The sequence below is a fragment of the Gymnoscopelus microlampas genome (assembly GCF_963454915.1).
Source record: "Gymnoscopelus microlampas genome assembly, chromosome: 14".
NCBI classification, from domain to species: Eukaryota; Metazoa; Chordata; class Actinopteri; order Myctophiformes; family Myctophidae; genus Gymnoscopelus; species Gymnoscopelus microlampas.
The window spans coordinates 12,987,905-13,058,613 of record NC_139951.1 but is presented as its reverse complement, the minus strand read 5'-3'; the positions used below and the strand labels follow the sequence as shown (position 1 = coordinate 13,058,613).

The following is a 70,709-nucleotide window of genomic DNA, read 5'->3' as shown; positions in this document are numbered from 1 at the left end:
CCCATCCCACCCCCACCCCCCCATACCTGTATCTGGGTTGTAGCCCTGGCCGTTGTTAGTGATCACTGTTTTGTAGATCAGCTGAGTTTCAGTGCCGAAGGGTCCGACGCGAAGGACGCCATTACCTGGCCCGTTCAAACTTGCACAGAAAGCAACGTTTGGCTTCTCTGTAAGTACAGAATGAAAATACAGTGACATTTAATTGTATAAATGAATAACAATTGTCATTTTGAGATATCTTATAAGTGAAAATGTGTAGCCTAAAGGGCCGTGTCCACAGAGAACGCCTTTTGAGCTGAGGAGTGCTTTGGATATCATGTCCATAGCGCTCACACACAGTGTGGATATCATGTCCATAGCGCTCACACACAGTGTGGATATCATGTCCATAGCGCTCACACACAGTGTGGATATCATGTCCATAGCGCTCACACACAGTGTGGATATCATGTCCATAGCGCTCACACACAGTGTGGATATCATGTCCATAGTTCTTACACACAGTGTGGATATCATGTCCATAGTGCTAAGACACAGTGTGGATATCATGTCCATAGCGCTCACACACAGTGTGGATATCATGTCCATAGAGCTCACACACAGTGTGGATTTCATGTCCATAGTTCTTACACACAGTGTAGATATCATGTCCATAGTGCTAACACACAGTGTGGATATCATGTCCATAGCGCTCACACACAGTGTGGATATCTTGTCCATAGAGCTCACACACAGTGTGGATTTCATGTCCATAGTTCTTACACACAGTGTAGATATCTTGTCCATAGAGCTCACACACAGTGTGGATTTCATGTCCATAGTTCTTACACACAGTGTAGATATCATGTCCATAGTGCTCACACACAGTGTGGATATCATTTTCTGGGTGGGGCTAAACACCGGTCCTCACCTGATGACATGCTCAGGTGATGTCATCTGTAATCTGTAATTTGCTGGGTGGTTTTTAAGATATTATTATCCGGGGTCTGACACAAAATGAATACATAATACTGCTTATAGGCCTACTCATACTAGGTCAGAGTATCCTGTTTACAGGGTCTTTAAAGCCCTGCACCACACAAAGAAAAGCCCCTTGTTAAGATGTAAACATTAACAATGTGAGAATTGTTTCAACGATAAGGGACAAATTCAAGTATGACAAACGTTTGCAGCTCAGAGTTGCAAAGGGGCATGGATATTAACCACATACTGTAGACCCTCTAGACTTGGTAAATCAACTGGGCCTGAGTTGTCTCTGTACTTGGACAGCTTTTTTCTGTATACACCAAATCTCAATCCCCATAATTTGAATGCTGGGGTTCAAGTGGTTAAACATCAACAATACATCATCGTGGTTTCATAACAAGCTCTTCTATGAATTCACCTGCAATCGTCTTCTCCATGTCTGTCAGTTTGGCGGTTAGTGGCATCATATCCTTCACCGTCTTCTCCATGTCTGCCAGTTTGGCATTTAGGTCTGAAACCAGTAGGGATAAAGATCACTTTAATTTAGGACTGAAAACCAGCAGGGATTGACAATGGTGAAAAATAGTCACTGAATTCATTTGACTTTGGTTGATGTAATCAGCATAGTATGATCCAGCTCTGGTCTGTAGCATCAGGAGTTATCCTTAATGCTATGTGACTGTAGCGTGTAACGATGTGATGTCGACACTTCAGTAAAAAACGAATCAATACACGTTCGCTCAGAATGAAAACACTATTGACCAGATGTGATTGCGGTACTGGAGTAACTAAAACATTTCTCTGTCCAATGGAATATTTTATGTTCTGGCCAAAAAGGGGATTTGACATAAAAGGTGGGGGTCTGAGAGTCTTACCAATGTGGAGGGTAGGCTTTCAACACCTTAAAACCACATTTGTTTCTGTAAGTTGTTTATTTTTTACTTAAGTGTAGACAGCGTGCTCCCGTTCACATGAGGGAAAATGTACGTACAGTACAGTCACATAGCGTAAAGGAGAAGTCCTAACTCTATGGACAAGAGCTAAGCATGATCCATATTTACCTGACGTTTTGTCTTTTTCAGCTTTCAGCTCCACCCTCATCTCCTCCATCATGTTTCTGAGCTCCTTCAGTTCGGACTGCATGATGTCCATGCCTTGAGACAGAGCAGCAGACAGACAGAATATCAACACAACAACTTCAGCCTTCATTCTGAGTTTGTTGTGACCTTTAAAAAAAACGAAACAAAAAAGCCCAGCTGCTTCTTCTCACAACGTACGTAAATACTAGCAACTTCTATATATGTGTCACATCCAGTTTTCTATTAGCAGTGCAGTTAAACTGCGTCCCTCTCTTTCTCTCTCTCTGGTTGAATAGAGCTACCTTATCAGTTGGAAAGTGTTGGTCTATAAATCAAAAACAACTTTCTTATCAGGAAAGTACATTGTGACCACACGAAAGGTGGTCTGACAACTCTGTCATTTAACTTTTTGAACAACTGTGGAAATGTTTGTTAGTAGATTAAAATTCAGGAGTGTTAACACACTCCTGAATTTTAACAAAGGCAGCTGTAAAAGAAAGTCCAATGTTTTCAAATCTGAATGATTATCCACTCCCTTATTTAGTTTACTTTAGATCTTCTTTTTTTTGTATCAGGGGCATGTACAAAATACACTATTAAGTAAGCATATCATCACCCACCACACAAATATGACACTGCATTTATGTAATTAGGGGCAGAATAATATTTTTCATAAAACTGCAATATTCATTAGCTCATGGAGGCAAATTGTGTACCTTTTCCACTATAATTATTAGATTTTTTTAGTTACTAATTACTTTGTAGATTTTGATTATTATTACAAAACCTCTTCAGACCTATATACTGTATACGTTGTCAATTTGAATATATCAAATCTACAAGCTCACAACATGTCGCTTTGCGATGCGTTGTAAGCTTGTAGATCTACTATTTTCAAAGGATGTTTATACATTTTAAACATTTGAAAACTGAAATGAAATGGGACAATCTGCATAATGCATACTTTTACTTTTGGTACTTTAAATATATTTTGATGCCAATACCTTTACTCAGGTAAATGTTGAATATCAAACTTGTAACAGACTACTACAAAAGGGTATTAATACTTTTACTTAAAAACAAGTAAAACATGTGAGTACTTCATCCATCACTGCAATTCAATTCAATTCAATTAATTTAAATTCAGTTAAAATCAGTTCAGTTCAGTTCAGTTCAGTTCAGTTCAGTTCAGTTCAATTCAATTCAATTCAATTCAGTTCAATGATCGTGTCTACAGTCCTTACCTGTCAAGTCCTGATGAATCCTCGTCTCTAGAAATGCCAATCTATTTGAAAGTAATGCAATTTAAATGTAATTGTTGAATGTCTTACATTTGCAGTTAGTCACACAGTGTCAGCTGTGAGCGGTTACTATATACTGACATAACATGTGTTTTAGGTCCTGCTTATATACAGAGACCAGCTGGGAGGAGACACAGGTAGAGAAGTGTGCCTGAATAGCATTGGCCAACAAAGCCTCAACAAAGCCAATCAAACAAATGATTGGATCCTTTGATCACAGTTGTGTCCCTATCATTGTCATGGACAAGGATGTCATTGTAAACTAATTGATGGTTGGATAATTTGAGGATGGTTTCATTGTAAACTGATTGAATCACCACATTCAATTTTGAGTTTTTTTTTCTTTTGTACTTTTACTCAAGTCAATTTTGAATTCCAGACTTTTACTTGTAACAGAGTATTTCCACATTGCAGTATTGATACTTTTACTTAAGTAAAAAAAAAAAAAGAGTACTTTTCCCACAACTGTTCATTTCAGTCTGTGGTGAATGGTAGCCTACTGTGGTTATGAGGGTCAACAATGCTCAGACCAGGCTGCTGATTCTCATGTCTGCAGTGTCATATTCAGTGGTGGAAGAAGTAGGCCTACTCATATGTTGCCTGTTGAATTGTACGCGCATATCCGATAGTTATATAGCTCTGGTCTATAGCGTTCGGAGTTCTCCTCCACCGCTATGTAACTGTGTGTGTATTTTACCCCATTTGAACGGGTGGACGATGTTTACACTTGCAGTTCAACATAAACTATACATTCGCTACTCACAGAAACAAAGACGGGTTTTAGGTGGCCACGTTGTGGAAACTTTCAGACCTTCTAAGAAAAAACAAAAGCAATGCTCCGTTTCTTGGTGCTGAGCCAAACTCAGCCAGATTCATGAAAAACAAGATTGGGGTCCACAGCAGCAATATACGACGTTTTGACCTTGCAGTGTTTTTCAAGTAGAAAAAGTTAAGAAAAAATTGGAGCATTTTAAAGTGAGTTGCGAGCCCCAATCTTGTCTTCCAAAACGTTCAGACCCACCACGTAAATCCTCTTGACTTAGTGACCACCCAGACCTGAGTTGGCTCTCTATTTGGCTGACACATTGTCAGCGTGTAGGTGATGTGTATGTGTTTTCTTTTTCGGGCTAATGTTCCCCCCAGAATCCAGATGCTGGGGTTCAAGTGGTTTTGAAAGTAAGCCAATTAACAAATAGAAATACATTAAAGTACTCCTCACTTTGAATAGTAAAGGTTTAAATTGTTCTAATGTTTGTTTGTTTTTCAGTCTACATTTGTGTTGAGACTAGATTTCTGAATTTCATTACACTTCCACATGAAGTATCTTGATGGATTATTTTATCTACATTCCATGTGCTATATCAAACGGTATGCATGCACACTACATAGTCACTGACTGTTTGTTGTGATATTCTTGTCATGCACTTTTTGAGTTTCCACATCAATCACACTTTCAAATGACACTGCATTTGACATCAGTTTCACTTAAAGCATTCATCTTATTGCCTGAGTTTAGGGTTAGGAACAGTTGGGCTCCATGCCAGATTTCAAAGGAGAAACAGTGTTGGCATAATACACATTTAGAATCCCATTTCCTGGTCATACTCCATGAAGGTTAATTTGTTCTCTGATGAATGATTGTGATATAATGCTCTAATAGTGAAATCACTAGTAGGAAATGTAACGCATAAATGCAATTTGTCTTACTATAAAGAGATGCAATTTGTACATGGGCATCGGTGCATATCTCTGACATCTTCAGTTCTGCATGAAGCATGTCAAATGTGCGGAGGAATGCCTCCCTTTCCATGATCACACAGTTTCTCACAGTTTCTCTCTTGTCCAGGTTGACCACACAGATGATTTCTTTAGTGTCATTAGTGTATTTGTTTAATTTGACTGGACTGTTGGATTATATTTGATCTCTTTGTATTCATTTATTGTTTGTGTTTTTACTTTAATTGCTCTAATAGTGAAATCACTAATAGTAAATGTAACGCATAAATGCAATTTGTCTTACTATAAAGAGATGCAATTTGTACATGGGCATCGGTGCATATCTCTGACATCTTCAGTTCTGCATGAAGCATGTCAAATGTGCGGATGAATGCCTCCCTTTCCATGATCACAGAGTTTCTCACAGTTTCTCTCTTGTCCAGGTTGACCACACAGATGATTTCTTTAGTGTCATTATCCATGGTGGTATAAGTGCAATACTGTGCACAGTAACCGGGACTGTCCATCCGACCATCACCTGGCAACATAGATATAGGAATGAGTTAGCCTGCTCATAACCGCATTGTCATTCATGCACAGCTAGTTGAACAGTCAACAACAATCACATCATGTCATTACATTGAAATGTATTTGTAGTCTTCACAAATGGCTTGTGTTCCACCCTTCAGAGTATTGAGTGCTCCTTAGAGAACCTCGGAGAACATCAGCCTATACTCAAGTATTACTTTGTCTTTGTTTTTTAGGCTAGTGATTATCTCAGCCCTCTTTCTGGTCCAGAACTCCCCGATCGTGCCAACGCAGTATCTGTATTGGATCTTGTGGAATGTGGTCTTGTTCACCATGCCCATGTTCATAAACTTGAATAGGAGAACAACCTTTTGCCTACCGGTAGTTGTTTCCTGAGATGAGGACATTGCAGGACAGAAGGAACCAGTCTCCAACCAGTATTCCGATCAGATATGGCTGAGATGACCACTTCCACACAGTGTGACCATCTGAACAGATCTGGAAAACGCATAGCAGTAAAGTACAGCATCTGCTAAATAAAATACAAATTCAGCAGCACATTCAAATAAACTAAAAACAAAGACTCATTCACCCATTCAATGGTGGCTGCTGTACCCCTAGATGTAATCAGATCATCAGATCCACAGTGTTTACATGCATGCTCTGGTAGATCAAGATGTTCCACTAATTGTCGTAGAGACATGTGGCACGTGCTACTGTATGCAGGCATTTTGTTCAAGAATGTTGGCATCAGCCTGGATGTCATGTTCTGGATGTGGAGTTGTAATGGTTTCTTCATCGTCGTGTCCCCCATCATGTACAGACTCATCAAGGCCGATGACTGGAAGATCATCAGTATCTTCAATCCAAAACAAAATTGATTTAAATATACATCAATAGATATCTTGCCAAATGTCAAGTATGTAACTGCTATTTGTGCATTTGTTTAATTTGACTGGACTGTTGGATTATATTTCATCTCTTTGTATTAATTTATTGTTTTGTTTTTTACTTTAATTTGTATTTTTAGTTGTATATCTGTACTGTATTTTCTTTGTTTAGGACCCCAGGAAGACTAGAGACTCATTCATGTGTCTTTAGTGGGGATCCTTTAATAAACATAAACATAAACATAAGATGACCAATGCTCACGTTTAGGGCAACACTCGACTGCAGGAATGAGTGTTATCAGGTTCAGAAACAATCACAACAAAATCTATCTCAATGGAATCAACATATGTTTATGTGCCACAGTATACAGTATATTATACTGTATATGTTTTTAATAACCTACCGAACACAAAGGCGAGGCACATAAACATCATTGCTGTCATAATCCTCGCTGTCAAATTCTCTGGTCACATTTTCCTCAAACGATGCCAATGGCAAACCTTCCATCCCAGAATACCAGGACTCATCTTCATCCTCCCACTCAACGCTGCAGAATAAATTGTGTAGAGTTCTTAGTACTTGAAATAATGCAACAGTTGATCTGTGGTACTGCTTCATATTATATACATGTAAGAGGTTAACTCACGTGTCGCATCGCAACGCGTTGTGAGCTTGTAGATCTGCTATTTTCAAACATTAGTACTTTTACTTTTGGTACCTTAAGTACATTTTGATACCAATACTTTTTTTTTTATTCCAGACTTTTACTTGTAACAGAGTACTTCTACATTGCACTATTGATACTTTTACTTAAGTAAAACATTTGAGTACTTTTTTCCACTACGGCTGTTAAGTAGTTAGCATTAATAAATCATCATAAACATAATTTCAACTGATACCAGCAGTACCCTGAAAAGAGATTTCGATCTCCACTGGCTGGAAATGATCATCCTCCCTTGAAGAAAAACAAAACATACCATCCATTTTGTGTTTTAGTTAAAGGTTGGGAGATATAAAATGAGTAAACTTGATAACCTCATCATAGAAGGTGAGGAGAGAGCAATTTACACAGAATGACCTGATTAATCATTCACTCTGCCTTTTGTGGAACCACCTAGCTATGAGACACCACTGAGTGAACACTCATCTTTGTTATTGTGATTGATTGTGTTGTAACGTTTTCCATGCAAGATACTCATCTTTTCAGATGGCGGGTCCGCAGCCAAATACATATCAATTTGGGGGTCCTTGGCACGTGAACGTTTGAGAACTACTGATTTAGAAGGCATTTGTAGAATCGGCCTCAGGTCCTAATGGGTTAATTTGAATGATCAGTAACTTTTGAAGTACTGAATCATTCTCTGTGTTTGACAATTTATTGTTATTGTCTCCGCCAGGCCGAAAGGCATGCAGAGAGTATGTTTCATCCCCTGTCCGTCCGCCCGTGTGTGTCCCCGTCTGTGTGCTGTGTACAGCTAATCTCTGGCACCGTTGGCTTGATCGCAGCAAAACTGTGCATGGACCTTTAGACAAAGTATTATAAATGTAAAGTATTATAATTTCTTTACATTTATAATAAAAGTATTATAAATGTGCCTAATAAAATATTCAATCAATAAACACTCCCTGGATACCAGAGCAGAACCTCTGCCCCAAATGTTTCACATGGGCCACCAGGAGGCCGATTTGTGCAAAACATTTCTTTTGACAGTACTCTTTCAGATTTTGTCCAAAAATCCCGCAAATGGGTCTTTCAGATTTTTCATATTCCATCCTGATTGGCTAAATTGGCTTCCAAAGTTTGCAGGAGTAGTACTCCGTTTTGAACAAAATCAAGTCTCAAATCATGAACACAGCATGCAATTTCAAAAAATAAATATCTTTCTACAAAACTAGGAGTAAAGTTCATTTGTAGGCTGTTGTAGCCCAGGCTTGTTTGTACCTTGTAGCTACAGTTTATTTAGTAGGACACAGGAAGGCACCTGTTGGTACATCATAGAGAGTTTATTTACAGGTAGCCTACACCAGTGGTTCTCAAACTTTTTCATGTCAAGAACCCCCAAAATCATATGTATTTGGCCGCGGACCCCCATGTCAAAATATGTTGTTCCATGGACCCCCAGAAGCAAAGATTTGAGTTACAAATGCTCGCTTTAAAAAATATCATATTCAAAGATTTGCACAAATGTTCACAATTTTTCAAAAATAGCAGATCTACAAGCTCATAGCGCAGCACTCGGTGCCACGCTATGAGCTTGTAGATCTGCTATTTTGGTGGTAGCACATAATGTGAGTTATAGTTCATTTAGCTATAGGCCTACAGTATGTTAGTACAGCTACACTGAGTGGTACATTGTGTTCATTTATTTGTTACAGGAAACATTGAGCTTTGTCCATAAGGTTATCTCATTCTGCTTGTGTCAACTTGTCACTGTAGCCTACATGTGTGCGTGTTCTGAATGATGATGTCAGCTACATACCTGTGGTGTAAAGTACTGTACTTAAGTACAATTTGGAGGTATTTTTTACTTTACTGGAGTATTTCCAATTTTCAGTACTTTTACTACTCCGCTATACATCTCAGAGACAAATATTGTACTTTTACTCCACTACAGTTATTAGTTACTATTTTTTTTGTAGATTACTATTACAAAACATACATTAACCACTGGCCCGATATATATTTCTGCAAAATGACAATAGCAGATCTACAAGCTCAAACTTGTGAAACGGAACATTCTCCATAATGAGTAGGCCTACTTTCTACTTTTGGTCCTTTAAGTCAATTTTAATACCAGCAATACAAGTACTTTTACTCAAGTCAATTTTGAATTCCGGACTTTTACTTGTAACAGAGTAGGCTATTTCTGCATTGCAGTATTGATACTTTTACTTAAGTAAAAAATGTGAGTACTTTTTCAACCACTGTCATGATGATGTCAGCTACAGTACATACCTGGCTGCAGGGCAGAAAGACTGGAATCAATTATAGCATTGCAACAGGTCGCTGGCGCTGATCCGGGTCTGGGTGATGTAGAGCGGATACGGAAACGGTGCATGTATGCATGCATGAGTATATGGCATGTACACAGGCATTATACTATATGCTATCGTTTCTCAAAGTGGGGTCCGGGGACCCCCAGGGGTCCTTGTGGGGGAGTACCAGGGGCCTCCCAGCAAAATGAGTTAATTTTGCATTCAATTCAGTTTAACCACTTGAGCATGATATACATTGGCGATTTGAAAATAGCAGATCTACAAGCTCACAACGCGTCGCTTTGCGATGCGCTGTGAGCTTGTAGATCGGCTATTTTCCCAAACATCTTGCAAAAAATGTTTAACATTTGGAATATTTTTGAAACATTTTAACACAAATTGTATAAGGGGGGTCCCCTGGCACAAAATATTTTCAGATGGGGGTCCGCAGCCAAATACATATCAATTTGGGGGTTCCTTGACATGAAAAAGTTTGAGAACCACTGCTAGTATGCAAACCACCGGATACAGTAGGCGGGTTCTAGACAGGATCAGGTCCTTGTGAACACAACTCCTGGTGGTGACGTGAGGTTACTGTACCCGCAGGGCAGGGGGGAGACGGTTTGACACATTATATATGACTCACAAAGTTACCAACTGACTGTCTGAACCACACCTACTAGTTAATGTGACTGAAGGAAGGATGAGTAAAATGGGGACACGACACGTCAATGGATCTTATCAACTACATTTCTAAAGGATCATCATTCTTCCCACTAAAGCATCAGATCTGACAACAGCAGAAGACGGCGGTGTGTGCACGTGTCTTCTTGTGTTCACGTCAGCCGCAGAGCGTTAACATGGGGACGGCGTATTCAGAGGTACGATGATGATGAATGATCCACTTCTATTATTGACAAAAGAAAGTCGTGACTCGTGCGTGTGTTTGTGTCGCAATCGCGCGCGCGCAGAGAGGGAGATAGCCTACTGGTTGTGTGTGTGTGTGTGTGTGTGTGTGTGTGTGTGTGTGTGTGTGTGTGTGTGTGTGTGTGTGTGTGCGTGTGTGTGTGATTGTGCGCGCGTGCGCGTGTGTTTGTGTGCGCCTGAAACATGATGTTTCAGGGCTATAGTCATTGCGCTACTTGTTCCTGTTTTTTTATTATTTCTACATTTACAACCCATACATCGACATAAACCTTAAGATTTCAAATATAAAAGTGCTCACCCCACGGCCACGGATGTAGCAAGTTAAAACGCCCGGGTCGAAGTACCCGTATCTTCCGTATTGTTCAATAAAAAGCATTTTACTCGCATCGGCGGCATTTTTTTCATAGAGTTATAAGGTATCAGAGTGCAGTACATCTCCCAACCGATAGGGTCACGTAGTTGAAAGCAAGAGAAAATTGGAGAAAATGGCCACCAATCGGATTAAAATGCTTTTTATAGATCAATACGGAAGACACGGGTACTTACAACTTGGCGTTTCAACTTGTTACATCCGTGGCTTAGGGGTCAGTACGTTATATTTGAAATCTGAACGTGTATGTAGATGTACGAGTAGTTGTAAATGTAGAAATCTCAAAAACCAGGAACAAGTAGCGCCATAATAACGCGTGTGACAGACGAATGTCATGTGAACCATAGTCTCATAGTCTGTCTACAGTGTTGGACAATCTACTATAAAAATGTAGCTAGCATGAGAGCTATAATATTCATAATAAGTAACTGAATAACAGTACAAGCTCTCTTTTACTTTTTACTATAGTAAACACTAAAAGTAAGCTCTCTTTCAAAATAAGCTACAATAAGTTACTTTGTAGTTACTTTGTAAGCTAAGCATATTGAAGCTACTGTGTACCTAATGTGGTTGATTGATTGATTGATGTACTTTATTTAGTAAGACATGAGAACAACAGTACATGGAAGTACAAATTCACAATACAAGGTCTACTAAACTGGAAGACTCATAAAAGCACAGAGCTTGTTTCAAATGAGTTCCCCATGCACACAAATCATGATGACATATAAGCGACAGACAGATATACACAACTACTATAGAATGTCATACAATCAGTTTACAGGTTACTGGTATGAAGAGTGAGAAATATGTACAAAAGGAGAAGGAGAGAGGGGGGGGGGGGTAGGGGGGTAGGTTAGGTTAGGACTTAGACAGGGGCCATTTTCCAATTGCAGCCTCCTGAAGGTGTATCTTTAGGGCTGTTTTGAAAGAGAGTAGGGTTTTACACTCCTTTACTCCTTTTGGTAGGGCGTTCCACATTTTTGATGAATAGCATGAGAACGAGTTACTTCCCTTTGTTGAGCCAAAAAAGGGTTGGACAAGGTTTGTGGAGCTGCCTCTGGTATTGTGATCGTGGACATCATAACATTTTGGAAGTATTTTGACAAATACAGGGGGATCCCAATGTTGTGATATATCTTGAAGACCAGGCCCATAGCAAGTTGCTGTACTCTGTCCGCAACCCTAAGCCATCCAATCCTATCAAAATGATCAGGGGTTAGATGGATTTTGTAGTTGAGGCCAAGAAGTAGCCTTACAAGTTTGTTTTGGGATGTTTGGAGCCTTGTTTTTAAGGCCTTGGTGGTGTTGTGATACCATGAAGTACATGCATAATCGTAATGACCTTGTATGAGGGCCACTGCAAGAGTCTTCAGAGTCTTCTTACTGACTTTACGATCAATACTCCGCAAATAGCGTGTTTTTTTGTGGACCGTTTTGATCGTTTTTTCAGCATTTTTGTCACCAGAGAGGTCAGCCTCCAAGATAGAGCCCAGGTAGGTAATTTCGTTTTTTCTTTTGATGATATCATCACCCGCTTTGATCGTGAAGCTCTCTGCCTTTCTGAGGTTAGGAGTGGACCCAAAGAGGATGCATTCCGTTTGTTGAAGGGGAATGTGTTTGAGGACATGTTATGATGACATTGAGTGACTGAGGTACAGCAACTGCATTAAAAGCTACAAATGGCCTGTTATGGGTGGAGAATTCAGAAATGTATATAGGGCTGAAGTGGTTAATGTATGTTTTGTAATAATAATCAAAATCTACAAAGTAACTAAGTTTTCAAATAATTGTAGTGGAGTAAAAATACAATATTTGCCTCTGTGATGGAGTGGAGTAGAAGTAAAAGTACTGAACATTGAAAATACTCCAATAAAGTAAAGAATACCTAATAAATTCATTAAATTGTACTTAAGTACAGTACTTGAGTAAAAGTACTTAGTTACTTTACACCACTGCCATATACCAGCTATATGGTGAACAAATAAAAGCTGAACTAATCATTAGTGAAGCTAATGTGAATCAAATTACTGCTTATATAAGCTTGTAGAATTGAGACTAGTTTGGGGTGGAAAATATATGGTACTTTATGTTCTTTACTTAGAGGAAAAATGATTCAAATGTATTATTGTTCAATGAGTAAATGTTTTAAGAATTAAATGGCGGTTTATGTGTCTCTCTAAAGTCAGTGTTTTGGTTTTATATAAGTGCGTCACTTCCCTGTAATACAGTCATGTGAATGTCATTCACATGACCTGTCTTCTCTAGTAGTGAATATAGGGAAGCGAAGGACTGTTGAATATTGAGGGTTCACACACAGAACTCATTTTGACCTAAAAGCCCAACAGTAATTTACATATCTGAGACAGTCTTATTAACTTTTCCCTCCAAAAGTAGTGTTGTCACTGAAGTGGGCATTATATACTTTAGTAAAATGTTTCAGTTTAATGTAATGTGAACACTATCAGTCACTCACATGATTTCTTCAGGTTGGTATTTGGCAGCAGACAGACTTGTCTTTGAAGTGTGTTCATACCAGCCTGAACTGGAATGTGGCTGAGGGAACATCTGGTCTTTGCCCCAAATTCCATTTTCAAATGAAAATATGAAATATTTATTTGGTGAAATATAGGACAAGTGCATATGTGTAACTGAGCAGTGATTGCAGTATGTAACGTGGGGTTTGTTAATTGTTTATGTTCTGTCTGACACCACCATTAAAACAACAATATTAATGCTGTTTAAGCAGGGCTATGTAAGGTTTGAATAGCTAGCAAGTGTGTGTGTGTGTGTGTGTGTGTGTGTGTGTGTGTGTGTGTGTGTGTGTGTGTGTGTGTGTGTGTGTGTGTGTGTGTGTGTGTGTGTGTGTGTGTGTGTGTGTGTGTGTGTGTGTGTGTGTGTGTGTGTGTGTGTGTGTGTGTGTGGTGTGTGTATGTGTGTGGTCGTGTGTGTGGAGTGTGTGTAAGGTGCGGCTGGCAGAACCTGTTCTTTATCATACAGTCAAGCATACAGAATAACAATTCATTGGACACAACACAGAACTCATTATAGCCGAGCAGCCTTTCTTAAACTATGAGGAAATTTAAAATTTAGTTCCTCTACTGAATACTAAAATGGTAAACATTTGTTTGGAGTGATGGTATAATATACCTATCACGCGGGGGAAATTCAGTTTCAGCTTCACCCAGGTGAGTGCTGCACACAGAGGAGTGCGGAGGGGGGGGGGGCAGTTAGGGGTTAAGTGTCTTGCTCAGGGACACTTTGACACATTTCTGAGGGCTGGAATCGTACCTGACCCCTGGACTCCCAGGATGGTGCATTTGTATAGCATATTAAGTATATAATGTGCATTACATTCACCCATTCACACACATTCACACACGTGACCGCAGCAGAGGAAACCTTGCAAGTTAATCAAACCTACTCGTCAGGAGCGGTCAGTCAGGGGTTCAGTGTCTTGCTCAAGGACACCTCAACACTGTTTGTACCACCTGACCTTAGCCACTGCCTGCCCCTACAGGAAGTCAAATTGAACTCTCCTCTCCTCTCCTCTCCTCTCCTCTCCTCTCCTCTCCTCTCCTCTCCTCTCCTCTCCTGTAGCCTGCCTGTCGTTCAGCCTATGAAGGAGACCTGCGTGGTCTCCACCAGCTGTTGAAGAACGACCTTAAAAGCATCAACGTTCAAGAAGCACACAACGGAGACACGCCCCTAATCGTAGCCTATCGGCGTGGTAACGTGAGGCTGGTGCAGTACCTGTTGGACAACAACGCAGATGTCTCTATAAGGAACAAGGTACTGCTGTGTCTAATGTACAATGTGTGTGTGTGTGTGTGTGTGTGTGTGTGTGTGTGTGTGTGTGTGTGTGTGTGTGTGTGTGTGTGTGTGTGTGTGTGTGTGTGTGTGTGTGTGTGTGTGTGTGTGTGTGTGTGTGTGTGTGTGTGTGTGTGTGTGTGTGTGTGTGTGTGCGTGCGTGCATGCGACCGACCCAGTGTTAATTTCGTTGACTAAAACTAAGACGAAAATGTTTCATCTACTACCTTTTTTCTCTGACAAAAACTAAATAAAAAACGTAAGCTATGATGACTAAAACTATGACTAAATATACTGACAATTGTGTCAACTCGTGTGGGTGCCACACTCCGAAATAGACAATCTACAAGCTCACAACACGTCGCTATTTTCGGCACGCAGCTAAGTATAAATCAGGCATTACGACACCATCACGGCCCACCAAAAGACATTTTAGTCTTCTGAATCATACATGGGCAACTGGCGGCCCGGGGGCCACATGCGGCCCCCACTTTCACTTAATGCGGCCCGCAGGTTAATATCGGAGTACTGATATTGATTTCAGCTGTTACAATTCCAGCTACAGTCTATATTAGTAGCTTAATGACTAGTATTAAAATGTTTTAGTCTTTTTTATGTCCAATGTATTTGTATTTAAGTTAATAAAGTTAACATAAGTATAACTATGCATTTGAAATTAAATGAAAATTGTACTTTTCAGGATTCCAATTCAAAAATAGCAAAAAATACATCTGGATTCCAATTCAAAATATAGCAAAAATAGCAGATCTACAAGCTCAAATGCTACTTTTGTGTGACATATATGAAGTATGGCATTCATTTATGAAAAAAGTTAAAATACGGAGATAAGAGTTGTCTGCATGTCAGTATATGCAATGTGGTCCCCAGGAGTGAGTGTGGAAATATAGCGTCCCTCTCCATCATCAAAGTTGCCCACCCCTGATCTGAACCAACTGTGGATTTAGTTCACTAAAATCTTATATTATTTAGTCAACTCAAACTAAACTAAAACGTTTCACATGACTAAAATGTGACTATAAAACTAAATGGAATTCTATTCAAAAGACTGAATGACTAAAACTACATAAAAATTTGCTGCGTGTCACTCCCCATCTATCTCTTCCCATTTCCAGTCAATCTACTATATACTATCATCATAAAAAGCAGAAAAAGCCCCAAAAATATATTTAAGATGATAATAATAAAATAAAATATAGCTGCAAGCAGCGATAATACGGGGCCAGGAGAGAGAAAGAGAAATGATAATTCCTTTAACAGGTCAGTTCATATGAGAGAGAGAGAGAGAGAGAGAGAGAGAGAGAGAGAGAGAGAGAGAGAGAGAGAGAGAGAGAGAGAGAGAGAGAGAGAGAGAGAGAGAGAGAGAGAGAGAGAGAGAGAGAGAGAGAGAGAGAGAGAGAGAGAGAGAGAGAGAGAGAGAGAGAGAGAGAGAGAGAGAGAGAGAGAGAGAGAGAGAGAGAGAGAGAGAGAGATGGAAACTGAATAGATTGACGATAGAAACGTAATAGATTGAAGAGACAGAAAGAGAGACATGGAAACGGAATAGATTGAAGAGAAAGACATGGAAACGGAATAGATTGAAGAGAGAGAGAGAGCCATGGAAACGGAATAGATTGAGTCATGTTTTTTGCAATTCAACTTAAATGAGTCTGCATCAAGTGAGGCTTGAACCGGCAACCATGCGGTATGAGGCACTCTTAGGTAGCTGCAACACTACCTATTAGTGCTATAGCTTTGTCCAGGCTGATGTTGTCTGTTGAGGATCACAAACTCTTGCCTTCTGTCATGACCCAAGCTCCTGTTTCACTAACACTAAGATCACTCGTTCACAAACCATTTACCAATGAAGAAATTGTACATCTCCTCAGAACCAAAACTAGTGAAAGTAGCCGATCTACAAGCTCACAAACCATTAAAAGTTGTCAGATTGTACATCGGCTATTTTCACAATGAAGTATGTTATACATTGAAAAAACATACTCTCATTGCTATCTGAAAAGTTGTGAGATTGTAGATCAGCTATTTTCACAATGAAGTATGTAAAAAACACTCAATTAAGTATTTCATGTTATCTTTAACAATTGCAAATGTATTCATTGATAGTCATTTTGTGTGAAATGCAACTTAGATGAAGTCTGCACCAAGTGAGGCTTGAACCTGTGACCTTGAGGTTGTGAGACATTCACTTAAGCGGGACGCTATTGGACCAACAGACAAACCTCTGAAAAAAGAGATCACACTGATCATACAATTTCACGCAAATAGCTGAAAAATCCTGGGTTTAAGTGTTTTTCAAACTGCTCAAGATTGCGGACAATCTAAGGGCGGTGCTTACTGGTCAACGTGATAGATGTGTTCCTCATTAGTCAAGGCACATGTGTAAGCAGGTCTAATGGCTGTCGGCCAAACGAGGCATGACTTTTGCCTGTTTAAAGTTTCAATTTTAAAAAAATTGCTATAGCGCCCCCGTTTGACCAATTGGAGTAAGATTGGTTTCAGTGATATTTGGAATGGCCCTTTACATTTCTGCAAAGTTTCAAAGAATGGTAAGTCTGCATGTATGTGTTAGGGGCAGATGAATAATTGTCATAAAACTGCAATATTCATTGGCTCATTAAAGCTTCATTTTTTCACTTATGGAAAATATTTTGCAAACGTTTTTTTGGCATAGGTCCAAAGTTCATGTGTAAAAAGTTTCGTGCAGATTACTCAAAAATCCCAGGAGGAGATAGGTTTTAACTGTTTTTCATATAATTCAAAATGGTGGGAGATCTAAAGGTCAGAGGTCAAAAGTCAGAGTGTGAAAGTTGTTCAGCATGAGGAGACGCATGTGTGCATCGAAGTTTCATGGCTGTAGGTCAAACAGGGCATGAGTTGTACCTGTTCAAAGTTGGCATTTTTCAATTGAGTGCTATAGCACCACCTTTTGACGAAAGATTGTGAGAATTATTTCTTGATCGTTTTTCATGACCATCTATCATATGGCCGAGTTTCATAAAAAGCGACTGCACGGTTCAGCCAGAACTGGCAAAAACGGCAGAAGAAGAAGAAACGGAATAATGCCAATAACAATACGGGTCCATGCTGGAAGCCTGGCCCCGTAATAAATAATTGCTGTCAAACTCTCTCTCTCTCAGAAAAAGAGGACAGTTCTTCACTATGCTGCTAAGAGAACGTTCTCCTTCCTGGACTATCTGATGATCATCATTCTGATGCCAATCCTCCTGATAGGCTTCTTCATCATGGTACTGTACTGTCTGGAACACAACAGAATGTAATATAATAGAACAGAGGATAAAAAACTGATTATAATAGAAGACAATATAACAGATTATAATAGAACACAATATGATGGGATTATAACAAAACCGAGTATAAAAACAGATGTGTGTGTGTGTGTGTGTGTGTGTGTGTGTGTGTGTGTGTGTAGGAGGACAGGCGGAGGAAGAACGTGAATCTGTTGAAGCTGGTGTTGAGTTCTGAGGTGGACGTCAACGCTGTCGACTACGTAAGACTACCTGAACATTCTACTGTTATATATATCACTTGACCTTCTATCTGAACATTCTACTACACAGCAGTGGTTCTCAAACGTTTTCAGTCAAGTCAAGGATCCCCAAATGTATGTATTTGGCCGCGGACCACCATCTAAAAATGTTTTGTGCCAGGGACCCCCAGAAGAGAATATTTAATTTTATTTTTTTTCCCGCTATTCTTCTAAAATAATTCAAAAATAGCAGTTGTACAAGCTTGCAGCGTGGCACGAAGTGACATGCTGTGAGCTTGTAGATCTGCTATTTTTGAATAGCCAACATAGAAATGGATAGTGTTTAAAATGATTGTGATGCTACGGACCCCCTGGAAACCCCCCCCCCCCCCCCCCCCAAGGACCCCACTTTGAGAGCCACTGATATACAGTATGTATTATTAATGTATAAATGTGTGTTGTTGCAGAAAGGTAACACAGCCCTCCACTATGTGTGTCAGAGGAAGAGTGAACGACTGCTTCCTCTGCTGCTGGAAAAGAACCCTGACACAGACGTCAAAAACAACGTACGTACTGTACACGCAACGTTCAACAGTACACCAATCACTATACAACGTACAGTATTATGTAATAATAAACACACCAAATAACTATCCACTTACTGTTGTGTTCATATGTTTTCATAGTAGCGTGATGGTATAAATTACATTGAAGTATCGTGTAAAATAACCTTGGTTTGAGTGCTTCTTGAATTGTTCTGGAGTGCCTGTGTGTGACCTTTGACCCTACCATAATAAATTAATGCATTGCATTTGAAGCCCCTTTCAAGAGACCCAACTACACTGTTCCTTATGATCAAGTTTAAAACTATAACCCTATTAATAGCTTATAGTGCCACCCAGTGGACAAACTAGATACATACATGTGCTGTCCTGTCCACCAACACCTTGCTAACGAGGGTGTTCCACATCAAGAATAATTATAAACATTATGATACTAATGTAATCATCCAAACTGATCAACAAGAACGTTCTGTAAACATCAAATGGTGTGATATGTTGAACATGACGCCATGTATATTTGGATGGATTTTGATTGGCTGTCAGTGTTTCTGATTTAATCAAATCGTTTTGAAAGTGATCCCAACAATATCATTCACCACTGTAGTTGTCCTTATAGCTGACTTATATTTTTTACTTTTTAAGAGTAGCCAATTGTTTTTACCTCCTCAATTTAGTTATGCCACTTATTTCCTTCCCACACATTTCTGTGTTACCACTGCTGGTAACACAGAAATGTAATAACATGACAGGTTTGAATAATCTCTCTGTACTGTTTGCTTGGGGAAGACTGTGCTTAGCTATTAGTTCAGTCACAGAACTATTATTATGTTGTGCAACATGACATCTGTCCTGTCTCTGTCTTATTTCTAGTGTGGGGAGACGGCACTGGATGTCGCCACCAGGCTGAAGTTTAACAAGATCGTCTACATGCTGAGAAAGACACACTGACACACACAGACAGACAGATTGACTGACTGACTGACAAACAGACACATACAGATGGAATAAATGACAGACAGGTAGACAGACAGATGTTGAGACGCAATAACTAACTGAAAGGCAGACAGATATAAACAGACAGACAGGTCTGTAGTATCTATGTGAAGACTGATAGAAATAAATGATAGAACAGTTAATTCCAACACTAGTAACATTCCGGCCATCTTAAACAATACACTTTTTGAAGTGTATATATTTATACATTTCTTTTCAATGTGCTCCTTTGATGTTAGTCATGTGTTACAATGCTTTGTTGTACATATTTTGTTTTGATTGTTTTGAAGGTTATTCTATAGAAAGATGCTTCAATGTGTGATTTGATTGAATGAAGTCTAAACATAGCACTTCTGCCCGTGAATAAAAGAACAGAATAAAAACTCAATTCTGAAACTCAGTTCTATAAATTCTAACAAACACCTCACACTTTAAACTGTAAGATAAATCCACACAGACACAGGTGGTTTGTTTGAAAGTTAAATTCATTAGTTACAAAGCAGTGCAAACAGTACAAAGCGAGGTTAGGTGTTCTTCCTAAATGGTTGCATCACATTCTTCGTCGATAAAGATCAACAGTACATGGAAAGACGCCGATGTTTAAAAACAAACTGCTGAGGCGTCATATGACAATCATTCTCATATCACTGAAGGTTTTGTCAGTGATACAGATGTATCTCTCTTTTGAGTAATAATAAAAAAGGGGAGGACAGTGTGTAATATCTAACATATTGCCATCGGGCAGAAACCTTGTAGCCCCATAATATCTTTTTATATTTTTTTCTAAATTGATGCCCTATTTTATATTTCCTCTTATAACGAAATAGCCAATCTACATGCTCTCAACACATTGTTTGCAATGTGACGCATTGTGAGCTTGTAGTCGACATTTTTAAATGTTTTTTGACACTTTCCCCTATATTGACATTGAAGGTTGAAGGTGGTTAAGAACACAGGTTCTTTTTTCCATTTCCTGAAAGGTAACGGCTTTGGACATACAAGGTTTCTACCCGACCGCATAGATAAGTCCAATCCTTTGTTCCCTGCAAAACAACATCGTTTCTCCTGCTTGTTCCTCCCTGACCAACCTGTATGGAAACCCCACAGGGACAAACAGAACAGCGACAGTCCCACATACATCACACCTCAGTTTACAGTGCTGATCAACAACACATACATGAATGGAATTAATAACCTGGTATATCAAGTATAAACATATTCAGATCACGCAAAACATGATCAAATGTTCTGCGATTTTTAAAAGGCACAGCAATGCAAAATATTACAAAAAAGAACAACATTGACATCAACGTAAACTAAAAGTGATATTTAGTGATTTATAAAAGGCAATACAAATGAATTATTCCTTGGTTTTGACTTGCGAAGCAAAAAAAAAATTAAACCTTATATAAAAATAAAATCTTAGTAATCTTAAAATCGGTTATACAGTACATACAAACATATAAGTCAACACACACACACACACACACACACACACAATAAGACACAGGGTTGTGTCTATGTGTGTGCGCGCATCAGTCTGAGTATATCGGAGTACATCTGATTTGGAGCATCCATACCCCAGATGAAGTCCAGATGTCCCCATTGCTCAATGACCTTATGGAACACCAGGTTAGACACCTACACACACGCACGCACACGCACGCGCACACACAATACAGAAACATAGATTAGACAGACAGAGAGACACGTTAGTTATAATGTAAACATGTCCACTTATCTGAGACATTAAATTAACTCCAATATCATACAATACACGGTCAGAATTATTTTTCGTATTATATTATATTATATTATATATCAGAGGATCTCAATCTTTTTAATTTCAAGGAACCCCATAACTCTTGAGAGTGTGCTAAGTAAGTAGGTCGTAGAGGCTAATTGTCGGTATCAGCCGAGAACGCGGTAGTCTGTCCCTGTTACAATGCGCTAGACCCCAGGGAGATGGAATGCTGAGGTGGAGCGCCACACCTACCACTAGCCGCACCCAAGCCGTGCCGTATTAGCCTGGTTCCAGACCATAGACCCCGCCCACTCTCTGAGTGGGCTGCCCCTCTTGGTCTGGTGTTGCAATGTGAACCTAGGATTTATTCGGTACAAAAAGTACCGTCCAATGAGAGTCGGAGGTGGGGGTGGGGATCCCTTGTGATTGGTTTAGGGACTGAAGCTCCACGCAGCTTCAGTCTGAGAATCAGGCTAGTGCCGGATTGAACCCATGACCTTAATGTGGTCCAAAGGCGAGAGCTCTATCGACTGAGCTACCTGGAACCAAATGGACCCTTACGGTTCATTTGGTTCCATTTGTACACTCTCAGAGTTACACACATGTAAGGGTCCATTCAGAACCCCCCCTGGACCACACTTTGAATTGAGAACCACTTATATATCTCTGCTGTCTGTCAGGAACCAGCTAACTTCATTTTTCAGGAAATGAAAAATAAATAAATAAACAAAAATGGAGTTAGGAGGTTTTGTTCATTATTGATAAGAACAGCTAAATGGACCTCCAAGCTCACAATGAGGTTGGAGGTCAAAAGGGGGTGGAGCCTGGAGTATGCTAAACCAGCTAACTCCACCCCCTTTGCTTGAGTTAGCTGGTTTAGCAGAAAGTTTGAGGATCCAATGGAGTTAGCTGCTTTTGTTACCAACACACAGGTGTAAAGAATGTTCAATATCACTGATTTATGGGGAAATAATGCAAAAGCGGAAAAATGGAGTTAGCTGGTTCCTGCCGGACAGCAACGATATATTATATTATATTATATGTACATCTACAGTATTTTATTTGAGATAATGTCTTGATGATAATGAAAGTGATGCACACTGTCTGTTACGAGGTGATGTTTGTGTCTGACCTGAGGGAGCAGCGCGGCCACGTCCTTCGGGTCCGCCACCAAATCTTTTCCCCCGGAAAACAGAACGGTAGGAACCTTCATGTCCTTAACGTTGTACTGTGGAGGAGTGGACTGGGTGACAAACAGAGAGAAAACGTAAGAGAGAGAGAGAGGACAAAGGGAGAGAAGGAATGAGGGAGGAGAGAGTAATGGGAAAGGAAGAAACAGACAAGAACAATTTAACACAGAGCTTTGGTAGTAAATATGTTTTTTATCTGGTTATTATAAACCTGTAGTAACCACACCTGCATATCTCTGTTGTCGGGCAAAATATCCAAAATATAAACTTTTCAGGAAATGAAAAAAACATGTTATTAGAACATCACAACACTGCCTCATCAAAGTTGGTATGGTGACTTCATACATTCTCAGATACTTGAATGTGTCTTTATATTATCATCACTTTACCCAAATACAACTCAAGTGGAGTTAGGAGGTTTTTGACCATTAATGTGTTGACGTTCTAATCAATGATGGAAAAAACAATCTCCAAAGTTGGAGTTAGGTGGTTTGACCCACAGTTTTGAGGATCCAATGGAGGTTTAGTCAGAAACCCTTTTTAATACTTTTCATTGGTTCAATATTTGTAAAACCTACACACAGACGTAAAGAGTGCTCAATAAAACAGATTTATAAATAAAAAAAATTAAGTTGAAAAATGGAGATAGCTGGTTTCTGCCCGACAGCGAGGATATGATGCAAATGTTCTAAACATCATGTTATTTATATCTGTATGTATGTATATAATTATACTTATGTTCTATTTAACCTGTTTTCCATCTCTTTCTTTTGCTCTCACTCTATCTCTGTCCTCTCTCTTCTCATGGAATACTACTAAACGAACACCCACTTCTTTACACATGTAAACCTATTATGTGACAAATAAAGCTGATTCTGATAAAGCATATTTTACCTGTTTATAGTGAGCCATGTTGCCTTTTGTTCCGTAGTTGTAGCCCATCAGTTTACCACCCTTTACCGCCTGAAAACACACAAGTTCAACTCACTGAACTTCATTTAAACACATTAACATGAACATGTGTGTTTGTGTGTGTGTGTGTGTGTGTGTGTGTGTGTGTGTGTGTGTGTGTGTGTGTGTGTGTGTGTGTGTGTGTGAGAGTGTGAGTGTGAGTGTGAGTGTGAGTGTGAGTGTGTGTGTGTGTGTGTGTGTGTGTGTGTGTGTGTGTGTGTGTGTGTGTGTGTTTGTGTGTGTGTGTGTGTGTGTGTGTGTGTGTGTGTGTTACCTGAAGCCAGTGGATCATGTTCTGTACTGAGGTGCCAGCAGGAACGTGTGAGATGTACACTGGAACACGAGTCTGGAGAGAGACAGTAGAAGCAGTTTTAATAGTAATACGACTTATTAACATTAAAACTGGGAAGGCATCAGTTTTTGAAAAAAAAAGAAAAATCTTGAAAGTGTTACAACTACTTATTTAGAAGGCATTTGTAGAATCGGCCTCAGGTCTTAATTGGTTAAGGGGCACAATTATGGAATGTGAATGTTTTGAACACTTGGTTACTGTAATCTTTGTATACCGGCGAGGAGACAAGTTGCAACAGCTGACAAAATCACACACGCACACACTCACACATGCACAGTGGTGGAACATTTTTTTTTTTTTACTTAAGTAAAAGTATCAATACTGCAATGTAGAAACACTTTGTTTCAAGTAAAAGTCTGGTAATCAAAATTTACTTGAGTAAAAATACAACATTGGCAAGTATTGGCATCAAAATATAGTAACAAAAGTAAAAGTACTCTATGCAGAATGTCCCGTTTCACAAGTTATCGTAATTATGTCTAAAATGTATACAAATCTTTTGACAATAGCCGATCTACAAGCTTGAGCTTGCAGATCGGCTATTTTCAAATGTTGTTCAAATGTTCACCATGTTGAGGTTGGCTTCCTTGAAGCCAGAGAGCACGAAGAAGATGTTTCCACACAGCTTATTGAGCAGCATCTTGCTGCAGAAATGTTCTGCAAGCCACTTGGCAGCCTTATGGGTCTCAGGTATGAAGTCCCGCCTACCAAACAGGACCTGTATGGAAACAACCAGTCTGTCAGCAAATCAGAAGACCAATTACTAAGTTATCAATCAAGTCATCTTTCCCAAGTAGACCGTGCCTGTCTACTTGGGAACAATACAAGTCGGGAAACGATGCAAGTTGGAAATACATGCCCCACCCGGTTATAAAATACCCATTGCACTTGTTGTCAGAGTACCACGTTGTACCCATCTGTCTGTCTGTCTTTGTCCCTTTTATGACCATATATGGAGATCTCTGTATCTGTCTGCCTCTGCACATACTGCAAATGGCGATCCTTTATGTCATCAGTATATGCCAATAAATGGGCATGCCCATATATTGTATGGGAATATCGGTCGGATCGGCGCTTCTGGACAACCGCCTATCCGACCGACTCGATGCCAGGCACGGCACTCCCTTGGGTCCTCGGCGAGTTTGTCAGGCGTTTCTCAAGATACCCGACTGCAGACATGCAGACAGACAGACATTTCGCACATTTATAGTAAGGATTTACTTAAGTCAGGGTGGGTTCATACCCATAAGGATGGAGTTCTTATCCATCAGGTGGAGTTCTTTCCCATTTAAGGAAGTTAAGTGGAGTTCTTACCCATATAAGGAAGTTCTTACCCACATAAGCCATTCAGGCAGATTAGACAGTTTGATTGGACTGGAGATGGAGGCCACTGTTGCCACGGGAGCCAGACCGAAGAACAACTTGATCTTACTGGCCAACTCAGGCATGCTGGAGAACGCTATGAAGGCTGGAGACACACAGACACACACACACACACACACACACACACACACACACACACACACACACACACACACACACACACACACACACACACACACACACACACACACACACACACACACACACACACACGCACACACACAGATGAGAGTCATTCACAGCACTTGATGATACAAATGATTCTGTTCAGTGGGCTTTCGGTTCTGCGCACAGAACTCAACAAAGTGATGCCCACCCCTTCTTCTCCCAAAGATAAACACTATACTTCAAGACGCGCAGAAACGCGTAAATGTAGTTGTCACAGTCACACGCAGTGCGCTGATGTTCTTTTACCTGCCCTGTAATGTGCACTTACCTCACGCTAAAAAGCTAGAGAAAGAGGTAAATGAATGCCTATGTGTGTGTGTGTGCGTGTGCGTGTGCGTGTGCGTGCGTGCGTGCGTGCGTGCGTGCGTGCGTGCGTGTGTGTGTGTGCAGCCCCTTAACACTTTACGCTATGTGCAGATGCTCTATTAGCGTGTGTGTGTGTGCGTGTTGTCAAGGTAATTTGAAATATGTAATATTATTCATTTAAGAGAACTCAATATTATGTGTATATTCTGAGAAGAGAACATTTGTATGAACTTAAATAATATTTACTGAGGTGACAGCTGCATCCTGCTGTAGCAAACGATGTGTATTAAGACTGTCTGTGATCCTCTGTTCTCGCCATCTTCTCGTGTACAATATATATATATGTATATATTCACAATATGCAGAATATGACAGGTGTGTGTGTGTGTGTGTGTGTGTGTGTGTGTGTGTGTGTGTGTACCCATGGTGGTTCCCTGTGAGTGTCCTATATAGAAGATCTGCTCCTGGCCTGTTGTCTTCAGGATGTGGTCGACTACTGCTGGAAGGTCCTTTTGAGCCATCTCATCATAACTACACACAACGCACGCGAGCACACACACACACACACACACACACACACACACACACACACACACACACACACACACACACACACACACACACACACACACACACACACACACACACACACACACACACACACACACACACACACACACATTTGACACCTTGAATAGTGAGTTTTCATTGTGATGCCGATTAATAGGAATTTAAAGCATACTAAGAAAATAAATAGCAAAAGTAGCAGATCGCTTCGCGCCGCGTTTCGAGTGTGTGTAGAGTTTATTACCTGAACTTCCAGAAGTCCTTTTGCTTAGGCGTGAGGGTGGTGTGCTTCCTGGACCAGGTGTTTCCTCTGCTGTTGCCCAGCCACACGTCATAGCCAGCGTCAGCCAGAACGTACGCCAGGCTGCTGTTAGGAGGGTTGGTCAACCAGCAACTGCCCGCCGCCAGGAGGCCGTGCTGTAGCAGGACAACTGGCTTAGGACCTGTAGGATGCAACATATTACATCATCAATTGAATCTTATGACCTGGGAGGACGCGATATAATGTCATCAGTTGATTCCTAGGACCTGGGAGGACACAATATAATGTCATTAGTTCATTCCCAACCTTTTAAATTTGAATGACCCCCAGTATGCATTAAGGCCACGGACCCTCATTTGATCAAAAAAAGAAATGTATCTCTGGGATCCCATCCCAATAAGTTTACGTTGCCAAAGCAAACATGAAATAAACCAAACACAAGGCTAGTAAATGGATGTACAAAAATACTTCAAATAAAATAAAGTAAAATCAAATAATAAATAAAATACAAATATGTAAACTGAGCTGTGTCACATTGCATAAGAAGAACTAGCTTGGAAAAAAACAGGAGAATTATGCATTTGCTGTTAGATGCAGTGTTCAAGTGGATCTTAAGTTCTCGCTGACTTGGCAGAGCAACCTTTACTGACCATCAGAGCAACCTGTAATAACGCCCGTTACGAACCAAGCAACCAACCAACCAAGACTTGCAAACTTCAACTGATTTCCTGTCTCTTAATTCTAGTGGAGTGACCGAGCCCACTTAGGAGGCCGTTTGTCTACCATTTAGTGGTGAGACATGGGATTGGTAAATCATCAAGTCAAGTCACAGTCAGCAAAGCCCAAATGGTTCTCTATATCAGCAGTAGTTCCCAAACATTTTAGCTCAGTGTCAAAAACTGCTATATGGTTAAATCCTGCCGTTTCTTTATAGAAGATATTAGTTGAAGTTGTTCTAACTTTCACTTAAAAGTTTGACTAATGGACCGTTCTGCGTTCAAAGTGGAAGCACATTGGCCACAGTTACATGGACAGTTGTATTCGGAATGAATACACTTCTATTCGGAATGGATGAATGGATGAATTCATTCCGAATAGATTTGCTCATGTAAACACCCCAATTGGAATAGAATATTCCATTCCAGTCTGACCCGAATGCATTTTCATTCGGAATAGGAGGGGTGGTATAGACCGTTTGAATCGGGTTAAATCAATCGGAATTGACCATGTAAACACTTTATTCCAAACGCTCCTGTCCGTTTGGAATACATGCATTCCTTTGCGCATGTCTGTGCTTAGTAGGGCTGTCAGAATTGTCCAAAAATGACCTATCAAATCTCTAATTCAGCCACGGTTGGTGCTGAGAAGCGCTCGCTCCTGCGGGATAAAATTAATGATTCTAATAGCGTCATTTAATAAGCCTGTAATGGTTAAGCCCAGACTTGTCCAGGAGAACGGACGCTCTGAGGATTGCTGGGATCTTTTTCTAAACAGGTATTTTAGTCCTCAGTTTTTAAAAAGAATCCCTGGCCACATGACAAAGATTTTTTTTTTAAATCCCTATCCACACGTAAACGCAGAAACGCATTGATCATAGACTGTAGTGTTGCGCTCTCTCTCTCTCTCTCTCTCTCGCTCTCTCTCTCTCTCTCTCTCCATTTATTATTATAATGACCATGTGCGAATGCGCGATGACATCATCGTACGGTACCTACATGAGAAATGTGACAAATACTATAGGCTAGCCTACGTTTTACCGTGTCTGGTACCAATACAAAAAAAGAAACTGGTCTGAACTTGTAGATCTGCTACTTTTGCATTAAAACGGCGATGACAAAGGAACACAGGCTTGCACCGCATACAACGCTGCCTGGCCAGGAGTCGGTGCGTTGCTTACCGGCCTGCCTACGACCGATAGACCTCCGCCCCCGCGGAGGCACAAGGGGGCTATTGCCTCCTCCCATGCCCACCAGGGGAAGCTCTGCTCCGGGTAGTGGCCCCTGGTCCATGCCCGGGCGTAGGCGGGAACCACTTTGCGCATGTCAAAAGTTATATTCTGAATGAATGCTTTGGTCGTGTAAACGAGGAATACTTTTATTCAGGTCCCATGTAAACAGGTGAGTGGATCAGATTCCTCTATTCAGAATGAGTTCATTCGGAATGAATTCATTCTGAATGAATACATGAGTGTCCATGTAACTGTGGCCAGTGAGTGTCCACAGAGAACCTCTTTGGTTTCGGCAAGCTGCAAAGACATTACATTTTCTTTGCAGCTTGCTTTAGGACAGCAGCCCAACATACATATAGTACCTTGAGTGGTGTCTTTGATTCCATGTGGTATTCTGTTGACGGACAGGATGTATCCATCTGATGTCACCACCTCATACTCCTCTGCTGGGTAACCCCACCGTCTGATGATCTCTGACTGGAACGAACACACACACACACACACACACACACACACACACACACACACACACACACACACACACACACACACACACACACACACACACACACACACACACACACACACACACACACACACAACACACACGACACACACGTATTAAGTGAAAGTGGGGGCCACCAGTTGCCCATGTATGATTCAGAAGACTAAAATGTCTTTTGGTGGGCCGTGATGGTGTCGTAATGCCTGATTTATACTTAGCTGCGTGCCGAAAATAGCGACGTGTTGTGAGCTTGTATATTGTCTATTTCGGAGTGTGGCACCCACACAAGTTGACACAATTGTCAGTATATTTAGTCATAGTTTTAGTCATCATAGCTTACGTTTTTATTTAGTTTTTGTCAGAGAGTGACTCACACTGAAGCGAAGACGAATAACTTCCTTTCAAGTCCCTTTTGTTCATACAAAGATGTAAAACCATCAGTGTTCATTTGTTTGACGTCATGGGTCCCTTCATCCATGTTTTGTTTGACTTTATCATCCAGAAATGGGGTCGGGGTAATAAACGTATTTTTGACCTATTTCCCAACGTTGTATTGATTATCAAACAAACATCAGTTTGTTTCCTTACAGAAAGACAACGTTCTTGGTAATGGGGAGAGAGAGAGAGAGAGAGAGAGAGAGAGAGAGAGAGAGAGAGAGAGAGAGAGAGAGAATCTGTGTATGTGAGTGAGTGAGTGAGTGAGTGAGTGAGTGAGTGAGTGAGTGAGTGTTTTTTTGTTTATTTATAAGGATCCCCATTAGCTGTGCCCTGAAGCACCGCTAGTCTTCCTGGGGTCGAATAATGAGTGTGTGTGTGTGTGTGTGCGTGCGTGTGTGTGTGCGTGCAAGTGTCACTCACTATGTTCATTTTGATCTCGGGGTCCGGACCGCGCCTGTTCCCAGCAAAGAATCTGTCCCAGCGTCTGACAGCCATCCTTCTGCCATGGAGAGCTGTCGCTCCGCCATGGAGAGCTATCCTACTCCCTCCGCCATACATAGTCGCTACACCATGGAGAGCCCTCCGTCCACCATGGAGACGGTCCTTTTGGACATAAGACCTGGTGTTGTGAGGACCGCTGTGGACCAGCCCGCTGACAGCCAACACACACACTGCTACGCACAGCATCCTCATCCTGCAACACACACCAGCATCACATCAATCAATCAAGCAATCAATAAGAGGCAGAGCCTGACCGATATATTGCCATTATTGTATTGTCTGATCATTGTTTTGACTATTTTTGTGTTAAAAAAGGAGCACTCACTGATGCAGTTACATGTATACTGTTGTAATTGAACTACTGTCATTTGCTCACATAAACAAAAATTTAAATTCAGCTGATGTGTCCTGATTTTTTACCGCTTTCAACCTGGCGGCCCGATTTTGGGCTCGTCACATTCATGAGAGCATAAAAGCTGCTTTATGGGCATCCCTATTCTGGACATGTCATAATAGGCAAACATTTGGTGAAAGTAGGTGGACATTCTACGACAATAGCCGCTAGAACGGGTCATGTTGCGACGAGTTGTGAAATCAGCAACACTGTACTTTAACACAGAACTACTGACTCACCACATGGACGGATGGACACACAGTTACAAACACAATTTTTTGTACTTTCAGGGTCTGAAATGGATCCTCAACTTATTTATTATTTTGCCAATGTGTACTATAACAAATGTGAAAAAAATGAAAAGATTATATATATGAAAAAATATATTTTTTGTCAGAAAGTTTGCCCATTACACACACACACACACACACACACACACACACACACACACACACACCCACGCTCGCGCACACAGTCATTCACATGCGCACACACGAAATAATAAAAAAGGAAAAATAAAATGTATTCTGTAACTGTGGACCCCTTTGAAAACGAGATGGTTCATCTCAAGGGGTTATTCCCAATAAAGAATTTCAACACACCTAGGGGTCCTCCTGGGAACATACCTGGAAATCATTGTGGACAAAATGGCCGGAGCATTTCCATGTAATGATTTAAAAAACAATAAGAAAATCGATGCTAAAACTAACTAACTTTAAAAGGTGAAATGTGTGCTCTCCGTCTGGTCTTTGTCAGCACACGTGCAGCTGCCTTCTGAACAAGCTGCAGCCGACGGACTGCTTTTTTTGGGAGACCAGACAGGAGAGCATTACAATAGTCAAGCCTGGTAATTCATTTTCATTAATTTTCTGTATCAGCCTGAGATAGAAATGATTGAACTCTGGTGATGTTTCTCAAGTGATAGAAAGATACTTTTGTTACATTTCTAATATGGGCCTCCATATATGTAGCTCAGAATCAAATATGACCCCATGGTTTCTGACCTGTGTTGGGTGTCACTGTCACTGATTCAAGTTGAGCAGATTTTTCTTTGTTTAATTGAAGGAAGTTATCCGCTGATGACACCCAGTGTAACACAGACCTACTGACACACGACATGATGGATGGACACACAGGATTCTAACACTTATTTTTAGCTGCTTCCATTTGACTAACTTTGCCGGCTCAACTGCTTCTCCTCTGCAGTGCTGGCAGTTCTAGATTGGTGGTCTGTCTGTATTCAAGAGCAATAATCTAATAGTCGTTTGAATACAGTGATGGGTGAGACTTGGAGCAACAAGATGTAAGCACCTAGGGGAGAGCGGCCCTTGTGTAAGGGTGTCGCCTGTGCAACAGTGGATTTGTTATTTAAGGCCTGCACTATTTATATGATCTCTGGACCTTTTTCCAATTTTTGGAGCCTTGGCCAATCGGTCACTTTTACAGACTCCATTATGAAACACCACTGTACTGTATGCTTCCATCATTATGGAAAAACATCCACCAGGTAACACTTAAAGAACAGAGATCCTGTTCTCAAAGAGAGAAAAAAAAACACTGAAGACATATTTTACACTTTGTCGTACGATGTGTTGCATGGCACACACAAAAAAAAACGGCCTATCTACACACTCACAAGGTTGTAGATTTTTTATTTATTATGACATGATAAAATGCAGAGGTTGAAAGTACTTAAATTCTCTACACTTAATAACTTCTTACTACTTAGTACCTACAAACCAGTATTGTACCGCACACGGCTTATGAAACTATCTCATATTTTGACACTACTTGCCTTTTTTTACGCTATGGGAGTAAACTGATTACAAAAAGATAAAATAAGAGAAGTGAGCAGTTAGCTGTTGAAATTTGTAGACCAGTAGATCATATCTCACACTAGATATACTGTAAATGGTGCTTGTGTGTGTGTGTGTGTGTGTGTGTGTGTGTGTGTGTGTGTGTGTGTGTGTGTGTGTGTGTGTGTGTGTGTGTGTGTGTGTGTGTGTGTGTGTGTGTGTGTGTGTGTGTGTGTGTGTGTGCGTGCGTGCGTGCGTGCGTGCGTGCGCGTGCGTGTGTGCGTGTGCGTGTGCACATATGATGAGCAATGAGCATGTGATGACTAAAACCTTAAGCATCTAGAATCAAACCGAGATGATAAATATAAGATGATGCGAAAAGAGGTTCTGAAAGTGATGTAAGCTGAAAAAAATAACCAAAGAGTAAAGCTTGCAGCTATATAGTCACACACTCTCACTTGTGACAAAGCTGCAGTGTGTTTCACAATGGAGGGAGAGGAGAGCTGCATTTAACCACTTAAACCATCTACTTTGTTGACCCAGGTCCCCCAGGGCTCTGTACTTTCATCCATCCCCTTTTTCATGATGTCATCTTTCTGTTTTCATCTTTTACATTGCAACATAAACACAAAACCTTACTTACTACCCTGAAACCTCTCTCATCAATAAACACCATGCATTGATACAGAATGCTGCCATGATGTCATTCATTTTAAATCCACTGAAATAGTTTGGAATGTGCTCTTTTCTTTTGCTGAAGATTTCAAACACATCAAGACGTTTAATTAAAAAGGCACCCACTTATTTATGTTCCTTTCAAATGTTCATTTCAAATGTTGGCTTTATTGTGTGATCTCACACAACAACAACACATTGATCTCTTGGAATGTATGGTAGCATACACTTCTTTCTTTTTTTTGGCATTTAACAGACACTCTTAACCAGAACACATACATCTAATGCAGAGAGACAGTGTAAATGCCTCAGTAAACTAGGATATAAACAAAGAGCCTAGCATAAGTCTAGACAATATGCTATCAAAAATAATAATCTGTAAATTAATACCAGGTAAACAATGAACCTAGTATGTCTAAACAACCTGCTATCAACAGACATTGTCAATTTAACATTGTGTTCTTATTTAGTATGCAAGCTAAAGAAACAAAGAGGCTGTGTTCAATATAGTTATAAACAAAACAAACAACGTTAGACTCACCCTGCAGTGAAAGCAGAACAGAAGAACACTGAGGAGGACTAAATGTTTCTTCTTCTTAAAGACATTTAAGAGGAGGAGAGATCCTACGTCACAGCCAAGGACAGTGACGTCAAAAAGCCCGAACGTCCGTGCACGCTGACCCCGCCCCCATAAGAACAACATTAATGGAGCAAAATAATTCATTTTAACCACCACTTCACATATTATCATTATTCCCCCAAGGATCCATACTCGGACCTATCTTATTTACCATCTACATAAATGACATCTCTAAGAATATAGAGCATTGTAAAACTCATTTTTATGCTGATGATACGGTACTTTACACCTCGGCACCAACCAGCAGTCAAGCTATAACGAAGTTACAATCTGCTTTTAACATTATTCAGCAAGCTCTAGCTGGTCTTAAACTGTCTATAAATGTAGGCAAGACAAAATATATGATATGTTCTCAAACAAAAGAAAAGGTGAAACAAGTGACCCCATATAAGGGGGCACAAATTGAGCAAGTCTCATCATATAATTATTTAGGGGTTTGGCTAGATGAGGACTTTTCTTTTAAAACCCATTTAATAAATCTAGCTAAGAAAATAAAGCCTAAAATTAACTTTCTCTACCGAAATAGATCATACTTCTCTAAAGAAAACAGAATGAGGGTCATTCAAGCTACAATCATGCCCCATATGCATGCCACAGACAGTACTTTAAAGCCCTTGGATGCACAGCGGAGTGCACTGTGTCAAATTGCATCCAAGGGCTTTAAAGTACTGTCTGTGGCGGGAGCGTACTCAAGTTCCCTCAGCCCTATGTTCCCTCAGCTCTATGTTCCCTTAGCCCTGTATGTGCCGCATCCCAAATTAGACCCTATGTTCCCTCAGCCCTATGTTCCCACATCCCAAATTAGACCCTATGTTCCCTCAGCCCTATGTTCCCTCAGATGAGTTCAAATGAGCTGATGTTTCTGCTCCTGTTTGTTTGTTTGTTCATTTGTCTGTCTGTCTGTCTGTCTGTCTGTCTGTCTGCCTGCCTGCCTGCCTGCCTGCCTGCCTGCCTGCCTGCCTGCCTTTTGCCACCCACAACCATGAGAAGTGTACGCTGTTTACGCTGTTATTCCGACATGCTAACATAACGTGGATTCGAACATTGCACGTGTCAGTCTGCTCATATAACAGTCCTTTATAAGTTTGCAGGCAGCGTCTGTCCTGGCATTTTCTGGCCTCATGTGTGTAAAAGCCAAGTGTAGGCAGCCGATATCTGTGCCACAGCCCAAACTCTGTATCTCCGGTGTTTACACAAAAACATTGAAAAAAAACTTAAATTTTGGGTAAGTGAAAAACGGGCCACGTCACTGTCTGCATATGCTAATGGTCAATGCCTGTGTGCAAGTTCAGATCAATTGCTCACCCCACTGAGGAGAAACATGCAAACTGACTGATATGATTGACTGACCGAGGTTTGCTATAGGATAGGATAGGATTAAAAGAGGGTGTGGCAATGTCATGTCACAAAAAGTACAACATTTTGAAAACAGAGAAGGTAAACAATATGGAACCAGTCCAGTACATACTTTATATAGAAGTCACACAAATGAATGATAATGATTTATTGATAAGCGCTAAGCATTTTTACAGTTTAACCCATTAAAAGCCTGTCAGCAGAACCTACTGCAGTACCAAGTCCACACTTTTGAGTGGACTTTTGACTCTAATAATGTCCTATATTGTAAACCAAAGTTCACACCCACATGTCTGATACATGTGTCCAATTCCTTCTGCTGCTGTGTTTTATTAAAAGTGTTGCATATCAAGTGCTGATGGTGCCATGTCATTATTCAGACAGCCCATTATTCTGACGTCCCATAACCCCCAGGTTACACTGCATGCTACACATGTTACAGGTTACACTGCATGCTACACATGTTACACTGCATGCTACACATTACATTACATTACATTATTACATTACATTACAGTCATTTAGCAGACGCTTTTATCCAAAGCGACTTACAATAAGTGCATTCAACATAGGTAGGGAACGAAACTACTAATCACAAGAAGTCTTAAGTGCATTTCCTGCAAAAACAATTAAGCAACCAAGAGTATACCTAGTGCTAAGGTAAAAGTGCTATATATCAGCTACCTACTTTCTTAAACATATGACACATGTTACACTGCATGCTACACAGGTTACACTGCATGCTACACAGGTTACACTGCATGCACATTTGAATGGCCAGACAGACAAAACATATCTTTAAATGCAGTCCATTTATCATACAATAATAATCATGAAAATAATATGAATGTATTCTTTTTTTCAATGGAAAACATGCATTGGTTGGTTTCTAGTCTGCAGTTTTAGTGTTGTCACAAATATTTACGTTTTTCAATACATCTGAATATTTGCAACACAGTTTCTGCACTATTGATACTGTACCAGCCATGCCTCCTTCTACGTGTCTTCAACACACACACACACACACACACACACACACACACACACACACACACACACACTTTACAGTATATGTAGTGTGAGATATGATCTACTGGTCCAGAAATATCAACATATAGTTGATGAAATTGACCACTTCTGTAACTGCTCACTTCTCTTATTTTATCTTTTTGTAATCAGTTTACTCCCATAAGCCGTGTGTACAATACTGGTTTGTAAAAAAGACCGTAGGGGTCTTGCCCTATAGATTATCACGCTGGGGCCCTTTAATTTGTATTTATTTTATTGTATTTATTTGATTGACAGATGAGCTTTCACTACTTATCATTATTATTGTCTCCGCCAGGCCGTAAGGCATGGCGAGAGAGTATGTTTTACCCTCCGTCCGTGTGTCCGTCCGTGTGTCCGTCCGTCCGTGTGTCCGTGTGTTACCACCAAATCTCCGGCACCGTTGGCCCGGTCGCTGCGAAACTGTGCACACACACTCCCTGGATGCCAATTCAGAACCTCTGCCTCAAATTTTTCACATGGGCCTGTTATAGCGCCACCAGGAGGCCGATTTGTGCAAAACCCATTTTTTCACATTATTCCTACAGTTTTTAACCAAACGTCATGCAATTCTGTCCGATTTCCCATATTCCATCCTTATTGGTTAAGGTTGCCATCCAAAGTTTGCAGGATTGGACCGTTTTGAACAAACTGCCTCAAACCATGAACGCAGCGTGCGATTTCCGTGAAATTTCACACGCACATTCCCACTAGGCCGAGGAAGAAATGCCACCCTTTTCACATTGGCCTGTTATAGCGCCACCAGCAGGTCTGATTTAGCAAAACACATTTTTGGAACAAAATGCTTCAAATCATGAATGCAGTGTCCGATTGCCGTGAACAACCTAAGAATAAATGGCACCCTTTTCACATTGGCCTATTATAGCGCCACCAGGAGGCCACAATAACGTATCTGACCTGGCGGAGACCTGTGCTCCGAGGAGCACTTTATCTAGTTATTTCTTTAATCACTAATATGAGGGCCGCTGTAATTAATATTCCCAGGCTGACTTTTGTTTCCAGTCCACCCATGACATGTAAGTTGGTGATAAAATGTACCACTTCTGTAACTTAGTCATACTTCTCTTTTTTACTTCGTTTGTCTTCAGTTTTCTCCCACTGCCAGCTGTTTCATAAGGCTGTACATTACCATACAGTAGCCTACAGTATGGTTTGCAAAACAGACCTACAGACCTGTTCAGTCTAAACAGTACAATATTAAAACAACATTGAAACTATACAAACTATAGGAAATTACATTTTAACCTTTGCATAAGACTGCATGGTCGTCAAGGCTAGGTCAAGTGCTACAGGCTAAAGTGGAGTCTGAGATGTCTTCAGAGTACGGCGGAAAATTGGGAGGTAGTCTGTAGTTCTAACTGCAAGGGGAGTTTGTCCCACAGTTTAGAAGTCTGGGACGTATGGAGCATTGTCCTGGAAGTTTAAAGGAAGGTTCTGAGTCTGACAGTTTCCCTGTGTCCCCTAAACGCAGACATGCACACACATTTGCACCAAATGATGTTGCTATGTTTACAGTTTATAGATTAGACGCCTGTAGTTGCTGGAAGTACTGTATATCAAATTGTCCTTTGGGGCGGCCGTAGCTTAGTGGGTATAGGGAGGCAGTCTAGTAAGAACGTCAAATGGCACACATGAGTCAATATTAAACGGTAATGATCAAGAAGATGAGTGCAAAATAAATAAATGCAGAGAGTAAAATAAATAAGACTACGCAGAAAGTAAGATAAATAAGCGCATGTACACACACACACACACACACACACACACACACACACACACAGTTATTATACTCTGTTTTGTTATAATACCATTATATAGTGTTCTATTATAATCTGTTATATATTGTCTTCTATTAGAATGTGTTTTTATCCTCTGTTCTATTATATTACATTCTGTTGTGTTCCACAGTACAGTACCATGATGAAGCCTATCAGGAGGATTGGCATCAGAATGATGATCATCAGATAGTCCAGGAAGGAGAAGGTTCTCTTACCAGCATAGTGAAGAACTGTCCTCTTTTTCTCTGAGAGAGAGAGAGAGAGAGAGAGAGAGAGAGAGAGAGAGAGAGAGAGAGAGAGAGAGAGAGAGAGAGAGAGAGAGAGAGAGAGAGAGGGTCACAGTGTTCATTTTGACAGCAATTATTTATTCATTTTAAAGATATTTTTGGGGTTGTTTCTGCCTTTTATTGATAGTATATAGTAGATTGAAAGTAAATGGGGAGAGAGAGATGGGGAGTAGTAACACGCAGCAAAGTCGGGATCAGGTTTCGAACTCGCCACACACTGTCGGGCTGCATTGCAGCTTATGTGCCCGGTCCACAAGACAAGCGTTCCGGTCCTGTCAGCAACTCATTTTGGTTGAGTTTAGTCATTCTTTTGAATAAAATTCCATTTCGTTTTATAGTCACATTTTAGTCACAAGAAAGATCAGGGGTGAGCAACAAGAGAGATCAGGGGTGAGCAACTTTGATGATGGAGAGGGCCACTATATTTCTACACTCTCTGCAGAGAACCACATTGCATATAGGGCCTTCTGTCGGGCAGACAACTCTTATCTCTATATTTTAACATTTTTCATACATACTATGTCACACAAAAGTAGCAAAAGTAGCCGATCTACAAGCTCTACAAACTCTACAAGCTCAAAACACGTCGCAGTGCGACGCGTTTTGAGCCTGTAGATCTGCTATTTTTGCCATTTTTGAATTGGAAACAAGACTTATTTTTTGGCTATTTTTCTAATGGAATCCTGAAAACTACCATTTTTATTTAATTTCAAATACATTTAGTTACACTTATGTTGACTTTATGAACTTAAATACAAATACATTGGACATAAAAAAGACTGGAATTTTAGTTATTAGTTATTAAGCTACTAATATAGACTGAAGTAATTAAAGCGGGTCATGCTTGCAGGTTTGGAATTGTAACAGCTGAAATCAATAATATATCAGTATTCCGATATTAACCTGCGGGCCGTATTAAGTGAAAGTGGGGGCCGCATGTGGACCCCGGGCCACGAGTTGCCCATGTATGATTCAGAAGACTAAAATGTCTTTTGGTGGGCCGTGATGGTGTCGTAATGCTTGATTTATACTTAGCTGCGTGCCAAAAATAGCAACGTGTTGTGAGCTTGTAGATTGGCTATTTCGGAGTGTGGCACCCACACGGGTTGACAGAATCGCCAGTATATTTAGTCATAGTTTTAGTCATCATAGCTTAAGTTTTTTATTTAGTATTTGTCAGAGACAAAAGGTAGTCGATGAAACATTTTCCTATTGGTTTTAGTCAACGAAATTAACACTGGGTCACATACACACAGTGGTGGAAAAATGTTTTACTAGTAAAAGTATCAATACTGCAATGTAGAAGTGCATGCGCGCTCGCACACGCACGCACGCACACACACACACACACGCATACACGCACACACGCACACACAAATATTCCCAGGCTGACCTTTGTTTCCAGTCCACCCATGACATGAATTTAGTGATAAAATTGGCCACTTCTGTAACTTAGTCATACTTCTCTTTTTTTAATCTTTCGTCTTCAGTTTTCTCCAATAAAGTGAAAAAAAAGCTGTTTCATAAACCTGTGCAGTACCATACTGTATGTTTTGCAAAACAGACATACAATTTAGGCATTTAGCAGATGCTCTAAATAAACAAGATCCTACTATAATTCTAGTAACCTCACGGCGGAGTCTTCGTTGGTCGTTGGTTGGGGGGACTCTTGATCAAACTGCGCATGCGTCGTTGCCAGGTTTCGCGACAGAAACAAGCAGCAAGGTCTATGAAAACGAGGCCAAACCAAACCAACCCTATACCACCAACATTGGCCCTACAGCGCTTACAGTACGCCGACATGGCAACACCGACACCCCGCCCACTCTCAGCACAATTCTTTCTGTGGAAAGTAAACACCTATACCTCTATGGTAAACACACCAGACGGACCCGCGGCGGGCGAGTAACATGCCTACGGCATTCTCCGTGCTGATATATATATATATATATATATATATATATATATATATATATATATATATATATATATATATATATATATATATATATGCCCGTGGGGAGGGGTGACGCAACGCGACCCACGGGGGGGAGGAGGTGGGAAGCCACGGGGGGGAGGGAGGGGGGAAGCCGCCACGGGGGGAGGGAGGGGGGGGGGGGGGGCGCCACGACGGGACGCGCGCGGGGGGGAAACCGCGCGACAGGACGTGCATTAACCCCAACTTTGCAACTACTTTCACCTGCGCCTTTCACCGGGTATGGTCTAGTTTACAATAAACAAGATACAGGACTAAACAGTGCAATATCAAAAAATAAATGATCTGTACATTGAAACTATACAAACTATAGGAAATTAGATTTAAACCTTGGCATAAGACTGCATGGTCGTCAAGGCATACACATAATTACCCTTACAATCAGTTATCTTTATTTTTTTGCATTTGTAATTACAGGGTTTGTTTACACAAGCTACCTAATATAATGTAATGTAATTTAGTGTCACAGGCAGGGAATCACAGCAAGGTTTTGTAAATGCATAAAGAACAACAAAAACCGTGTCATTCCCCCAGTGTGCCCATACATGCCATCAATCAACTGGCTTGTTGCACCTGTGCCCTTATCACTTTCCTAATTGGTAAGACCTCCCATGGTGAAACCGCCCACACCTGGCCAAAGGCAGACAGAATGGCTCCTTCAGACCCCACGTTGAGAACCACTGATATACAGTATATTAATGTATAAATGTGTGTTGTTGCAGAAAGGTAACACAGCCCTCCGCTATGTGTGTCAGAGGAAGAGTGAACGACTGCTTCCTCTGCTGCTGCACAAGAACCCTGGCACAATGTTTAACAATACACCAATAACTATGTACAACATACAGTATTATGTAATAATGCACACCAAATAACTATCCACTTACTGTTGTAATGTGTATATCTTGTCTAGAATAGGTTAAGAACAGTAGTAATATTACAGCCCTCTACTCACTATTAACTCCAATGTTCATATGTTTTCATAGCAGTGTGATGGTATAAATTAAATAAAGTAATATAAAGTATTGTGTAAAATAACCTTGGTTTGAGTGCGGTGCTTCTTGAATTGTTCTGGAGTGCCTGTGTGTGACCTTTGAACCCTAACATAATAAAATAATGCATTGCATTTGAAGCACCTTTCAAGAGACCCAACTGTACAAGTATGATCAAGTTTAAAACCATAACCCTATTAATAGCTTATAGTGCCACCCAGCGGTCAAACAAGATACATACTGTACATGTGCTGTCCACCAACACCTTGCTAACAAGGAGGGCTGATCAAGAATAACTATAAAAAATATGATAATAATGTGATCATCCACACTGATCAACAAGAATGTTCTGTAAACATGTCAAATGTTGTGATATGTTGAACATGACAACCTGTAAATGTGTATGATTTCGAATGGCTGTCACTGTCAGTGTTTTTGTCATTCATTAAATCACGCGGAAAGTGATCCCAACGTTATGCTGATATTTCCTTCCCACACATCTGTATTACCACTGCTCTCTCTGTACTGTTGGCTTGGGGAAGACTGTTTTTAGCTATTAGTTCAGTCACAGAACTATTATTATGTTATGCAACATGACATCCGTCCTGTCTCTGTCTTACTTCTAGTGTGGGGAGACAGCACTGGATGTCGCCAAAAGGCTGAAGTTTAACAAGATCGTCTACATGCTGAGAAAGACACACACACACACACACACACACACACACACACACACACACACACACGTAGATTGACTGACTGACAGAGATGGAATAAATGACAGACAGGTAGTCAGACAGATGTTGAATTGCAACAAGTAAGACGCGCGAACGCGGGAAGCGAACGCAGCTTGAAAATAACAAGATGAATAGAAACAAGGAATGAGCAATTGTAGAGAAGTGGGTGGTACAGTTAACTAAGGCGTTTTCAACTTGCCATCCGGCCTGAAATATGCACAAATGACATGGAATTCTTAGATATCCCAATAGATGAACTGGTGTAGATGCTTTTAGATGTGTTTTTTTTTTTTACTGTAGCCGCTATATTTCTCTCAGAGAGAGGAGTGTAATTAGTGAATGAGTCACATGGGCGGGGCGTGGCTGCACACAGGCAGTGCACACAATACTGCACAGACAGACAGACACACACACACACACACACAACCCGAGCACGGTTTCATAGTAAGCTCACTTGCGGAGGCGCGCCTCCTTCCACTGCATTCGCAATAACTGACAGACAGACAGATATAAACAGACAGACCTGTAGTATCTATGTGAAGAATAATAGAAATAAATGAAAACGGAACACTTAATTCCAACATTAAGAACGTTCTGGCCATCTTAAACAATACACCTTTAAAAGTGTATATATTTATACATTAATTTTCTTTACAATGTTCTCCTTTGATGTTAGTGTAGCAGGGCTATGTAAAGCAATGACTACGCCACCCACACATATAGGAGTGAGGGATCCTTTAAACACATTAACCATATACTGTGTGAGAGAGTGAGAGAGTGAGAGAGAGAGGACTGAACAAGGTAAGGTTACCCAGAAAGATACGGGTTCAGAATGAACAGAACCAGAAGCTGATGTATCAAATGTGTCAAGTTTATTCAAACAGTTGGTATAAAAAAACAGTCAGGTTAAAATACAGAAAGGAAGAAAGCAGTTAGTATTACTGGGAGTTCTGCAAAAGGACTAAACTCAAGAGGCAAAGGGGCAATAAGGGTAAGGGCTTCGGGGCCTACTTGGGCCTCTAAACTAAATATACCGAAATTAAACAAATCAAATCCAAATAATGCAAAACCAAATAAAGTAAATAAGCAAATCAAAACAAAATACAAATACGCAAAATCAAAATCATGCAATGCTACTTAATGGCCCAGTATAGCTCTGTCCTCAGTCAACCCTATTGCACTCAGTCTAAATAGTACATATATACATGGCACGGTGGGAAAAACAGTGATGGTTAGTTCAGCTCCTACAAAAAATCAAATAATAAAGCATTAGACCAACCCTCCAACAATTCATCCCAGACATTAGGCCCCTATAGCAAGATGACAAAATACAGCAAAATAACAAACATACCCAATGAGTCAATATATGCTCATGGCTCCCATTGATACAGGCCTGCACAGCCACAGGGTACTGCTGCTCAAAGGACCTGGAGGCTTCTGGAAATACAGATATATATTAGTATAATTAATAACAGGCCTAATATTGTCAGCCTATCTAAACTCTTATATATATACTATTGCTAAAATGAGTTATAAAAACCTTGTCATTTGTTTCAGATTGTCTTACCGAGAATTAGTCTGTACCCCTCATGCCTCCAGGTCTCTCTCACAAACACTCAAGCCAGGCTTCTGGCTAGACAGGAGGCCACAAACCTGGCCACCCCTCTTTATGCACTTTCCTTAAAGGGCCAGACATGCTACATTAGTAATATGTGTTACAATGCTTTGTTGTACATGTTTGATTGTTTTGAAGGTTATTCTATAGAAAGATGCTTCAATGTGTGATTTGATTGAATGAAGTCTAAACATAGCACTTCTGCCCGTGAATAAAAGAACAGAATAAAAACTCAATTCTGAAACTCAGTTCTTTAAGTTCTAACAAACACCTCACATTTTAAACAGTACATTTGCAAACAGTACAAAACGAGGTTAGGTGTTCTTCCTAAATGCATGGTTGCATCACATTATTCATTAAAGTAAGATCAACAGTACATGGAAAGACGCCGATGTTTAAAAACAAACTGCTGAGGCGTCATATGACAATCATTCTCATATCACTGAAGTTTTTGTCAGTGATACAGATGTATCTCTCTTTTAAGAAAAAATAAATAAAAAAGGGGAGGACAGTGTGTAATATCTAACATATTGCTGTCGAGCTGAAATGGGAAAGGAAAAAACAGACCAGAACAATTTAACGCAGATTTTTTGGTAGTAAATATGGTTTTATCTGGTTATATTGCAACCTCACCTGCATATCAATGCTGTCGGGCAGAAACCAGCTGTCCAACATATAAACTTTTCAGGAAATGAAAAAAACATGTTATTAGAACAACACAATACTGCCTCATCAAAGTTGGTGTGGTGACTTCATACATTCTCAGATACTTGAATGTGTCTTTATATTATCATCACTTTACACAAATACAGCTCAAGTGGAGTTAGGAGGTATTTGACCATTAATGTGTTGACGTTCTAATCAATGGTGGGAAAAACAACTATCTCCAAAGTTGGAGTTAGGTGGTTTGACCCACAGTTTTGAGGATCCAATGGAGGTTTTAGTCAGAAGATATGTTAATATCTAACATATTGCTGTCAAGCTGAAACCTTGTAGCTCCATAATATCTTTTTATGTTTTTTTTTCATAAATTGATGTCCTATTTTATATTTCCTCTTATGACAGTGTCATGGAAAAGTAACAGAATAGCCAATCTACATGTTCTCAACACATTGTTCGCAATGTGACGCATTGTGAGCTTGTAGATTATATTCTTTTTTTTTATTGTTTTTGACGTTTTCACCTATATTGACATTGAAGGTTGAAGGTGGTTAAGAACACAGGTTCTTTTTTCCATTTCCTGAAAGGTAACGGCTTTGGACATACAAGGTTTCCACCCGACTGCATAGATCAGTCCAATCCTTTGTTCCCTGCACAACAACATCAACGTTTCTCCTGCTTGTTCCTCCTTGACCAACCTGTATGAAAACCCCACAGGGACAAACAGAACAGCGACAGTCCCACATCACACCCCAGTTTACAGTGCTGATCAACAACAAATACATGAATGGAATTAATAACCTGGTATATCAAGTATAAACATATTCAGATCACGCAAAACAAAACATGATCAAATGTTCTGTGATTTTTAAAAGGCACAGCAATGCAAACGATTATATCAAAAGAACAACATTGACATCAACGTAAACTAAATGTGATATTTGGCGATTCATTAAATTTATAAAAGGCAATACAACGTGTGGAATTAACCAACGAAAGTTTTTTTTTTAAATAATAAAATCTTAGTAATCTTAAAATCTAAGCGGTTATACAGTACATACAGTATAAGTAAGTAAGTCAACACACACACACACACACACACACACACACACACACACACACACACACACACACACACACACACACACACACACACACACACACACACACACACACACACACACACACACACACACACACACACACTATAAGACAGTGTTGTGTCTATGTGTGCGCGCGCATCAGTCTGAGTATATCGGAGAACATCTGATTTGGAGCGTCCATACCCCAGAGGAAGTCCAGATGTCCCCAGTGATCAATGCGCTTATGGAACACCAGGTTAGACACCTACACACACACACACACACACACACACACACACACACACACACACACACACACACACACACACACACACACACACACACACACACACACGCATCAGTGGATCTCAATCTTTTTAATTTCAAGGAACCCCATAACTCTTGAGAGTGTACTAAGTAAGTAGGTCTGAGAGGCTTATTGACAGTATCAGCAGAGAATGCGGGAGTCTGTCCCTGTTACAATGCACTAGACCCCTGGGAGATGGAACCAAATGGACCCTTACGGTTCATTTGGTTCAGAGTTACACACCTGTAAGGGTCCATTTAGAACCCCGCCTGGACCACACTTTGAGAACCACTTATATATATGATATGATATGATATATTATATTATATTGTATTATACAGTATATCTATTGTATTTTATTGACAATGTCTTGATGATAATGAAAGTGATGCACACTGTCTGTTACGAGGTGATGGTTGTGTCTGACCTGAGTTAGCAGCGCGGCTATGTCCTTCGGGTCCGCCAGCGAATCATGTCCCCCGGAAAACAGAACGGTAGGAACCTTCATGTCGTTAATGTTGTACTGAGGAGGAGTGGACTGGGTGACAAACAGAGAGAGAAAGTGAGAGAGAGAGAGGGGGCGGGCACGGACAAAGGGAGAGAAGGAATGAGGGAGGAGAGAGTAATGGGAAATGAAGAAACAGACCAGAACAATTTAACGCAGATTTTTTGGTAGTAAATATGGTTTTATCTGGTTATATTGTAACCACACCTGCATATCTCTGCTGTCGGGCAGAAACCAGCTATGTCCAAAATATAAACTTTTCAGGAAATGAAAAAAAAAAAACATGTTATTAGAACATCACAATACTGCCTCACCTCAGTTGGTATGGTGACTTCATACATTCTCAGATACTTAAAAGTGTCTTTATATTATCATCACTTTACCCAAATACAGCTCAAGTGGAGTTTTTGACCATTTAATTAATGTGCTGACGTTCTATTTTTTTTTTTTTTTTTTTTTTAAGTTGAAAAATGTAGCTGGTTTCTGCCCGACAGCGAGGATATGATGCAAATGTTCTAAACATCATGTTATTTATATCTGTATGTACAGTATGTATATATACTTATGTTCTATTTAACATGTTTTCAATCCCTTTCCCTTTTGCTCTCACTCTATCTCTGTCCTCTCTCTTCTCAAGGAATACTTCAAAATGATCACCCACTTCTTTAAACCTGTTACAGTATGTGACAAATGAAGCGGATGCTGATTTTACCTGTTTATAGTGAGCCATGTTGCCTTTTGTTCCGTAGTTGTAGCCCATCAGTTTACCACCCTTTACCGCCTGAAAACACACAAGTTCAACTCTGAACTTCATTTAAACACATTAACATAAATGGGAAACTTTAACAGATGTCGGCTGTGTGTGTGTGTGTGAGTGTGAGTGTGAGTGTGAGTGTGTGTGTGTGTGTGTGTGTGTGTGAGTGAGTGAGTGAGTGAGTGAGTGAGTGAGTGAGTGAGTGAGTGAGTGAGTGAGTGAGTGAGTGAGTGAGTGAGTGAGTGAGAGAGAGAGAGAGAGAGACCTGAGCCCAGTGGATCATGTTCTGTACTGAGGTGCCAGCAGGATCGTGTGAGATGTACACTGGAACACGAGTCTGGAGAGAGACAGTAGAAGCAGTATTAATAGTAATACTACTTATTAATATTAAAACCGGGAAAGTTTATGAAATTTTTTTGAAAAATCTTGAAAGTGTTAGAACTACTTATTTAGAAGGCATTTGTAGAATCGGCCTCAGGTCTTAAATGGTTAAGGCAACACAATTATGGAATGTGAATGTTTTGAACACTTTCAGAAATCGCTGATTTCTATGTATTTTAGGGGTTTGGGGGGCTGGCTTCTTTTGATAAAAATATCATTTATTTATTTAGATTTCATAGATTTCTATGCATTTCAGGAGTTTGGGGGGCTGGCTCCCCAAAAAGAATTAAATAACATAACCGTAACCTAACCCTAACACCGAAATAAAGTAACAGGTGCAACCCTATCTCACACACACACACACACACACACACACACACACACACACACACACACACACACACACACACACACACACACACACACACACACACACACACACACACACACACACACACACACACACACACACACACACACACACACACACACACACACACACACACACTGTGCTCACCATGTTGAGGTTGGCTTCATCAAAGCCAAAGAGCAGGAAGATGTTTCCACACAGCTCATTGAGCAGCTTCTTGCTGCAGAAATGTTCTGCAAGCCACTTGGTAATCTTACGGGACTTAGGCAGGAAGTCCCGCCTACCAAACAGGTCCTGTATGGAAACAACCAGTCTGTCAGCAAATCAGAAGACCAATTAAGTTATCAATCAAGTCATCTTTCCCAAGTAGACCGGTGCCCGTCTACTTGGGAACAATGCAAGTCGGGAAACGATGCAAGTCGGAAATACATGCCCCACCCAGTTATAAAATACCCATTGCACCTGTTGTCAGAGTACCCTGTTGTTGCGCACATTTATAGTAAGGATTTACTTAAGTCAGGGTGGGTTCCTATAAGGTGGAGTTCTTTCCCATTTAAGGAAGTTAAGTGGAGTTCTTACCCATATAAGGAAGTTCTTACCCATATAAAGGTGTCAGGCAGATCAGACAGTTCCTTTGGAATGGAGGTGAAGGCCACTGTTGCCACGGGAGCCAGACCGAAGAACAACTTGATCTTACTGGTCAACTCTGGCATGCTGGAGAACGCTATGAAGGCTGGATGCACTCACACACACGTGCGCACACACACGCGCACACACACACGCACGCACGCACGCACGTACGCACGCACGCACGCACGCACGCACACACACACACACACACACACACACACACACACACACACACACACACACACACACACACACACACACACACACACACACACACACACACACACACACACACACACAATAGTAAGGTTTTCTTTTTTAGATGTTTTTGTTTTTCTGATATGTCTTTTGTTATGAAATTGTTCATTTAATGTAGGCTGTATTTGCCATGTTTTTATGTGAGGACCGGACCACAATGGAAATACATCCTCCTGGACTTATTGTGTTCAATCCTCAATTGTATTAACCTGTACACTGTTTGTTTGGTTAATACTTTCAAATAAACAAAATCAAATACTTTCCCCACAGCATTTAGCTATTTTTAACACCTGGTTTACCTCACCTTATTGTGATGCTATGTTAACTCATTTTTAGGGACCCCCTGGAAGTCCAAAGATAATGACTAGAAGTCCTCAAACCATGACACTGAAGCATGAATTCTGTGAACTGTTACACCCCGGGTATATATATATTCACAACATACAGTATATGGCAGGCGTGTGTGTGTGTGTGTGTGTGTGTGTGTGTGTGTGTGTGTGTGTGTGTGTGTGTGTGTGTGTGTGTGTGTGTGTGTGTGTGTGTGTGTGTGTGTGTGTGTGTGTGTACCTATGGTGGTTCCCTGTGAGTGTCCTACATAGAAGATCTGCTCCTGGCCTGTTGTCTTCAGGATGTGGTCGACTACTGCTGGAAGGTCCTTTTGAGCCATCTCATCATAACTACACACACACACACACACACACACACACACACACACACACACACACACACACACACACACACACACACACACACACACACACACACACACACACACACACACACACACACACACACACACACACACACACACGACACCTTGAATAGTGAGTTTTCATTGTGATAGGGCATTGTAGACATTTTGGGCATTATTGATCGTACATCGTACAGAGGGTAAAATTATAGTACAAATACGTACACAAGTATGTACACCTGGCAACACTGAACGGCAGCACGACACGTGGTGGAGTTGGGTGGTTTGACCGACAGTTTGAGGATCCAATGGAGTTGGGAGGTTTTGTCAAAAGCGCTTTTTAATACTTTTCATTGTTTTTTTAATTTATTTTTTTACAAAGACGTAAAGGGTGTTCAATAGCGATTTATGAAAAAAATGAAAAAAAGCTGAAAATGGCGTTGGCTGGTTCCCACCCGACAGCAACGATAAGTAAAGTATACTATACGTTTGTTCCATTGATCCAAGCTGGAACACAATCGATTGATTGATCATTAAATGAAACATGCTCTGAAAATGCACACGGCCCCACCCACCGGGTGAAAACCTCATTATGTCCAAAACTGTACCTTTACAGGATTCAAATTGAAAAGCATAAAAAGTAACAGATCTACAAGCTCAAAACCTGTCGCCTCGCGCCATGTTTTGACCCACGTTTCGAGCTTGTGGATCTGATGCTTTTGTGTGACGCTGTAATATGATCAAGTAGGGAATTCATTAACGAAAAAAAAAAACACGTTAGAATATGGAGATGAGAGGTTTCTGCCCCACAGCAACGATTAGCACCTCAACCCCCTGAAAAAACGCTGAAGAACTAGTGTGTGTGTGTGTGTGTGTGTGTGTGTGTGTGTGTGTGTGTGTGTGTGTGTAGAGTTTATTACCTGAACTTCCAGAAGTCCTCTTGTTGAGCCGTTAGGTTGGTGTGTTTCCTGGACCAGGTGTTTCCCCTGCTGTTGCCCAGCCACACGTCATAGCCAGCGTCAGCCAGAACGTACGCCAGGCTGCTGTTAGGAGGGTTGTTCACCCAGTCCATGCCTGCCGACAGGAGGCCGTGCTGCAGGAGGACAGCTGGCTTAGGACCTGGAGGATGCGATATAATATCATCAGTTGATTCTTAGGACCTGGGAGGACGCAATATAATATCATCAGTTGATTCCCAACCTTTTAAATTTGAATGACCCCCAGTATGCATTAAGGCCACGGACCCTCATTTGATCAAAAGAAAAATGTATCTCTGGGATCCCAATCTACACTGTAAAATCCTCTGTGTCTGTGATATACTGTATGGCTGGAATGAGAGCAGTGACCAAAACGAATGGGATATTCAGCGATGCACATGCGGTATGAAGGTTCATAACAGGACAAGTGGGGGAAATCACGAAGATTCTCGTGTTTGGCACTCAATGTGTTAAAGGAAAGCCAAGGAGGAAAGGAGTGATCAGTGGCGTGCCACTGTCGATTGACATGGAAATGATTATGGATGATGTAGGTAAAGTAGACGAGGCCAGACGAATGACACGGTTCAGAGAAGGGAAGAAGGAACTTAGCAAATCTGTATGTACAGAGAACCTCTTCGGTTTCGGCAAGCTGCAAAGAGATTCCATTTTCTTTGCAGCTTGCTTTAGGACAGCAGCCCAACGTCCCACATACATACATATAGTACCTTGAGTGGTGTCTTTGATTCCATGTGGTATTCTGTTGACGGACAGGATGTATCCGTCTGTTGTCACCACCTCATACTCCTCTGCTGGGTAACCCCACCGTCTGATGACCTCTGACTGGAACACACACACACACACACACACACACACACACACACACACACACACACACACACACACACACACACACACACACACACACACACACACACACACACACACACACACACACACACACACACACACACACACACACAGATAAAAAGCAGACATGTGATTAATAGCAGGGTAAAGTCTGCTGATCTGATAATAATCTGTCACTCGAAGTCACACAGCGAAGACAAATAACGTCCCTTTTCTTCATACAAAGATGGCCAATATATCGTTTAGTATTGTTTATTGTTTATTCGTGTGGGTGTGTGGTACACAGCTCTCAGGTATGACCCGACAAAGTGACGAGGCTCAAAATGTAAATAAATGTACTGTATCATTGCAGAATATGAGTGTGCAGGTTCTATTCTTTCCTGATGATCACAAAAAGTAAAACCATCGGTGTTCATTTGTTTGGTCCCCCAAAGAGGATTCAAAACGGGTCTGTAGGAACTAATGGGTGACGTCATGGGTCCCTTCATCCATATTTTGTTTGACTTTATCATCCAGAAATGGGGTCGGAGTAATAGAGGTATTTTTGACCTGTTTCCCAACGTTGCATTGATAATCAAACAAACGTCAGTTTGTTTCCTTACAGAAAAACGGTCTTGGTAATGAAGAGAGAGTGTGCATGCGTGCGTGCGTGCGTGCGTGCACGTGTCACTCACTATATTCATGTTGACCTCAGGGTCCAGACCACGCCTGTTCCCAGCAAAGAATCTGTCCCAGCGCCTGACAACCGTCCGTCCGCCATGCAGAGCTGTCCTTCTGCCATGGAGAGCCGTCCGTCTGCCATGGAGACGGTCCTTTTGGACATAAGACCTGGTGTTGTGAGGACCGCTGTGGACCAGCCCGCTGACAGCCAACACACACAGTGCTACGCACAGCATCCTCACCCTGCAACACACACCAACATCACATCAGTCAATCAATCAATCAATCAATCAATCAATCACACAAATCACAATCACAATCAAATCATTGCGGACAAGTTTGCAGGAGAATTTCCATGTAATGATTTAAAAAACAATAAGAGGATCTTAAAATCGATTCTAAAACTAACAGGCAGCCAGTGCAGGGACTTTAAAATAGGTCTAATGTGTGCTCTCCGTCTGGAGACGACTGACTGCTTTTTTTGGGTGTCACTGATTCAAGTTGAGCTGACAATTTCTCTCTCAGATCCTTATCCCCAATGACTAATATTTCAGATTTGTCTTTGTTTCATTGAAGGAAGTTTTCTGCCGATGACACCCAGCGTAACACAGACCTACTGACACACGATATGATGGATGAACACAGAGGATTCTAACACTTATTTTTAGCGGCTTCCATTTAACTAACTAACCGGCTTTGGAAATGACTGTGTGGAAGTGTTGGTTCATGGACAGTGTTCTTAACATCCCAATGCATTTTAATGTTTGAAGTTTTTCTGTTTATTGAATCATTGATAGTGGTGCTAATCATGGGTGTGGTCACCTCAACTGTTTCTCCTCTGCAGTGCTGGCAGTCCTAGATTGGAGTCCTAGATTTGTTTTGATTGACCGAATACTCTAAAATGGACCGCCCATGAAAGCCGCAATGGCTTGTTTCAAATAGGATCTTCACGTACTCAATTCATGGAACGTATACTGTAGAGGAGGAGGGGTGGGTGGTCTGTCTGTATTCAAGAGCAATAATTTAATGGACTTTTTAATATAGTGATGGGTGAGACTTGGAGCAACAAGCTGTAAGCACCTAGGGGCCAGGGCCCTTGTGTAAGGGTGTCGCTAGGTTCCTAGGTTGTTTTCTTTAGTTTAGTTTGCAAGTCAAGTCAAGTCTTTTAACTTTCCGTATTTTTGTAAAGTCGTATTTAAATTTGTTATTTAAGGCCTGCACTATTTATATGATGCACTGGAACTGTTGGTGGAAGACATTTGGGTAAAAATAAAACTCCCAAACTTTGCATCTCTGGACTTTTTTTTCCCAATTTGTGGAGCCTTGGCCAATCGGTCACTTTTACAGACTCCATTATGAAACACCACTGTACTGTATGCTTCCATCATTATGGAAGAACATCCACCAGTTAACAGTTCACAGATATTCTGTTCTCAAAAAGAGGACATTTTATAAACCACTTTTAAGACATATTTTATACTTTGTCGTACAATGTGTTGCATGGCACACACAAAAAACGGCCTATCTACACACTCACAAGGTTGTAGATCAGCTATTTTTATTTATTTATTATGACATGCCCAAAATACAGATGTTGAAAGTACTTAAATTCTCTACACTTAATAACGTATTACTACTTAGTAACTTACTTGTATTAACTACTTTAATTGCCTTACATGTATTAGGCTGTACCTTCAACAATATATAACAATAATATATTTTGGTTAGGGTTAGTCTGCCACACTGACATTTAACTGCACATGCACATGTGCAGTTAATGCTTGTAACATACATAACACACATCTTCAATCTTTCAATCACAACAAGTCGTTTCCCTCATATCTGGAAACTAGCCCATGTCCTTCCACTACATAAGGGTGGAGATAAACAAGATTTAAATAATTACAGACCTATCTCTAAATTACCCTGTCTTGCCAAAATCTTGGAGTCTCTCGTAAACTCTCAGCTTAAATCTTTTCTCTCAGACTTCTCAGTTTTAAATGTAAATCAATCTGGCTTCAGAGCTAGCCATAACACAACAACAGCTGTCACTCTTGTCATTAACAACATTTTAACTGCTCTGGACAATAAACTGCACTGCATCTAAAGCGTTTGACACCGTAAATCATAACATACTACTTAATAAATTGCACAATATGGTTTTAGCAGAATATAGCCTCAGACTGGTTTCACAATTATTTATTTGATAGACATCAATCTGTGAAGTCCGGGAGCACTCAGTCGGAGTTCCGGCCAGTTTCCAGTACATTAATAATATTATCTCTAAATGACTGCCATGCCCATCTTTATGCTGACGACACGGTTATATATTGTGTTGCCGACTCAGCCCAGCTTGCCAATAGGAATCTGCAGCTCGCATTCAATGCTCTCCAGGATGCCCTGGTTGAGCTTAGGCTTGTTCTGAATGCAAGCAAGACTAAGCTCATGGTATTCTCTAGGGCTAAAACCACCAACCGTAACAACCTAACCATAATCTCTACAAGTGACTCTATAATTGAGAGGGTCTCAGAATATAAATACCTTGGCATCTGGCTTGATGAGAAATTATCATTTAAATATCACATCGAAAATCTTGTCACAAAACTAAGACAGAAAATTGGTTTTCTCTATAGGAACAAAGCGTGCTTTCCTGCATCCTGTAAAAAAAAACAATTATTGAAGCCACTTTTCTTTCCGTTTTAGATTACGGGGACATTATTTATACTATTGCTGCTCCATCAATTTTAAAGCACCTCGACACTGTGTACAATTCTGCCTTAAGATGGGTAACTGGTGACAGTTATGGTATACCCATCACTGTACTGTCATTGGGAACGCAGGCTTATCTTCTCTCTCTGAGAGGCATGATAAGCACTGGTATCTGTTTATTTTGAAAGCCATCTCAGGAATGCTCCCCCCTTATATTTGTGCTATGTTGGATCAGAACCCTAGTACCCACCAGACCCGCTCGAGTGACTTCCTGATGCTCAAGGTTCCATTTGCTCATACAGAGCTAGGCAAAGCAGCATTCTCTGTTAGTGCTCCATCTGCTTGGAATGAGCTCCAGAAGTCCCTAAAAATCAGATCACTTCCTTCCTTGGGTCAATATAGGGCAATGGTTTCCAGCACTTTTGTTCCAGACTGTAACTGTTTATTATTTCATTTCCTGCCCATCTGTTTTTAGTTCTTTGAATATGTTGAGTATTCTCTGTCCTCTGATTCTTATTTAATATTGATGTATATAAATGTATTCCTGTTGATTATGTTGAGTATGTTCTGTATATCGGCAACATTGAAAATGAGGGCTTACCCCTCAACTGTACTCCGAGTTGAAGTAAAGGTTATGATGATGATGACATATGATGAGCAATGAGCATGTGATGACTAAAACATTATGCATCTAGACTCAAAACGAGATGATAAATATAGAAACAATGCTGATGTGAAGGAAGTGTGGAGTTTCTGGAAGTGATTTAAGCAGAAACAAAATAACTAAAGAAGTAACCCTGCATTCACAATGGAGGGAGAGGATAGCTGCATTTAACCACTTAAACCGTCTACTTTGTTGACCCAGGTCCCCCAGGGCTCTGTATTTCCTTTTTTCCCTTCACACCAATCTCTTTGCGGAAAATAGCTGATCTACAGCCTAAAAAGAAACACCTTATGTGTCCCGCTGACGCTGTGAGTTTGTTGATATTTTCACCAAAGGTTTGCCTATTATGACATGCCAAGAATAAGGAATAAGGATGCTGTAGGCCGGGTTCAAAATAGCTTTTATACTCTCATACTGTCAATTTTAACATTTACTGATAACTATCAAAACATCCATATTCATCTTGCCTTGCTCTGAACAGACAGTAGGTATTGATATAAGTTGATTACTATAATGTTCTGTGAATGATTATTATACTTTGTGTCTGAGAAGCTTGGGCTCATCTTTCTGTTTTCATCTTTTACATTGCAACACAAACACAAAACCTTACTTACTACCCTGAAACCTCTCTCATCAATAAACACAATGGATTGGAATGGAATGGATTTATACAGAATGCTGCCATGATGTCATTCATTTTCAATCCACTGAAATTGTTTGGAATGTGCTTTTTTCTTTTGCTGAAGATGCTATCAACATACATTGTCAATTTAACATTGTGGTCTTATTTAGTATGCAAGAAAAGAAACGTTTTGTCTTTATAGGAACAAAGAGGCTATGTTAAATATAGTTATAAACAAAAGAAACAACTTTAGACTCACCCTGCAGTGGAAGCAGAACAGAAGCAGAACAGAAGAACTGAGGAGGACTAAATGTTTCTCCTTCTTAAAGACATTTAAGAGGAGGAGTCATCTCCTACGTCACAGCCAAGGATAGTGACGTCAAAAGCTGTCCGTGCACGCTTCTTTAAGCCAATTGGTGATCTATCGAAAAACGGCAGTAATTATCACGCATTATCACAACGGATTCGTGCTTTACAAAAACTTTTTTTAAACTTTTTTTAAAGATATTTTCGGGGGCTTTTACTGCCTTTGATAGAAAAGTAGGCTGACAGGAAATGGGGGGAGAGATGGGTGGGTGACTGTAATGATTTTTATTCTCTAGGTCATTCAAAGTCTGGTCAGATGATGTGGATGAGAGAAGTTCATTGGAAAACACAAGGTGATGTCTCAGTTATAGCAGCATAGTCCATATTCACACAGCGGCCATTTTGGAATTTAACATTGCGTTGCTGTGGCAACTGGGGTGGCATTTCATTGACTTAATGGCAATATGGCCGCCGTGTGAATATGGTCTATAGAAGAAGAGCAATGCATCGGGAACACATCAAGTATCAAACAAGCGTCCAAGTTAACATGTTCAAATTTATTGAAAGACAATATTTATATTTATATATTCATTATTTAAAGTTATCGTATAGTTGTCATTCTTGTTGTGGACAGTCCTTTAAAGTGTATTCCTTGAACAAATAACATGACAGGTTTGGATGATCTCTCTGTACTGTTGGCTTGGGGAAGACTGTGCTTAGCTATTAGTTCAGTCACAGAACTATTATTATGTTATGCAACATGACATCTGTCCTGTCTCTGTCTTACTTCTAGTGTGGGGAGACGGCACTGGATGTCGCCACCAGGCTGAAGTTTAACAAGATCGTCTACATGCTGAGAGACACACTGACAGACTGACAGACAGGTAGACAGACAGACAGGTAGATTGACTGACTGACAAACAGACACATACAGATGGAATAAATTACAGACATGTAGAGAGACAGATGTTGAGATGCAGTAACTGACAGGCAGACAGATATAAACAGACAGACAGTTCTGTAGTATCTATGTGAAGACTGATAGAAATAAATGAAAACAGAAACAGTTAATTCCAACATTAATAACGTTCTGGCTATCTTAAACAATACACTTTTTAAAGTGTATATATTTATACATTTCTTTTCAATGTGCTCCTCTGATGTTAGTCATGTGTACATATTTTGTTTTGATTGTTTTGAAGGTTATTCTATAGAAAGATGCTTCAATGTGTGATTTGATTGAATGAAGTCTAAACGTAGCACTTCTGCCCGTGAATAAAAGAACAGAATAAAAACTCAATTCTGAAACTCAGTTCTATAAATTCTAACAAACACCTCGCACTTTAAACTGTAAGATAAATCCACACAGACACAGGTGGTATGTTTGAAGGTTAAATTCATTAGTTACAAAGCAGTGCAAACAGTACAAAACGAGGTTAGGTGTTCTTCCTAAATGGTTGCATCACATTCTTGTTGAGGCGTTATATGACAACCATTCTCATATCACTGAAGGTTTTGTCAGTGATACAGATATATCTCTCTTTTGAGAAATAATAAAAAAAGGGGAGGACAGTGTGTAATATCTAACATATTGCCATCGGGCAGAAACCTTGTAGCTCCATAATATCTTTATTTTTTCATAAATTGATGCCCTGTTTTATATTTCCTCTAATAACTAAATAGCCAATCTACATGCTCTCAACACATTGTTTGCAATGTGACGCATTGTGATCTTGTAGATTATATTCTCGCCATTTTCAAATTGCTTTTGACATTTTCACCTATATTGACATTGAAGGTGGTTAAGAACACAGGTTCTTTTTTCCATTTCCTGAAAGGTAACGGCTTTGGACATACAAGGTTTCTACCCGACCGCATAGATCAGTCCGATAGAGACACACGGGAACTAAAAATGTCACGCCCACTTTTGAGACAGTGCCTCTACTCGAGGTTTGTTAGAACGATGTACTGCAGCTGCCAATGCATTCCCTATGAGAGGATATGAGCGTTAGCCTACTTTTAAAATGATCCTACATTAACTGGAGACGATATTTATATTTATATTTAAATAAAAAATATGTTTCCAAATGTATGGAGTGTCTTTGTCAACATATCTTCTTGTTTTCTTAATAGTTGATGCGTTTCACATTTGATTTGTCACTTTAATGGATTGTCCATAATGCTAACACAGCAGAGGGTAGACGGCAGTGACATCACTGTCTTTTCGAGCACCGAGCGCCGACCTTGAAGAGGAGAATTCTCATCCAAATCCCGACTGACGTTGTTCATGTCTATATTTTGAACATCTCATAGGCTTATATTAATTTTCTACCTACCGCGGAGCTCCGAAGGAACATGAAAAATGTTAATGTGTGGGTTTACTGCTGTTGTATTAACTTGCCTGATATGTATTTATTTATTTATTTATATGTAAGTTGGGGAAATAACCCAACTAAATTGACGAGTGACATATCCCGACATTTTCAACTACTTAGTAAATTCTCCAGGATAGTATTAATATACAGATCTGTGATTTTTAAAAGGCACAGCAATGCAAACGATTATATAAAAAGAACAACATTGACAACAACGTAAACTAAAAGTGATATTTAGTGATTTATAAAAGGCAATACAACATTTAACAATACAACAATACAACATTTGCCTTGCGAAGCAAAAAAAATGGAACCTTATAGTAATAAAATCTTACTAATCTTAAAATCTTAACGGTTATACAGTATAAGTCAACACACACACACACACACACACACACACACACACACACACACACACACACACACACACACACACACACACACACACACACACACACACACACACTATAAGACACAGGGTTGTGTCTATGTATGTGCGCGCATCAGTCTGAGTATATCGGAGAACATCTGATTTGGAGCGTCCATACCCCAGATGAAGTCCAGATGTCCCCAGTGCTCAATGCGCTTATGGAACACCAGGTTAGACACCTACACACCCACCCACCCACCCACCCACCCACCCACCCACCCACACACACACACACACACACACACACACACACACACACACACACACACACACACACACACACACAATACAGAAACATAGATTAGACAGACAGAGAGACACGTTTGTTATAATGTAAACATTTCCACTCATCTGAGACATTAAATAAACTCCTACTCAAAACGAAATCATATAATACACGGGTAGAAATCTTCAATCAGTGGATCCTAGGGTACCCTCACAAAAACATGCAGTAATCCTGGTCTCTATACTGCCTCCCCCTGGTCAGCCAGGGCACCTGATGGAGGGGAAAGGTAGGAGGAATAACGTGTAGGAATAACGTGTTCCTTCCACGTGCTACGTCTAACCAGGGAACATCCCCCCTGTCGGGTGATAAGAAACGGCTTGCTAGCTCTCATGCATTGAAGGAGGCATGAGCTCGGCTCTAGGCTCTACCTAGGCTGGCAGAGGGAGTGTAGCACCCAGGATTACCTCGACAATTGGCACTGGGTGAAATAATGGGTTACAAAACCGTGGGATAATAAATATATATATACATATATACATACATATATATATATATTATGCAGTATATCTACAGTATTTTATTTGTCTTGATGATAATGACTGTTGAAAGTGATGCACACTGTCTGTTATGAGGTGATGGTTGTGTCTGACCTGAGTTAGCAGCACGGCTATGTCCTTCGGGTCCGCCACCAAATCATGTCCCCCGGAAAACAAAACGGTAGGAACCTTCATGTCCGTAACGTTGTACTGTGGAGGAGTGGACTGGGTGACACACACAGACAGACAGACAGACAGACAGACAGAGAGAGAGAGAGGACAAAGGGAGATAAGGAATGAGGGAGGAGAGAGAAATGGGAAAGGAAGAAACAGACCAGAACAATTTAACGCAGATTTTTGGTAGTAAATATGGTTTTGTCAGGTTATACTGTAACCACACCTGCATATCTCTGCTGTCGGGCAGAAACCAGCTATGTCCAAAATATAAACTTGTCAGGAAATGAAAAAAACATGTTAACATGTTAATACTGCCTCATCAAAGTTGGTATGGTGACTTCATACATTCTCAGATACTTGAATGTGTCTTTATATTATCATCACTTTACCCAAATACATACCATTAATGTGTTGACGTTCTAATCAATGGTGGACAACTATCTCCAAAGTAGGAGTTACCAGTAGATGGTTTGACCCACAGTTTTGAGGATCCAATGGAGGTTTAGTCAGAAGCCCTTTTTAATACTTTTCATTGCATATTTGTAAAACCCACACACAGACGTAAAGGGTACTCAATAACACAGATTTATTAAAAAAAAGAATTAAAGTTGAAAATGGAGATAGCTGGCGATATGATGCAAATGTTCTAAACATCATGTTATCTGTATCTGTACGTGTCGTTGCTGTCCAGGAGAAACCAGTTAAAGGAGAATTTTGGACCACGGTTTTCTTACATTTTATGTTATGATATCTTAGGAGGAATGGTACAGTAGAAAAATTATATAATAGCTTTTTTTGGGGTGAGATCTGACGTTCATAGTGACAGAACACTATGCAAAAAAAAAAAAAAAAAGACCAAAGTCTCGTTAGACTAGATTGAAATCTCGAGATTTCAATCTCGTCTAACGAGACGTCGTTTTTTTTTTCTTTTCCCGGTTCTGTTCTGTCACTATGAACGTCAGATCTCACCAAAAATAAAAAATAAAAAGCTATTAAAATATGCGATCTAACGCAAGGCCTATTGGCGCACGTTTTAAGCTGTGGCGGACCCGGGATGGAGTTATGACATTTTTCTACTGTACCATTCATCCTAAGATATCATAACATCATAGAAAAGGTAAGAAGAGAAAAACTTCTATAAAACCGTGGTCCAAAATTCCCCTTTAACTCAATTTTTCCGCTTTTGCTTTTTCCCCCCATACAGTGCTATTGAACTCCCTTCTGTGTGTTGATTAAAAAAATATTAAATATTAAAATGCGCTTCTGACAAAACCAGCAAACTCCATTGGATCCTCAAACTTTTGCTAAAACAGCTAACTCCACCAAAGGGGGGGTGGAGTTAGTTGGTTTTGCTGACTCCAGGCTCCACCCCCTTTTTACCTCCAACCTCATTGTGAGCTTGGAGGTCAATTTAGCTACTTTTTGTTTTGTTTTAGTCATTTCTTGAAAAAAAACATTTTGGAGTTAGTTGGTTTCTGCTGGACAGCAGAGATATACTTATGTTCTATTTAACCTGTTTTCCATCTCTTTCTTTTGATCTCACTCTTTCTCTGTCCTCTCTCTTCTCATGGAATACTACAAAACAATCACCCACTTCTTTACACATGTAAACCTATTATGTGACAAATAAAGCTGATTCTGATAAAAGCTGATTTTACCTGGTTATAGTGAGCCATGTTGCCTTTTGTTCCGTAGTTGTAGCCCATCAGTTTACCACCCTTTACTGCCTGAAAACACACAAGTTCAACTCACTGAACTTCATTTAAACACATTAACATAAACGGGAAACTTTAAGGTGTGGGCTGTGTATGAGGGTTCAAATAAAAGGCAAATACAATCAACAAGGAAAATGACGTGTGTGTGTGTGTGTGTGTGTGTGTGTGTGTGTGTGTGTGTGTGTGTTACCTGAATCCAGTGGATCATGTTCTGTACTGGGGTGCCAGCAGGATTGTGTGAGATGTACACTGGAACACGAGTCTGGAGAGAGACAGTAGAAGAAGTACAAGTAAGACGCGCGAACGCAAAACAAAAAAATAATAATGAAAAAAAATATTTAAAAAAAAGTAACCAATAAAAAAAATATTAAAAAATACCAAAAAAATCTGCATTAAAAGGAGCATCTTAGAAAAATACAAATTCCCCAAAACAATTTTTTTTTATGTTTTTGAACAATTCAACAAAGTGTTTGAAGTGCCTGTTTCACCCACTTCCGGGGGGCGGAGCCAAAATCCGAGGCCGAAGTATTTGTTCGTAGACCCCCACTTAGGGAGGGTAGAAAAAGTTTGGGAGCGATTCGGGCACTTTTGATTTAACATGGGGTTTCAATGGGGAGTTTTTAGGAGCCTTCTCCGGGGCGTGGCTTCCGGGGGAAGGGCCGGGCTTAAACGCAACCTTGACAGGTGTGTTCAGTTTTCAAAGACCTTTCATTTGATGTGTGGTACGTCTATATTGGACATTTACTTGGCTGCACACAGGCAGTGCACACATACTGCACACAGAGAGACAGAGACACTCACAAGCCGAGCACGGTGTCATAGTAAGCTCCACTTGCGCGGAGGCGCCTCCTTCCGCTGCGTTCGCAATTAATAGTAGGCTAATACTACTTATTAACATTAAAGCCGGGAAAACATCAGTTTTTGAAAAAGAAAATCTTGAAAGTGTTTCTTACAACTACTTATTTAGAAGGCATGTAGAATCGGCTTCAGGTCTTAATTGGTTAAGGCGGCACAATTATGGAATGTGAATGTTTACTTTAATACTTTGTATACTGGCGAGGAGACACGGTGCAACAGCTGACAAAATCACAGTATTGGCATCAAAATATACTTAAAATGTCCCGTTTCACAAGTTATCATAATTATGTCTAAAATGTATACAAATCTTTTGACAATATCCGATCTACAAGCTCAAGCTTGCAGATCGGCTATTTTCAAATAGCCAAAGTTTAAATAGGGCTGAGGTGGGTTTGTTTTGTAATGATAATCTAAATCTACAAAGTAACTTGTAACGTAGGCACACACACACACACACACACACACAGTGCTCACCATGTTGAGGTTGGCTTTCTCGAAGCCAGAGAGCACGAAGAAGATGTTTCCACACAGCTCATTGAGCAGCATCTTGCTGCAGAAATGTTCTGCAAGCCACTTGGCAGCCTTACGGGTCTTAGGTATGAAGTCCTGCCTACCAAACATTTCCTGTATGGAAACAACCAGTCTGTCAGCAAATCAGAAGACCGATTAGTAAGTTATCAATCAAGTCATCTTTCCCAAGTAGACCGGTGCCCGTCTACTTGGGAACAATGCAAGTCGGGAAACGATGCAAGTTGGAAATACATGCCCCACCCGGTTATAAAATACCCATTGCACCTGTTGTCAGAGTACCCATTGTACCCATCTGTCCTTGTCCCTTTTATGCCCATATATGGAGATCTCTGTATCTGTCTGCCTCTGCACATATATCCTTTAGATCCTTTATGTCAACAGTATACAGTATGCCAATAAATGGGCATGCCCATATATTGTATGGGAATATCGGTCGGATCGGCGGTTCTGGACAACCGCCTATCCCAGTGGTTCTCAAAGTGGGGTCCGGGGACCCCCAGGGGTCCTTAACGGAGTTCCAGGGGGTCCCCAGCTAAATGATGGATAGTTAGGAACCAAATGGACCCTTATGGGTCTGTAACTCTGAGAGTTTATGGTTCCATTTGTACACTCTCAGAATTAAATTGACATTGATTTTACGAAATCAATTGGGGTCCCAGAGATAGAAATGTCATTAAATGGGGGTCCGTGAAATTAAAATGGTTGAAAATCACTGCTAGAGCTGTAAAATTCTTCTCTTATGGGGGTCCTTGGCATATATTTTCAAATGGGGGTCCGCGGGCTATTAAGTGTCAATTTGGGGGTCCTTCACATGAAAAAGTTTGAGAACCACTGGCCTATCCGACCGACTCGATGCCAGGCACCGCACTCCCTTGGGTCCTCGGCGAGTTTGAAGTCTATTGTTTGGTCAGGCGTTTCTCATGATACCCGACTACAGACGTGCAGACAGACGGACAGATATTTCGCATATTTATAATAAGGATTTACTTAAGTCAGGGTGGGTTCCTACCCATAAGGATGGAGTTCTTATCCATCAGGTGGAGTTCTTTCCCATTTAAGGAAGTTAAGTGGAGTTCTTACCCAGTTAAGGAAGTTCTTACCCATATAAGCCATTCAGGCAGATCTTCAGACTGTTTGATTGGACTGGAGATGAAGGCCACTGTTGCAACGGGAGCCAGACCGAAGAACAACTTGATCTTACTGGCCAACTCTGGCATGCTGGAGAACGCTATGAAGGCTGGACACACACATTTGAAATATTTATTTATGTCCACATAAACAGAAGTACAAGATGTACAAAGGACATAAACACTGCCAGTCAGATAATGGGAAAACAGCCAGTTACAAAGTGCATATAAGGCAGAGCATTACATACAAAAAGAATGTTGGCATACTTGTCAAACACAGCGGACAACAATCATGGGTAAAGGAAACAACGCCTCCTCCAAATTGAGCGGTTTCCTATAATAGCTGATATTGAGCAGTACCTTGCTAATTGTTTAGCCCTCCTTTTGGAGAGGAAAACTGAGTTATAAGTTAGTAAAAGAAAATCACCTGGACTATCTTTGGTCTACAAATCTTTCCTTTCTTCACCAGTTTACATCGTTTTATTACGCTATGCACGTTAGTTCTGTTCTGTAAACAAAGCCAAAGCAGTGGAGAGCGGCCCGATTGTAACACGGATCTGTTTGGGTGTAATCAATGGATTTTCCCATGGAATTCACTCAAACTGCCATCCGGTAAGGTTTAATAAATTCCTTATGTTTGATACATTATCTTATCACATCCTTGGTATGAAAACAATGTAAAATAGTTGCTTGAAATAAAAATAATTGATTTAAGCTGAGAACGATTTGTTTAATGCTGTTTTTTAGCAGTGTTTAATTAGTAACTCATGCTGTTACAATTAGTCTCATATGCGCTTAAAATGTAATGTCGGAACAGCGTCCACTTTCGGTTTAATAACTCACGACCAGTTTTATCAATTGAAAAACTTTAAGTGGTTTATGATAGCGGACATGTGTAGGTCCTTTGCTTGAAAATATTACATACAGTAGGTAGCTAAAGATCGCTGAGTAAAAGAGTGAAAAGTGAAAAACGTTACAATCTTGGCGGCCCTCCCCTTCTGCATGTTTGGATTCTTTTACCTCTAATCCTGACCATTCCAAAAAGGAATCGGTGAAGATACACATACTGTAATTCTGTTCAGTGGGCTTTCGGTTCTGCGCTCAGAGCTCAACAAAGTGATGCCCGGCCCTTCTTCTCCCAAAGATAAACACTATACTCCAAGACGCGCAGAAACGCGTAAATGTAGTAGTCACAGTCACACGCAGTGCACTGATGTTCTTTTAACTGCCCTGTAATGTCACCTCAGGCATTGACTGGTCGTACACACACGTTAATCGTGTGCACTTACCTCACGCTAAAAAGCTAGAGAAACAGGTCAATTATTGCCTGTGTGTGTGTGGCAATGTAAACGTATGTTTTCTCATGCCAATAAAGCCCTTTGAATTGAATTGAAATTGAATTGTGTGTGTGTGTGTGTGTGTGTGTGTGTGTGTGTGTGTGTGTGTGTGTGTGCAGCCCCTTAACACATTACGCTATGTGCAGATGCTCTATTAGCATGTGTGTGGTGTGTGTTGTCAAGGTAATTTAAAATATGTAATATTATTAATTTAAGAGAACTCAATATTATGTGTATATTCTGAGAAGAGAACATTTGTATGAACTTAAATAATATATCCAACAAGATGTGCGTCTTATTTAGTTTAAATAACATATACTGAGGTGACAGCTGCATCCTGCTGTAGCAAACGATGTGTATTAAGACTGTCTGTGATCCTCTGTTCTTGCCATCTTCTCGTGTCATGTGTTAATGAAGGTGTTAAATCTGAGTTGAACAAAGAGTTCATGTCTATGAAAGTATCCATTGACGTTAGATCAATACCTTCACTAGTTTGGGCTCACCCCTATAGGGAGAGATTAGTCTCAAAATGATTTGTAAATCCAATACCATGATGCACAAATATTCCATGATTTACAAATGTGTTTCCATGATTCACAATTGTGTTTTGCAATCCGCATTGACCCCCTGGAACGCCCGCGAGGACCTTTGAGAACCACTGGGGTAAACACAGCACAAATGCAAAGCTGAAAGTGAAGAGAAAAGGCCACCGGAGTGCAATAGGAATCCAAAAATAATGACTATAGAAGTAATCAAACCATGAAGCTGAAGCTTGAATTTTGTGTGTAAGCATGAATTCTGTGAACTGTTACACCCCGGGTATATACATTCACAATATACAGTATATGACATATAGGTGTGTGGTGTGTGTGTGTGTGTGTGTGTGTGTGTGTGTGTGTGTGTGTGTGTGTGTGTGTGTGTGTGTGTGTGTGTGTGTGTGTGTACCTATGGTGGTTCCCTGTGAGTGTCCTACATAGAAGATCTGCTCCTGGCCTGTTGTCTTCAGGATGTGGTCCACTACTGCTGGAAGGTCCTTTTGAGCCATCTCATCATAACTACACACACACACACACACATTTGACACCTTGAATAGTGAGTTTTTATTGTGATGCCGATAAATAGGAACTTAAAGCATACTAAAAAAATAAATGGCAAAAGTAGCAGATCGACAAGATCAAAACACGCCGCTTTGCGCTACGTTTCGAGCTTGCGGATCTGCTACTTTCGTGTGACGCAGTAGTATGATCAAGTAGGGCGTTAATTTACGTTAATTTATGTAAGTAATAATATTAAGTAATATGGAGATAAGAGGTTTCAGCCCCACATCAACGATGTGGCACCTCAACCCCCCGAAAAACAAGTGAGTGTGTGTGTGTGTGTGTGTGTGTGTGTGTGTGTGTGTGTGTGTGCGTGCGTGCGTGCGTGCGTGCGTGCGTGCGTGCGTGCGTGCGTGCGTGCGTGCGTGTACCTGAACTTCCAGAAGTCATCTTGTTTAGGCGTGAGGGTGGTGTGTTTCCTGGACCAGGTGTTTCCTCTGCTGTTGCCCAGCCACACGTCATAGCCAGCGTCAGCCAGAACAAACGCCAGGCTGCTGTTAGGAGGGTTGGTCACCCAGATACTGCCCGCCGCCAGGAGGCCGTGCTGCAGGAGGACAGCTGGCTTAGGACCTGGAGGATGCAACATATTATTTCATCACTTGATTCGTAGGACCTGGGAGGACGCGATGTAATATCATCAGTTGATTCCCAACCTTTTCAATTTGAATGACCCCCAGTATGCATTAAGGATCCCATTTCCAATCTACACTGTAAAATCTTCTGTGTTAATCTAACTCTGAGAGCATTAAAATCAATTCAATTCAATTCAATTCAATTCAATTACATTCAAAGGGGCTTCATTGGCATGTGTAAATATAAGTTTACATTGCAAAAGCAAACATGAAATAAACCAAACACAAGGCTAGTAAATGTATGTTCAAAAATAATTAAAATAAAGTAAAATAAATAAATAAATGATAAATAAAATACAAATATGTAAACCGAGCTGTGTCACATTGCATAAGAAGAACTAGCTTGGAAAAAACAGGAGAATTATGCATTTGCTGTTAGATGCAGTTACAACAATTTTCAAGTGGATCTTAAGTTCTTGCTGAATTGGCAGAGCAACCTTTACTGACCATCAGAGCAACCTGTACTAACGCCCGTTACGAACCAACCAACCAAGACTTGCAAACTTCAACTGATTTCCTGTGTCTGTGTCACGTGGGTTTAGGAGACCAGTAATAGGATGTGTCTCTTAATTCTAGTGGAGTGACCGAGCCCACTTAGGAGGCTGTTTGTCTACCATTTCTAGTGGTGAGGCATGGGATTGGTAAATCAAGGTATATTAACCACTTGAGCCTCATCATCCATATTCTGGTGGGAACCTAGCCAAAAATAGCAGATCTACAAGCTCACAATGCATCACGTTGTGACGCTGTTAGACGCTTGTAGATCGGCTATTTTTGGCAAAGGGATTTGGTGTAGATGGAAAAAAGCAATCCAACTCAGGTCCAGTTTACTAAGTCTAGAGGCTTTAAGACAAGTAGTTACTGTAAGAATGTTTGCTTTTACTGACTGGAGGTGGTGATTTATCCAGTACTACCAGGAGATGGCGCTGATGTTTGGACAAACTCAACTATGGTTTTAAGAGTTCACATTGTTGGAACATTTCTACATCACTTTGCACTGTGCTGGATCCAGTTACTAATTTACTAGAACGTTTTGAATCACAGCAAGAGAGGGGCTGTGTGTGTGTGTGTGTGTGTGTGTGTGTGTGTGTGTGTGTGTGTGTGTGTGTGTGTGTGTGTGTGAGTGAGTGAGTGAGAGAGAGATTGAGATGAGTGGATCTGATTAGCATCTTATTTCCCATCCTCTTCTCTCCCTCTGCTGGACATCAGTCAAGTCACAGTCACCAAAGCCCAAATGGTTCTCTATATCAGCAGTAGTTCCCAAACATTTTAGCTCAAAGTCAAAAACTGCTATATGGTTAAATCCAGAGCCTTCTATTAGAGAGTTGCGCCAATGAGGGGTCAGAAACAGCGTCGGTCACGTGGTTCATGTAACTGGAAATAGTGACAAGGAGCCGTCGACTTCAATGCATTCCATGAACTTCGGGTTTAGGGATTTGTCACTATTCGCCAATAGACGGCGATGTAAAAGACCTGGCCCGAAGAAGTGAACAGAGTTGGCGTAACTCTCTAATAGATGGCACTGGTTAAATCCTGCCGTTTCTTTATAGAAGATATAAGTTGAAGTTGTTCTCACTTTCACTTAACTAATGGACCGTTCTGCGTTCAAAGCAGAAGTGCATTGAGTGTCCACAGAGAACCTCTTCGGTTTCGGCAAGCTGCAAAGAGATTACATTTTTTTTGCAGCTTGCTTTAAGACAGCAGCCCAACGTCCCACATACATACAGTACCTTGTGTGGTGTCTTTGATTCCATGTGGTATTCTGTTGACGGACAGGATGTATCCGTCTGACGTCACCACCTCATACTCCTCTGCTGGGTAACCCCACCGTCTGATGATCTCTGACTGGAACACACACACACACACACGATTAATAGCAGGGTAAAGTCTGCTGATCTGATAATCTGTCACACAAAGTCAAACAGCAGTGACTCACACTGAAGCGAAGACGAATAACTTCCTTTCCAGTCCCTTTAGTTCACACAAAGATGTAAAACCATCAGTGTTCATGTGTTTGGTCCCTCAAAGAGGCTTCAAAACGGGTCTGTAGAAACTAATGGGTGACCTCATGGGTCCCTTCATCCATATTTTGTTTGACTTTATCATCCAGAAATGGGGTCGGGGTAATAAACGTATTTTCGACCTATTTCCCAACGTTGTATTGATTATCAAACAAAGACCAGTTTGTTTCCTTACAGAAAGACAACGTTCTTGGTAATGGAGAGTGAGTGAGTGAGTGAGTGAGTGAGTGAGTGAGTGAGTGAGTGAGTGAGTGTGTGTGTGTGTGTGTGTGTGTGTGTGTGTGCAAGTGTCACTCACTATGTTCATGTTGATCTCGGGGTCCACACCACGCTTGTTCCCAGCAAAGCTTCTGTCCACATGGAGAGCTGTCCCTCCGCCATGGAGAGCCGTCCGTTGGAGACGGTCCTTTTGGACATAAGACCTGGTGTTGTGAGGACCGCTGTGGACCAGCCCGCTGACAGCCAACACACACACTGCTACGCACAGCATCCTCACCCTGCAACACACACCAACATCACATCAGTCAATCAAGCATTTAAATGTATACTGTTGTAATTGAACTACTGTCATGTCATTTGCTCAAATAAAACACATTTGAAACACATTTGACTTTTATGACAACACTGTGTCTGCAATTATTCAGACGATGCTCTTCGCATTCATGAGAGCATAAAAGCTGCTTTATGAGCCCTGGCATCCCTATTCTGGGCATGTCATAATAGGCAAACATTTGGTGAAAGTAGGTGACCATTCTACGAAAATAGCCGATAAAACGTGTCATGTTGCGACGAGTTGAGAAATCAGCAACACTGCCTGCCCTACCACAGAACTACTGACTCACCACATGGACCGATGGACACACAGTTACAAACACCTATTTTTGTACTTTCAGGGTCTGAAATGGATTCTCAACTTATTGATTGTTTTTTACAAATGTGATATATATGAAAAAATATTTTTTTGTCAGAAGGTTTGCCCATTACACACACATGCCCACGCTCGTGCACACAGTCATGCGCGCGCACACACACACACACACACACACACACACACACACACACACACACACACACACACACACACACACACACACACACACACACACACACACACACACACACACACACACACACACACACACACACACACACACACACACACACACACACGTGATAGAAAGATACTTTTGTTACATTTCTAATATAGGCCTCCATATACAGTATGTAGCTCAGAATCAAATATGACCACATGGTTTCTGACCTGCGTTGGGTGTCACTGATTCAAGTTGAGCTGACAATTTCTCTCTCAGATCCTTATCCCCAATGACTGATATTTCAGATTTTTCTTTTGTTTAATTGAAGGAAGTTTTCTGCCGATGACACCCAGCGTAACACAGACCTACTGACACACGATATGATGGATGGACACACATGATTCTAACACTTCCATTTGACTAACTCTGCCGGCTCAACTGCTTCTCCTCTGCAGTGCTGGCAGTTCTAGATTGGTGGTCTGTCTGTATTCAAGAGCAATAATGTAATGGTCTTTTGAATATAGTGATGGGTGAGACTTGGAGCAACTGTAAGCACCTAGGGGAGAGCTGCCAGGGCACTTGTGTAAGGGTGTCGCCTGTGCAACAGTTTCTAGGTTTAGTTTGCCTTCAAGTGTTTTAATTTTCCGTATTTTTGTAAAGTCGTATTTAAATTTGTTATTTAAGGCCTGCACTATTTATATGACACACTGGAACTGTTGGTGGAATATGTTTGGGTAAAAATAAAACGCCCAAACTTTGCATCTCTGGACTTTTTTTCCAATGTTTGGAGCCTTGGCCAATCAGTCACTTTTACAGACTCCATTATGAAACACCACTGTACTGTATGCTTCCATCATTAAGGAAAAACATCCACCGGTTAACAGTTAAAGAACAGAGACTCT

General features: G+C 40.6%; 6 protein-coding genes across 7 annotated transcripts in view; 1 reads left to right on the top strand and 5 right to left on the bottom strand.

Annotated features, from left to right (window-relative positions):
• Nucleotides 1-1,418, bottom strand: part of LOC311060352 (complement C1q-like protein 2) — a 2,958-nt gene extending 1,540 nt beyond the window's left edge. The window contains exons 1-2 of the mRNA XM_084078509.1: nucleotides 1,385-1,418; nucleotides 27-167 (exon numbers count right to left, since the gene is read on the bottom strand). Coding sequence (XP_083934635.1) covers nucleotides 27-167; nucleotides 1,385-1,403 — 160 coding nt within the window. The 5' untranslated portion in view covers nucleotides 1,404-1,418. The remainder of the gene's footprint in view (nucleotides 1-26; nucleotides 168-1,384) is intronic.
• Nucleotides 1,419-10,087: 8,669 nt separating this feature from the next.
• ankrd22 (ankyrin repeat domain 22) lies at nucleotides 10,088-20,021 on the top strand. The gene is made up of 6 exons (XM_084078887.1): nucleotides 10,088-10,338; nucleotides 14,355-14,546; nucleotides 17,720-17,827; nucleotides 18,013-18,090; nucleotides 18,537-18,635; nucleotides 19,503-20,021. The coding sequence occupies exons 1-6, from the start codon at nucleotides 10,318-10,320 to the stop codon at nucleotides 19,578-19,580; spliced, it is 576 nt and encodes a 191-aa protein (XP_083935013.1). The 5' UTR covers nucleotides 10,088-10,317; the 3' UTR covers nucleotides 19,581-20,021.
• A 73-nt stretch (nucleotides 20,022-20,094) lies between these two features.
• Nucleotides 20,095-33,384, bottom strand: LOC311060639 (putative lysosomal acid lipase/cholesteryl ester hydrolase). Its single transcript, XM_084078882.1, has 11 exons — nucleotides 33,347-33,384; nucleotides 29,860-30,133; nucleotides 28,859-28,973; nucleotides 26,531-26,729; nucleotides 26,141-26,250; nucleotides 25,197-25,330; nucleotides 24,431-24,580; nucleotides 23,785-23,856; nucleotides 23,454-23,522; nucleotides 22,502-22,612; nucleotides 20,095-21,266 (listed from the first exon to the last, which is right to left on the bottom strand). The coding sequence occupies exons 2-11, from the start codon at nucleotides 30,130-30,132 to the stop codon at nucleotides 21,144-21,146; spliced, it is 1,356 nt and encodes a 451-aa protein (XP_083935008.1). The 5' UTR covers nucleotide 30,133; nucleotides 33,347-33,384; the 3' UTR covers nucleotides 20,095-21,143.
• Nucleotides 33,385-45,092: 11,708 nt separating this feature from the next.
• The window catches only part of LOC311060640 (putative lysosomal acid lipase/cholesteryl ester hydrolase), a 26,748-nt gene continuing 1,131 nt past the window's right edge, over nucleotides 45,093-70,709 (bottom strand). The window contains exons 2-11 of one of the 2 annotated variants that reach the window (XM_084078883.1): nucleotides 69,072-69,270; nucleotides 68,483-68,597; nucleotides 66,492-66,690; nucleotides 65,969-66,078; nucleotides 63,660-63,796; nucleotides 62,503-62,652; nucleotides 61,361-61,432; nucleotides 61,114-61,182; nucleotides 45,745-45,855; nucleotides 45,093-45,275 (exon numbers count right to left, since the gene is read on the bottom strand). In XM_084078883.1, the coding sequence (XP_083935009.1) occupies nucleotides 45,153-45,275; nucleotides 45,745-45,855; nucleotides 61,114-61,182; nucleotides 61,361-61,432; nucleotides 62,503-62,652; nucleotides 63,660-63,796; nucleotides 65,969-66,078; nucleotides 66,492-66,690; nucleotides 68,483-68,597; nucleotides 69,072-69,263 (1,278 nt within the window). In that variant the 5' untranslated portion in view covers nucleotides 69,264-69,270 and the 3' untranslated portion in view covers nucleotides 45,093-45,152. Of the gene's footprint in view, nucleotides 45,276-45,744; nucleotides 45,856-46,534; nucleotides 46,604-46,841; nucleotides 46,914-61,113; nucleotides 61,183-61,360; nucleotides 61,433-62,502; nucleotides 62,653-63,659; nucleotides 63,797-65,968; nucleotides 66,079-66,491; nucleotides 66,691-68,482; nucleotides 68,598-69,071; nucleotides 69,271-70,709 lie in introns of both variants that reach the window. The other variant, XM_084078884.1, reaches the window with a different exon arrangement.
• LOC311059547 (lysosomal acid lipase/cholesteryl ester hydrolase-like) lies at nucleotides 47,051-51,646 on the bottom strand (the record flags this gene model as incomplete). Its single annotated transcript, XM_084077559.1, has 7 exons — nucleotides 47,051-47,056; nucleotides 47,475-47,621; nucleotides 47,927-48,060; nucleotides 48,783-48,892; nucleotides 49,827-50,025; nucleotides 50,609-50,723; nucleotides 51,425-51,646. The coding sequence occupies 7 exons, from the start codon at nucleotides 51,644-51,646 to the stop codon at nucleotides 47,051-47,053; spliced, it is 933 nt and encodes a 310-aa protein (XP_083933685.1).
• The window catches only part of lipf (lipase, gastric), a 38,941-nt gene continuing 26,480 nt past the window's right edge, over nucleotides 58,249-70,709 (bottom strand). Inside the window, exon 11 of the mRNA XM_084078886.1 lies at nucleotides 58,249-58,695. Coding sequence (XP_083935012.1) covers nucleotides 58,573-58,695 — 123 coding nt within the window. The 3' untranslated portion in view covers nucleotides 58,249-58,572. The remainder of the gene's footprint in view (nucleotides 58,696-70,709) is intronic.

Excerpts from the sequence above, each read along its gene's own strand:
- LOC311060639 (XM_084078882.1), bottom strand. The coding sequence starts at position 30,132 with ATGAGGATGCTGTGCGTAGCAGTGTGTGTGTTGGCTGTCAGCGGGCTG. Across the intron at positions 23,857-24,430 it reads AGGAAGCCAACCTCAACATG|ACTCGTGTTCCAGTGTACAT; the intron begins GTGAACATTTGA and ends GTCTCTCTCCAG. Across the intron at positions 21,267-22,501 it reads TGGCCGCGCTGCTCCCTCAG|GTGTCTAACCTGGTGTTCCA; the intron begins GTCAGACACAAA and ends GCGTGTGTGTAG.
- ankrd22 (XM_084078887.1), top strand. The coding sequence starts at position 10,318 with ATGGGGACGGCGTATTCAGAG. Across the intron at positions 14,547-17,719 it reads ATGTCTCTATAAGGAACAAG|AAAAAGAGGACAGTTCTTCA; the intron begins GTACTGCTGTGT and ends TCTCTCTCTCAG. Across the intron at positions 18,091-18,536 it reads ACGTCAACGCTGTCGACTAC|AAAGGTAACACAGCCCTCCA; the intron begins GTAAGACTACCT and ends GTGTTGTTGCAG.